Raw genomic sequence first — 72,089 nt, forward strand, 5'->3', positions numbered from 1 at the left:
ATATGAAAAAGCCATTGGAGGGATTTCCTGAAAAAAAATGGTCTCAGTAGATGCAGGCATAGGCAGGGTCTTATGAAAACATTAGTTAGGCTTCATAGTAGGATCAGAATTAAAAAAAAATTTTAATAAAAAAAAAAGTTTTGGTAGGGTTAGAAGAGAAAAATGAGGTTGGTAGATTTGGAGAAGAAGAAAGCTATTCCCATTACAATTAGCCCATTACCCATTCCAGCAGGGGCAGAAAGCCTTGAAAGAGTCTTCCTAATAAAATAAAGCTTTGGCTCCTCCAGTTTTGGATGGGGGTAGAAGATGAGAATGAGGGTGGCAGATTTGGAGCAGAAAAAGAAAGCTATTTTATGAGCACTTGGTATGGGCAGCTCATTACTGTGCCCATTAACCTGCATTTGCAGCAGGATTGGCCAGCGCCAATAGCGTATATTGCACAATTTCATCACACAAAAGTAATACCGTGTTTCCCCGATTTTAAGTCATCCCCATTAAATAAGCCACCCCTGATTTTTGAAAAAATAATTAAAATAAGACACCCGTGAATAAGACATCCCCCGATATCCGATCTTGTGTGTGTCTCCTTGATGCTGGCTGCAGCGCGTGTCTCCTCCTGGCTGCAGTGCAGAGCCAAACTAAAAGTAAAAAGCCGACACACGTGCCCCCGCGATTCTGGGGAGTTACCTGCCCTAACGGAGATCCCTACACTTAATTACCGGTAAGTGAACAGAAGGGGACAATCAATGGCATAAAGTGATCAGAAGGGGACAATCAATGGCATAGAGTGATCAGAAGGGGACAATCATTGCATAGAGTGATCAGAATATATATATATATATATATATATATATATATATATATATCTCAATGCAGAATTTGCAAGGTGTCATGCAAGTATTGGAAGATAAGGCAATAGAAGGCACTAGGACCCAGTGATTGTGTAGTCCAACATTTGGTATATGGCCTCCATAGCAACGTGTCACGGTAATGAATGAGACACTAACAACAGCCAGGTATGGATTCTTACTACTACAGATCTCTTTATTCTTTCTTTATACTTTAAGCATTTATGGAGTGGAAAGGAAATCCATAAGCCGAGCAATGTCTAGAAGTTGAGTGGGTGATTAGTGTCTGTTCCTGTGCTATCCTCTAACACAGCATAGATCATTCAATGCACAGAGTCAATGACCAGCCTGACATATAGTTCACTCTTCTGTTTGAGAAGTCTGGCAACAATGTAAACTGATGTCTGAAAATCTTATGACTTATGACTCCCATGTAGCAAATGCATCCACATCCAGATATTCCAGACTGAGCCAGTTGTTCCCTTTTTTTCCCCTTGGATTGCCTATCCTTGAATTCTCCTATTTACTGGACAGTCAGGCACTGGTAACTAAGGATGTGAAATGCATTGTAATATTTGTATCACTAAACAGAACATTAATGGGGAATTTTATCTCCGTTTGCAAGTTCGTGATCTCTGTGGGAAAGGGTGTAAGTGAATGGAATACATACTGACCTCTGTAATTCTCTGTAATTGCCAAATTCATTATTTGTCCAGTTCAACACACATTTAACAAAGCTATGCAATACGAGGACATCTATTAATTATGCAATTAACTTAAGTTGCGTACACACTTGCAATAATTATCATTGGAAATGAACGACTAACGACCGATCGTCCGATAATCGTTAACAAAAAAAGTGAACAACGGCTGACCAACAACGCCGACGCACGAGAATTGTCCCTGGAAACGAACGACCGTCACGGCCGATCTGGTTGAGCAACGATCGTTCACTATCTATTGTGTGTACAGTCGTTCAGTGATCGCGGTACACTTTCTCCTTTACATGTCACTTCCTGCATCATTCAAACGATCGTATCTAGCGTGTGTACAATATTGGTGGATTATATTTGAATGATCATACGGTTAAAGCATGTACATTGTGCACAATACGTTCAAAATAATCGTGCATAATCGCTAGTCGTTCGCTTTCTAACGATACTTATTGAAAGTGTGTACCTAGCTTTAGTATCCGAGTCTAAAGCTTACCGAAAATGTTTTAATTTGATTGAACAATCTTCTTTAGATTTACCAACAGCTCAATATGTAGTGTAAAATCCTGCCTTACTGAATACAAATTAATTTGTTTTGTATTTGTATTGATATAGTAGCCCACTTTTTGCATGTTTTTGTAAATTTAAAATTGATTGTACAATAATTGTATACTCAGATCGTAACATGAATGGCAACCCTTGATCGACGTCTAATAAATGCACATTATTTGGAATATGATTACAATACTTGTAAAAAAAAACTTCATAATATTAGCAAAATTTTACAAATACCCCAATATCCATGGTAATATGTGTTTTCCCCAAATTGTACCCTCCTTTTGCATGTTTTGTCTATACCATATGGTTACTATGAACACAATCTTTATGTTATTTTGTCACTAGAAGATTTATTGAGTAACATACACACACAGGATGTTCCCCATGGAAAAATAAAACCCCTAATCTCTGTTTGATCTGTTCTAAGAGCTGTTAGGCATTGGGATATTTACTTCCTATACGTTAAAAGTGTTCGGCAAAGATATATTTAATATCCAGGGCGAGTGATGTAGAGATAAGTAGGCCAGTAATAGACAATATAAAGCAGTTCCATCCACATGATTCCACCCCTTGGTTCATTTTTCTTATAATGGTAACAAATCAAACACTTCTGTTCCTAAACTGTCATGACAATGTGTTCCGTGGATACATTGTATATTCTAGAGAAGGCTGGATTCTGTGCTACTCACTAGAATCTGCTTTCATACAGAACTGGAAGTTACCAGAACAGCTGGAAAATATACAGATGCTGAAATAAGTTGTTTGTGCAATGCACAAACATTGCAAACAGAATGTTTTTATGGAGAAGGTACATTGCAACATAGCTCTGGAAACTTAAAAAACACGAAAAGCCTGTATGAACTGGTTTTATTATTATCCATGGACTTAATTATTAGCTTATTATTTAATGCAGAACACTTTTACAAGTTATAAAATATTATTTGAAAGGGAGATGCGTACAAATAAATCTTAAAAGAAGGTCAGCAAAAGCAGCCTACATATGATTTTTCATTTCAGGTTTTCTTTAAACCAGGGGAGTGCAGGGTTAATGAAATAAAATGTAATCCCACTTATAAAGAGGATTATAAGAATAAATACATGAGAACAAGTATGAGAGAAATATAATTCATACAGGACAGAAAGTTGGGCTTCAGTTTCTACAATTCTACATTGCAACGGAAAGTTAAGACAGGACATGATGACATCTGAGAGCCTTCAACTTTTTTTTTTCAACTAATTTCATTATTATAGTCACCTAAGCAGATTTGTCTTTTTTCAAACAGGGGTTTAGTGTAGGGCAGTGTTTCTTTACCTTTATAACATGGCGGGACCCTGCTATAATTACTATATCCCCTACTAACCGTACACTTGTGGAAGAAAGCCTCCTCCATTGCTTGTCAGTGGAAGAATGCCACCTTTACTGATAGCCAAAAAGATAGTAAGCTAGATTGGCGTAATGCGTAGGGATAAAAAGAAGCTAACGGATTACATGTGCATGATTTCAACTAACCGAAAACATAATCAATCACAGTCACTTAAACTGGCCTGAGGGGCACAAATTGATAATTGCACAAGGAACCCCCCTGCAGCCGCTGGAGGAACCCTAGGGTTCCACAAATCTTGGTAGTGTTAAGAGGACATGGATCCTTCCCACAAACAGCTGTAGTTCTCTTAGGTTAGCATGTGTATGGAAGACCTTGCCTCCAGTATTAGGTGGACTTGAGATAAATTTAGTTGGGCATGGTTGCATTGGATGCAGGTCTTGCACTTTTTGGAGTACAAACACCACCTAGTCTCAGTCTAACGATGGATTTCCAAGCAATTGGACAAAGCTGGCCATTGGACTCTCCACTCTCCCTTCCTCCCTAAAATTTCACATCCCTCTTTTCTGATAAGATCAGCAACCTCACTGCTGTCTGATAAAACTATGCAAATATCAGGACTGGATGAGTGAATTAAATTTCAAATCCTTTGATAAGTAAATAGCTCCTGTATATGTATTTTAACTGTGGATTTAGCTGTTTGAATGAAGTTCAGCTTTAAACTAATTTACTATATAAAGCCTTGCATTGTGCATCATCTGATACTCCACAGTAACCCAACACTGCAGCCTCTGAGTCTGTTAAAAAGTACATGTCTGGAATGTTTTATTAATTATCACTTCATTAAATAACAATGTGCCCCCATGACACCTTATAAATACTCAATAATTAGAAGAACACATTTTACTTGTCTGTGTTGCTCCTATTCAGTAATTAGGCCTCAAAATGACAATTGTTCCATTACACCCTTGCAGAAACAACATTTGTCATTGTGCACCCTATAAACATGAGTACTGTGTCCTGGTTCATTTTCATGTACTATTGGAATGGAGGAAACAGAAACTCTCAGGAATTTTCTAAGTTCTAAGTTCTAATAAATAGCTATTTATTAAAATCATTATTGTGAAAAAATATTAAAAAAGGAATTTTCTTCTTAAGTGATAATTTCAGGAATTTTTCTTCTTCTTCTCACCACCATGGGTGCTTATGGTCTTTGGTTCAACTAGAACATTCCTTCCACCTTTCCATCTGACCTTGTATTTAACAAGATTAACGTTGTGTTTTATATCATGACTGTCTGTTATTTTCTTCTCCCTTTCCCATTCTTTACCTTGTTCTCTTCCACCATTCTTCATAGCTCGTTCCTAGACCAGTCTTCTGTGAAATGGCCAAAAAATCTGAATTTTTTTCTTTGATATTTCCAACAGACATGATTTTACTTCATTGACCTGTAATGACCCTCTGTAGTACTAGAGTTCAAAATGTTCTTTTTTAAGAAGCATTGGAGTTGATTTACTAAGAATGTTTAGGGTTTTCACTTAGCAAAGTGATTGTCCCCTTGAAAGCTTAGTGAACATGATGAAATGTCAGTTTGCAAACAGCCAGTTTCATTACGAGAGAAAACTTTTTTTGTGCCATACCTCAGAACGTACTAAACTTGTGTTTTTGGCAGAATTTAAAAAATTAAAACAAGTAATATAGACCTCATAATTTATTATTCTCTTGAAGATTTCATGGCAAGCAAAATTTTCTGGATTGCCTATGGTTTTGAATTTCTGCTACAGGTGTTTCCACTCCTGACTCAGGCTGCAGAATATTAAAATCATTTAGAAATCAAGAAGGTGAAGTCCCACTTTCAATGTTTGAGAATCAGACAGGAGGTTATTGCAGAAAAGTACGGGAAATGTCCTGCTCGGCTCTTACCTGCCTGTTCGCTGCCTAGCTGTCAGATTTTGCTGAGCTGTGCATGCCGGGAATGAATGAACCCCTGAGTGTCTGCACAGAGGTTAAGTCATCCTGGTATGGTCAAATCAAGATGGCCAAAGATCATCTTTGGGGATTGAAGAAGGAAGATGGCTGCACCCTGCAATGGAATGGGGATAGGGGAGTAGTTGTGGGTTTAGTTCTTCTTTAAGACCTACCTGTGATTGCTGCACCAGTTACAAACTTACAGAGCGGTCCATTCATACCTACTCGTTTAAACTAGCTTTTACAGGGAAAAACTTTATTTACTTGTGTGACAAGTTTAGCCATATGGCAAATTCTTGTATGTCTTCTCTTTTCAGACATACAAGCCAACATAGTACACATAATCCCAAAATAAAGCAAAAACCTCCTGCCCTAGAAGGTCTGGCCAGCAACCTTGTTCGTGTTAGGCTCCTCAGCTTGGCTATCTGCAGAAATTCATGTCCAAATATTGGAGCCCATAAATCAGGTGAAAACACTGTTATTGTAAAAGCCGAAACATTATAGAAACTGTTGTAGAAACATAAAGTGAGCCATGCTGTGCTATGCACTAGTGCTCTTAATCATAACAATAATTTAAAAATGCTTTAGCATACTGTCTAATCCTCTATATAGGTTTATTTATATCAATTATAACTATACAGAATTTGGTTAGCACCATGATCATCTAATCTATTGTAGTTTTATATGTGTAAAATCTTTTTTTAACAGATGGATGAAATAAATTTGATCCAAAGTTGGTCGCGGTACAACAATAAGGTTCAAGCCTTGCAGAAGACCCTAGGACTTTCAGCATTACAAAAAACAGAGGTAACGAATAATGTGTTACATGGAATGTGTTATTTTCCTCTTACATTTAAACACTGTTTGTTGCAATCAGATTTTTTATACCTGGCATATCTGTAAGTTTGTTTTATAAGAAGCTGCTTGATTTCAAATGAATCACATGCAATTCACAAGAACGGCCCCTAAAAAGAAGCTCAAACCCCTATTTAGGTATATTAGTGTCAATGTAAATAACACAGTAATCATTTTGAGCCTTTTAATGCCAAGACTTGTTCTTCCAAACTAAAGCTGCGTACACACCTGCAATTTTTCTCGTTGGAAAGGATCTTTCACGATCCTTTCCAACGAGAAAAGACTGCAAGATGCATGAACGATGCTGTACATACAGCACCGTTCATGCTCTATGGAGAGGGGAGGGGGAGAGCGACGGAGCGGCACCCTGCTGCGCGCTCTCCCCTTCCCTTTCATTAGGATCGGTCGTCGTCCATCGTCCATGGATCCGCCAGGACGGTCGTCGGACGATGGACGACGACCGACTGTACACACGGCAGATTTTCGCCCGATAATTGGCCGATACCGATTATCGGGCGAGAAAAATTTGCCGTGTGTACGCAGCTTAAAACATTCTTTATCTTCAGCAGGGTACGTAAAATGTTTTCATAGATTAGGAGTACTAGGAGACTCAACAATTTAAATATGGGCATTCAGAGTGCTTCTGATGCTCCTTGTCGTTGTGGGATCAAGAGTGGGAATGAGCGAGAATGCCTCTGACATTCTCGTGAAAATTTCCCTGAACCAATGGGTCCATGAAATTTCGGCAAATCGATTTCGCAAATTCCATTGAAGTGCAGGTTCCCACACTCCCTGGGCTGTACTTATTGTTGATACAATGCGAGTGCCTCCAATCAGCTTTGACTGCAGGCGACCTCCAGATGAACTTTCAATGGAGTTTCTCCATTGAGAGTTTATCCGAGTTCAGTTCCCACGGTCACCAGGCTGTACTTATCATTGATAAGTACAGCCCAGTGAGGCACGCGAGTGCTTCCAATCAGCTGTGACTGCAGGCGAACTCCAAATGAACTCTCAATGAAGATCATCTGAGTTTGGCGAGAACATGACCTTGTGGCAAATCACAAGGCCGTTCTCGCTTACATGTTCTGTAATGGGCTAGAAACCCTACTTTGGCTGAAAACCCTCCTTTTGGCCTTTTTCAGAGCCTTAACTTATAAAGTTTTCCGCCTCCTAGCAATGTATAGAATTTTGTGTTGTTGCTTAGGTAATAACAGTTACAAAGAAGATTATAAATCATGTTGCAGTAGTAGGTAAGTACATGCAGGAGTTACATGATCAGAAAAGTGGAGTTGACAGCAACCTTGTTGAAATGTACTGGTGGTAGTAGGTTGTTGGAGTAGAAACAGCTTCAGTCTGTACATCATAGTATTTCATAATAAACCCAATTTTATGTGAAGTGTTGCATAATATATTGATGCTATTAAAGTACTGTATTGTAATAATATTTTAATTATTCAATAATAAACACCTGAAAACAGGTTTCTGATATGTTGTAGAAAACTAATATTAATTAATATACATCCCCTGAGTGAATCAAAAACAGCTAATCTTTCTGTTTAAGCAACGCCATAACTCTATCTCTACAGTAGGAAAATAACAGACACAAAAATGTACAACTTCCTTCCAGTATATAATATTAGTCCTAAAACAATGACAGTCTTTTCACCCATCCAAATAAAACAGACCATGTCTGAATAACAGTGACTCAAGGCAAGGAGAAAAGAATGTTTAATGTGGAGTGCAGGAATACAGGATACTATATAAACAGTAGAGTGTCAAATAAATAGTACTTGTGACTTGCAGTTCTGTGTGCGCCACCAAGTCTGCGAGTGTACCCATTGCAGGGATGCCTTACATTGCTAGAATATTATATAAGCAGAGGAAGGGAGAGCGAGAGACCTGGCCCTGATTAAGGACAAGAATCTTGTAACTGGAACCTGAAAACGCAACGTTTTGTATGAAACAAATCACACTGAGCCTGGGAAGTTCTGAAAGCTGAAATACTCAAATATCACTTGATGTTTCTAACACAATGTTTCTTTTCTGCCCACAGCTGATGACATTTCACAAGACTGGCTCTAAAGAAGAAGATGACTCCTCTAGAAAGACATTTGTGTCTGGTAGCCACTACATTACGGGAAGACAGATGCATAAAGAAATTCTAAAGCCACATGGACACTCTGCTGTTCACTTATTAAGGGAAAGTTACTTTGAAGGTCAGGATCTGCTGCTGTCACTCCTATATTTATACTTTTAAAATAAACAAAGGAGAAATGCATCGTTAGCATTTGGCTAAGTTCACACTGACGGTCAGGTTGCGGTGCGTTTGCTGCTTCCTTATTCTAGGAATTGTTGCTTTGGATGAGACACTTCATGTAGTAACTCCCTGCGTCAGCTTCATAGAGAATAAATGAGGGGCGTCAGTGGGCGGTCACATGTGCAAACTTTGGTTCTTTAAGAACCAGCGCTACTGTGCAAGGTGCCAGCCCTGGGGGGCCGTGCAGATTTGCATGATATAGAGGCAGGTATGAATCTGCCCTTATTCAATAAAGTTTATATTCTTCAGTGCAATTACCTTTAGCAACCAATTAGAATGCAACTTACTGGTCTGAATTCAGCAGAATGAGTTGTGATTGGGTTTCTACATGTGATACATAAAGAACTGGTTTGAACTTGAGATGAAAGATTGTCTCGGATGACAACCTGGCATGTGTGTGTACTAGGGATGAGCGAGTAACAATAATAAGTTCGATCTCACGGCGAATTAGGCCTTTCTCGCTTACCGAAAACATAAGCAAGAACGGCCTTCTGGTTCACCAAGAGGTCCAGCTCTCACCAAACAGGAGGATTTCCAGGGCTGCATGATGCTAACTATCCTCTGCGATCCCCGGGCTCTGGAGGTTAATTAACACTTTTCTCAATGAATGCAGCCACAGCTGCAATTATTGAGAAGATGCCCAGCACAGGAGAACCTCCTGACATTGTAATATAAGTATCTGTAACAAATGTATCATTTGTAGGAGATACTTATTTTACAATGTCAGGAGGTTCTACTCAGCCATGCGAATGTTAAGAATATTTAGTCCACATTGAATAATCTAGTTGACCAGCCAGGAGTTCACCGGAGATTTAATTAAATTGTACATGATGTCCCCGCCATTTTGCCGTGATAAAATAAATGTATAAATTGTAATTTTTCCGCTGTATCTCTGCGCGCCAAACCTAATTTTATGTGAGAAGCAGTCGGGCCTGTCATCAACAGAACATTTTAATAACTTGATTACATCTTGATTCTTCTTGGCTAATATAGGCCTGTTTATTTGTTATGAGATTTATAGTGTTCTCTGTACTGCTCTGCCCTAAAGTACACTATTGTGGCAAATGCTAAGAACAAAAGAATATTTGTAATTTACCAGTATGAAAGATATAATGTCAATTCTGATATATTGAGCTGTAATAGCACTCAAAGCATACCTAAATGGCCTTTAAATATTTATTGCATATGCAATTACTTTGCTTAGGTCACTGTAGTATGCCATCAGATCTATACCTTTAGAGGCTTCCATACAAAAGAATCAAAACATAATTATCCATGGTCACATACCCAAGATTTATTCATAGGACTCCATTGCTGTCATAGCTGAAAAGGAATGAACTAGGGAAATAGTTTTGCCCCAATAACACAAAAACACACAAAATACTGCAGTCAATTTTTATCTATACAAGTACTCAGATATATTAGTACATATGTAGTACAATTACATATATTGACAGTAGTGGAATAAACGTGTGCAATGTGCCCCCTATAGTCACCATTGAGAGAGCATGTGACAGGGATACAACTAGGGGTACAGCTGGAAGAGAGGGAGTGTTATTACACATTGGGAGCTTCTCACATTGGGCCTTATTATTTATAATATTAATAAACTGTATTAAAATGAGCCAGCATATTACTCAGCACTGTACTTTAAATAGGGATTGCAAATGACAGACAGTGACACAGGAGAAGAAGAGAACCCTGCGCCGAAGAGCTTATAAACTAGGAGGTGGGGGAATTACACACAATAGGAGGGGAGATAGGGAGTGATGGGAAATAGTGAGGGTTTAAGAGACAGAAGAAAATGGGCAGGCAAGTTTGAAAAGATGGTTTTGAGTGCTCTTTTAAATGTGCAGAAAGTAGGAGGAAGCCGAATAGGATGAGGAAGACCATTGCAGAGAGTCGGGGCAGCTCTAGAAAAGTCTTGGAGCCGTGCGTGTGATGAGGTTATGAGTGAGGAAGTCATTAGTAGATCATTGGAGGAGCGGAGGGAGCGGCTGGGGGAGTATTTTTTAACCATGTCAGAAATGTAAGTGGGACAATAACTGTGTAGGGATTTGAAGGCAAAGCATAGGAGCTTGAATTTGATTCTCCGGTGAAATGGAAGTCAATGAAGAGAACTACAAAGAGATGCAGCAGAAGAAGAGCGGTGGGAGGGATGGATGAGTCTGGCTACAGCATTCATAATAGATTGTAGAGGAGAAAGTCGGGTAAGTGGAATACCAGAGAGGAGGAGGTTACAGTAGTCCAGACGAGAAACGATAAGAGTGTGTACAAGGAGTTTGGTGGTCTCTGGGGACAGGTAGGGGCGGATTTTGGAGATATTGCGCAGGTGAAAGTGACAGGACCTGGAAATGTTCTAAATAAGGGGGGTAAAGGAGAGGGCAGAAACTAAGGTGACACCAAATACCAGTGTTATTAACAGTTAGAATTGTGTCAGGGGGAGATATGGAATGGGAGGGGGGTGATAATGATTTCCAGAGTTTATGAAACCTGTCAGCTAGGCATGATGTGAGGGATGACAGACAGCATGAAACCTTACCCAGGACAAGTCAGAGGTAAACAGATATATTTGCAGAGAAAAGATCCAGGATACAGAGGAGATAATAGAGTTGACTTGTGACTAAGCTCTGCTGAGGTAATTGGCCACCTTAGGACTGTTTCGATGGAATAGGCAGCTCGAAAGCCAGATTGAAGAGGGTTAAGTAGAGAGTTGTTCAGATAGTCAGTGAGTCCCAAGGTATTCAAAAAGGTTTGACTTATTAAAGCTCCCCAAGACTGGAGAAGATAAACTGTCATGGGGGAACATGGGTTATCCAGAAAAACCTAGAATAGATTTGGTCCAGGATTGAAAACATTTGGAGCAAAATACTTTTAAGCTATCCATTTCAAGTTGGTGGGTCATCCCATGATTTTCTATCTTCTCAAGTCTTGGAGAGCGTTAATAAATAAGACCTAGTGTGTATTAGAAGCTGCAGCAAGTCTGACAGCCCCACCTTCCGACTGGAGGACTTTCAGCATCATCGTGCTCCTCTCTTCCCGGCATATAATTTCATACATTTGATTTTAGCTTTTGAAGGTACAGCCTTCTTGCATGTATTAGCATAGCTTTCTGTTTTAGCACCCGAATAACCCATTTGACCACCCACGATCTGCCTGAATTGCAGAAACTTATTAATGATGCAACTATTATCTTAAGTTACAAAAGTAATGAAAACAAGAAGGAATTTAGTAATTTAATTACCATTTTAATGAGGAACCAGGCAAGGGAAAAGAAAATATTATCAGATAAAACTTCAGTGTTAACATGTTAAACTTATAAGAGCTTTTTGTGATAGTGTATATATATATATATATATATATATATATATATATAAATATATATATATAATGTACTTTAAATATCATTCTACTTTAACATTTGGCTGCAAAGGTTCCTTCAATATTTCAATTTTCTGACATAAAGAAGCCTAACTTTTCTACAATGTAAACCATTGTAATAACAGTAGGAAGCATTATATCACTCAACCATTGGTTTTTCCCATTGGAAAAAGTCCAGCACTAGTATTTTTGAAGTAAGCAGACACTTTATGTATCTTATGTTATGGAAGCTGGTTCACATCACTATAAAGGACAGTGCACCCTATATCGATCTGCTCTGTGTATGACAAAATCCAGGAATCATAATCTCCTCAAGCATAACTTGAATTTACCATGAATAATAATGATGATACTCTTGCAAAATTCCATATACCCATGTAGCAGGGAAAGATACAAATATAAAAAATATTTTCTAAATAAATGTGTTTTCTTGTTTTCTTTAGGCATGCTAAAAAAATCACCAAGTGCTTCTCCAAAGCAAGAAGTGATTGACAAGGTCTTGATCAGAAGGAGCCTGGCGCATGCAGACCGCTTGAAGAATTTAGAGGAGGCTATCAGGTATACCAACATTTTACATGCTAAGATTTAGGTAGATGCAACTCTAACCCTAAGAATTTTTTTTTTATCTTTGTTGTATGGCATTTCTCGGGGCTCAGGGACTACAGTGGACCATGTCTGTGTAATGTGTTCAATGGCCAGTTGTAGTCCATCAAAATCCTTGTGACATATTGAGATTGTAAAACAGATGAGAGACAGTGGAACACAGGGCCTGATTTAATAAAGCCTTACAAGACTGGAGAAGATAGACTATCATGGGAAAACATGGGTGATCCAGCAAACTTAGAATAGATCTGGTCCAGGATTGAAAACATTTGGAGCAAAAGATTTTTAAGCAATCCATTTCAGGTTTGTGGGTTATCCTATGATAGCAAATGATCTTTAAGAAATCTATTCCAGGTTTCCTGGATCACCCAGGTTCCCCCTTAATGGTCTATCGTTTCCAGGCTTAGGGAGCTTTATTAATTGTGTTGCCATTTGTACCTGCACAAGGACTATCATGGCAGGAACCCCGGTTATTATTTTAAATAAAGCAACTCTGTGAGTTACATAAAACATACAAGACAAACTAAAAGATCAGTGGACAGATCCATTGGGTAGATAGGGATCTGACACTCTTGAAAACAGTGGAGAGGTAAGTATAATAGCACTGTTATTAGGAGTACTGTACTTGAGGCAGAAACATGGAACATGGAACCTTCATGGGGGGCATAGAGAATTTATTTTTATCAATACCAGAAGATGTGGACTATGAAAACCTGTTGCTTTTGGTCTGATTGATTTATTTTCATCAGTGAAGCTGGGTGATCCAGCAAACCTGGAATGGATTGAAAACATTTGCTAACAAATAGCTAATGACCAGGTTTGCTGCATCACCCAGCTTCACTGATGAAAGTGTATCCTCTCTAGCTATAGGGAGCTTTAATAAATCAGGCCCATTGTCCTAAAATGAGAACATGACAATGTGTGAAAAAGCATTTAGTGCTTCATGTAATTGTTGTATAATATGTCAATGAAGCCCATAACTCATCTCCTACCTATCACCAAGTCATTTTAATTTTCATTTTCTATTGTTTATCCAACATAATATTATGAAGAAATATTTTGTTTAGAGTTCTCATTTCTCCTAATAATTCCAAAAGAATGTCTACAAGACCGCAGACAACGAAATAAATGGTACTGAGTGATGTTATAAAATCTCCTAAATATAGAATATCATTTATTTTTTAAAGAGAACTTGAAGCCACCAAGGGACATTTGAAGAAAGAGCTAAAGAATCTGAAAGCACGGAATGAGTTCTTTGGAAATGGTACGCCTTTACCAATTATAGAAGGCAGTTATGCAGCGTTTTATCATACATATCTACTAGAGAACATGAACATGGCATATTGTATTGCCAAATATGGCCAGAAGCCAGGCAATTGGGACCCCAACCCAGAGAGAACTAACATGTACAGTATAATAATATATAAATCCATATTTCAGAAACACTGTACAGCATTAGAGACAAAGTATTTACAATATTTACAAAGAGTAATAGACTTGTCCACATGTTTCCTATGCTCCATCCGGTCAATATAAAAGAAAAATTGACATATCCAATTTCTCTTATTCAGTACATGTAATAATAATAGAATACTGATAGAACAGTGTAAGGGTGAAAATACCATATTTGTGCATGGTATTTAAATGACAGGAAATCCACCTAAACAGAGTTCATGTAGAATGGAGTGCGGAAAAGACAATCTATTTATACCAAAAAGAATGACAGGTTGTTTTGAACATTTATCAGGCAGAAGGTGATTTAGTGCAAGTGAAATGAGTTCTTAAATTACTAGAAAAGGAAAAATCATATATACCGGTATATATATATATATATATATATATATATATATATATATATATAAAAGGATTATTTAACTTCATTTCAAAGCGCTAAAACATTTCTTGTTATTGAGTTTAGGAAATCTTAAGACAAAAGGGCATTTACGGCTTTGCACGCGGTTTATGTTTAAATATGGCTCATTATTTTAGACAAGCTTTGCACCAAAATGTACTAATTATTTTGCTAGGTGTTGTGAAACACAATTTTGCAATAATGGGATATATAGTAATGTGGAGTGAAATCAGGGCATTACCAACACCCTTGTAGAGTATTTGGGTGAATTTTTTGATCCAGACCTTTGTTACACTGACCTTAGGATCATTTTCCTTCTGAAAGATGGACCATTGCAAAACCTCCATTTTTTTAAATACATATTCTTTATTTATATAAAAAAAAAAAAACAATAAAGGTTGTCACACAACATATAATAGAAACATCAGAAATGTACAGTACAGACCATAACATAAAAATCTGATACCTTTCATAATGCAACAACAGGTAATAACTAATAAAGGGGACCACAGACCCTGGAAGAGGGACCCAAACAGCCCATACACATTTAGAGAGGGAAAACAAGTCAGAGATGGCCTGTTGGTTGGGAAGAATGAGGGCGAGCGAAGAGCAAGGTAATACCAATACATGGTCAGGCTTTACAATGAAAATGAATAGGTGGCCCATGGTCATGGTCCCCAACCCTAGGAGCAACCAAAGGAGGTTAAAAAAGGGTATCTAAGTTAAGTATGAATTAACGGGGTAAGTCAGGTGAAGGCAAGGCATAAGATAGAAGGGATAGCCCCATAATGGGAACATGAAAATTAACTAATTAATTATTAGGAACATAGATAAGAGAAAAAGAAAACAAGTATTAAGTAAAGGGGAATAAGAAGAAGAGGAAAGCAAATAAGGAAAGAAAAGGAGGAAAAAAAGGGCATAGGAAGTAGGAAGCTGAAATCCTCAAAGGGTTAAAGTTTCCAATCTTTTGGAGGTCCAGAAAGACCTGTAACATTCCTCCACCCTGGCCCCTGCCCTAACCGAACTATTCAACCTCTCCCTTTCTACTGGTAAATACCCCCCAGCTTTTAAACATGCCAAAATTCTCCCTATCCTAAAGAAATCCTCACTGGACCCCTCCCTACCCTCTAACTACCTTCCTATCTCCCTTCTCCAATATGTCTCCAAACTTCTTGAATGCCTGGTCTACAAAAGACTCACCCATTACCTGAGCACCAACTCTCTCCTTGACCCACTCCAGTCTGGTTTTAGAGCTGCCCATTCCACTGAAATAACCCTTACTAAAGTGGCCAATGACCTCATCAGAGCTAAGTCTCAAGGCAACTTTTCCCTGCTTCTTCTCCTTGATCTTTCCTCCGCCTTTGACACTGTTGATCACCCCCTTCTAATACAAATCATGCACTCCATTGGTATCAGTGACACTGCTCTCTCTTGGTTTGCTTCCTATCTGTCTGACCGCTCCTTTCAAGTGTCTTTCCTCCTCACCCACTCTCCTCCCTGTTGGTGTCCCCCAAGGGTCAGTCCTTGGACCGGTTCTCTTTTCTCTGTACACCTCCTCTCTCGGTAGTCTCATATCCTCCTTTGGCTTACAGTACCATCTGTATGCTGATAACACTCAAATCTGTCTGTCCACCCCTGACCTGTCTCCCTCAGTCCTGGATAAGGTCTCATGCTGCCTGTCAGCCATCTCATCATGGATGTCTGACCAATTCCTGAAACTCAACCTGGATAAAACAGAACTCATCATCATCCCCCCCTCAAATTTCAAATCCCCCCCTGACATATATCTAACTGTTAACAACACTGTTATTCGGCCCTCTCCTCAGGCACGCTGTCTTGGTGTCACCTTTGATTCTGCCCACTCATTTACCCCCCATATTCAGAACATTTCCCGGTCCTGTCACTTTCACCTACGCAACATCTCCAAAATCCACCCCTACCTGTCACCTGAGACCACCAAACTCCTTGTACACGCTCTTATCATCTCCCGTCTGGACTACTGTAACATCCTTCTCGCTGGTATTCCACTAACCCGACTCTCTCCTCTACAAACTATTATGAATGCTGCAGCCAGACTTATCCATCCTTCCCTCCGCTCCTCTTCCGCTGCATCTCTTTGTAGTTCTCTCCATTGGCTGCCATTTCACCTTAGAATCAAATTTAAGCTCCTGTGCTTTGCCTTCAAATCCCTACACAGTTATTGTCCCACTTACATTTCTGACTTGGTAAAAAAATACTCCCCCTGCCGCTCTCTCCGCTCCTCCAATGACCTACTAATGACTTCCTCACTCATAACCTCATCACATGCACGGATACAAGACTTTTCTAGAGCTGCCCCAACTCTCTGGAATGGTCTTCCTCGTCCTATTCGGCTTGCTCCTACTTTCTGCTCATTTAAAAGAGCGCTCAAAACCCATTTTTTCAATCTTGCCTACCCGTCTTCTTCTGTCATTTGAAACCATCACTACTTCCCACCACTACATATCTCCCATCCTATTGCGTGTGAAATTCCCCCACCTACTAGATTGCAAGCTCTTCGGGGCAGGGTCCTCTCCTCCTGTATCACTGTCTGTATTAGTCTGTCATTTGCAATCCCTATTTAATGTACAGTGCTGCGTAATATGTTGGCACTATATAAATCCTGTTTAATATTAATAATAATAATAACTGGGTAAGAGAGAAAACTGTCGTGGAAACCACTTACTTACAGAATTTTACCTTTGTGCCTACAATAATTGTATTATTCAAACTAGTGTTACACAGTTGGTGGCAGGTTGGGCATCTGGTATACATGCAAAGGCTGCATTCACCAAAATGAATCGGAGCACATCCCATGAAAGCCTTCAGGGGAGGAAATTATGATAGAAGGACAGATTCCTACCAATCTGATTGTCAAACTTTTGAGCAGTAACATACACTTGATCCCAAAAGAGGTCCAACTTAAGGAAGGACCAACAAATATGGATCACCCAGGGTTATCACAATGCCAACAGTGGTTGTTAAAGTTTGGTAAAATAGCGTGGAGAATATGAGGAGTGCAGTACCAGCTAAATGGAATATTGTAGCTGGATATTGAAGATTGGAAGGGACTGAGGACCTGAATAGTATACATATTTAAGATAACATTTTTTATTTTTATTGTTTTTTTAGCTCACAGAAATTATGGATTGGTAATTTTTTTAATTGCTAAAAAATGTTCTTAGTATAAAAAAGTAATTAATACAGCCATCACCATCTAAAGACTAATAAACTGCAATATATTACATTTTAGCACATGGATTTGAATACAGCATACAGGGGCACAATGACTGTGAAAACATGGCAGAAGTTCTAATCCTCTCCCATGCTGTACAAAGAATAGTTGGAGATTGACCCTAACTATCTAGTTTCGTGAGCACCACAAATTACTGTCCTATGATAATGAATGTTACTTATTGGTCTTTGCCCTTAGGAATGAATGATATGACAAAAATGTGGCATGTCTGGAGAGTGTAAACGCTTGTATTTTTTAAATTTAAATGTGACATGACTTAAACACTGTCCTATGATATTTTATGATGCTGAGTCATCATGCGGAGAGAAGTTAGCCTCTTTGATTCCTAATTTTCACACGCAAGAGAAGAAAAATATGACCCCAAGAGCATCTGCCCCTAGGAATTAGTCTGGGAATTTGAACATGAAACAGCATGAGAGTAAATTACCTATAAAAGTGCAGCGAGCAGGTAGATTAGAACCAGATTAATGGTGGTGCATTCACATATTTATTAAATGATTTCCACATTGTATATCTTTTTTTTTTACAGGGAAACATCTACAAGCTACAGAGCCCAATATTCCCAGTTTTCCATATGATCCCAGGTTGGTATATTCATACTCACTAGCTAATTGGTGTAGAATTGCTCAATTATTATAGAATAGGAAATGCTGTAAGTCGGGAGGTTATAATTTAGTTGTACATGTCCATACATGCTCAGTCATTTGAATATGGTCTATGCTAATTAAGAGTTCTTCTAGTTTTTCTTCTAGTTTACCCTTATGTAAATGGCCATTAAATGCTGAGCATTTCAAATAAAGTCTATGTTATTTATAAATTATCTTTTTGGATATAAGCTGTCAGTCCTAAAAATTGTCATCTGTGAGAATAAAATACATGGCTGGGCAACAAATGAGAGAAAGAGAGTGAGAGATTGATTACTTATTCATTGTTTTTATTCAGTTATTATTGTTCTGTGCACTCCTAGCCAAGGAAAGGGTGATCTAAAAAAGTGAACAACTCTTGCATACTCTTAGAGATAAAAGGACTTATTTGATGTTCTCAGAAAATCATGGATGTAGTTAATGTCCATCTGATCTATTATCTCCACCTTACATGGTTTCTCAGATAAATTATTATTATGATCTATGAAGCCGCTTTCATCTAGCTCACACTAGCTGCTTTCTTTATTATTTGTATTGATAATATTATCATTATCATAATCTTTATTATTGCTGTTACAATTGATACTATAGTACTGATACTACTACTGCGAGATATACAAATATACTGTATATGCAATATGTATATTGTAAACATGTATTATATTAAACATGTGTGTAGGAACAGCTGCTGCTCATACATTAACTCTAAGGATGTATTTGACAAATATAAAGTGTACAAACCACTTTGGCTGTCAGTTTAATTTCTTGTGTAATGAAAGGCATTTTGGTAGACAAATGTGTCTAAGGTTAAAGTTTCATTCACATTAGATGTTATTTAACATGCTTTCATGTATGTGTGCTTTTCATTCTCTTTTGACACTTTTTGGTAAAAAAAATTTAAATACACGCTAATTGCGCTAAATCCCCTAATGTGACCACAATCAAGTCTACTTGAAATGAATGAGCTATAAATATTTACTGCATTCTGCTATGTTGAAATACATCTTAAAGCAGACCTAAGTCTAAAAGTAAATACATCACAAATGCCTATACCCCATAGAATAACCCAAAATTTATGGAAAGTGCAAAAAGCATTCCCCAATCCCTTCTACTTTCTGGTGAAAAGCTGCCTCAGCTTCATAATGAATAAAATATGCATGCCCAAGATTGCATGTTTGTGTCTGTATTCAATGCATACCAATGGAATGCCAGCATCAAGCCTCCACTTACAGTGATACAGACCTAGTAATGCATAGGTAATTTGTGTTGCTAGTTTCAAACATTAGTATATGACTGGCGGATAGGCATTATGTCTCTGCTGACGCTGATACAACCCTAAGTAATGCATAGTTGATTTTTGGTGCTATGTAATATTGACAGTTGAGCAAGAATATGTTTAGGCATTATATAGAACCTGCTCTGATCTGTCATTTCCGTTTGTAATATCCATATAAAATCAGAGAAAACATTAGACAAAATGGGGCCCTGGCCAAACATAAAGCAAGAGTCCCAAAATGCACAGCATTCCAGCTCTCAGCACCCTTGTCATTCTTTCATTTGGTGCTCTGGAGAAGTTGGGTGGGCAATTGCCCAGTTTCCTCTCACCTAAAACCAGCACTGTATTTAGACTCACCTTAAACGGCTAAATTCTAAGTAATTATCCTAATACAAAAATGAAACACATACGGGAGCTAATTTACCCCTCTAATAATTTGTATGTCTGTCCCTGTCCCAGGCCAGTGACTTGTCCTGGTTTTTCCAACCTCAACCTTTAACTGGTCAACAAGAGGATAGCAGCAGACTGATGAGGTTATCTCTTAGCATAATCTTTGTAAGCAAGTTCTACTGCTCAGGACATTTACAGAGAGCTGAAATAAAGCCGCCACGATCAAAACAGAATGGGAGCACAGAGCCTCCCGGGATACCTACGTAATGTATCCCAGGAGGATTCTGGCTGCCCCTTCTGCATATGGCTGATTGGGCATGCACATAAGGAGCTTTTTCTTCAATGGGGGTAAAAAAAAAAATGCCGATCTAACACATGCGCAATGAGATCAGCCAGCACTCTTTTTATACCTATCTATGTCACCCGATCCCACACCTGCACAGTGTGAGATGAGTTGATGATGTAGGAAGAAGACGGAAGAAGGGGAAAGAAGATGGCGGCACCCGGCTCTTCTTCCGCACCGGGACAAAGGAGGATACCAGGATGATGCAGGATCTGATCCAGGAAAGCTCCGAAGGGATAAACAGATCTGCAAAGGTAAAGGTGAGTGAGTCTTTTTTTTTTCATATTACTTCTGCTTTAATGGGAGGTTGTGTTTCTGTTAGGGTTTGCCTGGAGTATAGAAGGTTTTATGAATATTGTTAATTTTTTTGCTTTTTTTTTATCATGCCACACATATACAAAATTTTATGCCTGGATAATTTTCAATTTGAGTTCCATTTTGTTTTTATTTTGTACTTTGTGGATGTACTGACTTCCTATGTTATCCATAATTCAGCATTCCGACCACATCTCAGCTTTGTGCCCACTGTTATAGAGCTCATTATTTATTATACAATCCAGATGCTACAATGTGAAGACTTATACATAGATAAAAAATAATACATTGATCAAATTGGAATTTCAAAGTTAAAGATAAGCTGATGTAAAGGGTTTATGAGCTGCTAAGTCTTGTAGTTCAGTTTTTTCGCAAAAATCGAGTGGAATTAATGACTATGTAATGGCAGATGCCTAATAGCCGACGTGTTGAAATGGATTTATATAACAGGGTTCACATCCTATGCAGAGGAAATTAGATGTGAAGATAGGCAAGGTTTAAAAGAGCTACATGCCAGAGTCTATAAAGCTTTGGATCTCTGCCAGAGTGCATTAGACTCTGCTCAACACATTTAATAAAATACCAGAAAGATGCTCATTAATTTAAACATGGGCTCACGTCATAAATCTTACTGGCATTCACATGCTGCATTTCTTTGGTTCACTTTTATGAAATCATTTATTTATGTCAAACAGTGTTTCAGTACTTTATCAGATGTATAGAACTATCCAAAATAAATACAGGCAAGTTTGTGATGAAAGGATGGGGTTCACGAGTTGGTTAATGATTTTTCTCGGCCTTCTAAGACAGAACCTTTTGTTCTAACTTAACTCCTGAAATGAAAAAGTGATGCCGGGTAAAAGAAATGTGTTCCAAAGAATATATGGAGTTTGCCATTGTGGACCACACTATGAAAATTCCTGTTGCCTGGCTGTCATATGGAAACAATGGGTTCAGTGTTTGGTACAACAAGTTTGCAAATTAGGAGCTTCTGTTTTTTTAAACAGGATATTATTAGACAATGGCTAGTCCTTGGTTGTTTTAGTAATGCAGCCTTGGTCTACCTATTTCACCACAATACACAATATGATGTCCTACAAAAACTAATATATATCCCACCGTAGTTGAAATAAAAAAAGCAGCTCCTGCTGCAAAATTCACCCTATCGCTGGTGCTGTTCCTTGGAGACTGATCTGTGAGCCTGTGCTGGTTCTTGATGATGCCCAGAACCATTTGAAGCAAACCCATCACCACATGTTTTACTTTAAATAAAAGAATGGATAACCCTTTTATATGAGGACAAAAATATATATTTATATTTTTTTATTATTAATACTATTTTTCGAAATAGCGACCTTTCCCCTTCCAACTTTACTGCCAATGCGTCTTCTGAGATACATGACGTATCTATCTCAGGCATGCGCAGAAGGGGGCTTTCCTCTAGTGTAAAATAAAAGTGTTAATCTCACACATGCGCAGTGAGATCAGCACTTTTATTTTCATTTTTTAGGTGGCACATCACCCAATCTCTGCACAGTTTGGGTGATATAGGAAAACAAGCCCAGAGGAAGAAGAAATAGGTTGTCCATGTCTGGTGTCCAGCACTTGACAGCATAATGGAAAAGTGTGGGACCTACTGGACTAGGATCACGGAGGGGTCGACTTACCAGCTTTCCACCTGTAAGTGTTATTATTATTTTACTGGTAGTTCCACTTTAACCCACTTAGTAAAAGCCCAGAACATCAAGGACCATGAGCCTAAGGCACAGAGATAACAGTCTCACAACTTTATGTAAAACAACATACAGTAGAAATGTATAATGTGGGTAAATGGCCTCGTTATTTAACACTGGTAATCCCCAGTGCTGAAGGCAGCCTCACAGGCTGCATGTATGGTTTAGGGTATGGCTAAAAAGAGATACTCCCAGATTTTTTTAGGTAAGTCATGCAGCAAAATAAACAAAGTGAAAAAAGAATTTGCAAGTCCAAATGGCCCTCCAAAAGTGAGTGATTAGTCCAGAACAAAAACTGAGCAATCGGAATTGATAGACATGTTCAGTTTGTCAGCTTTGCCTCCATTATTGGCCATTGTCATCCTGCTGACCATAGTTCAAATTTTCAAACCTGCAAAGCTTGTTGGGAGCACAAACCTGAACCTCATGCCTAGTTGTCAACTTCAATTACGTTATAGGGACATAATAGTATCTGATCCGAAAGTTGTCTGGTGCTCAGATAATGTCAGCTATTTACTAGCGAATCCAGGGTATTGTTTTTCATTGAGAGAGCATTAATAGCAGCTGTCTCCTCCTAATATGCAGCTGACTCATTTTATAGCACATCACTTGACTGATAATGGCTCCCACTGATGTATGTTGTGACCTTCTATACTAAGATCACTGTAAAGATTAGCCCCAAAATGCAATCATTATTCTTACTCCATAGCTAATATTTGTGGTCTATTTTTTGGCAGAAAAGAAACAAAGAATACAAACCCACTGGGGACTGACTTTCTGAAGGGCTTAGAAATGGTATGTTGCCAAGTCAAAGATGAAAATGCCAGCTAAAATTGTATTTTAATATGAAAAATCAATGCTTTGATTTAATGATAAAGGAGTTGGATAACTCTGTGCCAAGTGTGTTCTGATATAACTGACTTAACTCAGCTTATTCTATTATAAGGGTTAACACTGATATGGCTGTACAATATGGGGGAAACAAATATTTAAAGGACACATTTTTATTTTTTGTTTTAGTAGTATGCCCCGGAATTCTAGTTTTCATGGGTTGGGATGGGGGAGGGTATAGTCTGAGGCATGACTAGGAAAACTATTTTAAAGATTGTTATCAAATGTAACCCTTGTTGCAGGATGATCATTTCATGGATGACATCATAAGAGAAGTAATGAGTGCAAATTTATCTTATCAACCGCAAAAGAGGGATCCGGCTACAACAGCGTATCCTTTATGTGTCATTTTAGTACTGTTTCCTTCATGAAATCCTTGTTAACTTGAATTGTCTAGGATGTGCTAGTAAATAGTAGCTTAATTCAGCACAGTCAGAACTGTCCACCAACATATTGCTTACAGAGTTGTTGAACCCTATCAGCTGCCATCAAGGACATGTATTAGGCTGTTTTGCCAAGCACATTGCAAAGCATCCCAGTGGCAGCATACATTGTCCTTGGTCTTAAATGTCAAAAGAGCAGAGTTTAACCCAATGGCCACAAGATGCAAGTAGCCCATCAGATGACTATGTATCTATATCCTTGTTCTATCCTATATAGTCTCAGCTTATAATGCTGTTATTTAGAGCACATAGATTCTTTTACATCCATCCCGCTCTTTCAAAGGAGTTCAAACAGGCAATGTGGAAAGAAGACAATTAACCTCCTTAATTTGCATTGTGGGAGCAGCCATAGAAACCCATAGAATAACAAAGAGCTCTATTTATAAAACGTGGAATCAGACATTCCCTTAAACAGTCTGTCGTGGGAATCTTCCATGTCCATGTGTTTCAGGGGCAGTAAATGATTCCCACCAGGGAATGTTTGAGAGAATGATAGATTCCCTGTTATATAAATAGAGCCCAAAGAGAACATAGAACTCGTACAGAGTGCACCAACCATTTAATATACATTATGTGATCAATTACGGATCTTATGTTTTTAGAAAAGGTAAACGCGAGTAGTGTTAGGAATGAGGAGGAGGAGAATGCTAGGAGCTTGAGAGGATTCTATATTAGATATTATAGTTTTTGGTTTTCTTCTATATTCTCAAGGATTCACAATCCCTGTTGATTCTGCCAAGAACCATGTAAGCTAATAATGGGTTAGGCTAACCACCTACTAGATTGTAAGCTCTTCGGGGCAGGGTCCTCTCCTCCTGTATCACTGTCTGTATTAGTCTGTCATTTGCAATCCCTATTTAATGTACAGCGCTGCGTAATATGTTGGCGCTATATAAATCCTGTTTATTAATAATAATAATAATAATAATAATAACAATGGGTGGGCATTTTACCTGTGATGCACTCTTACCAGTTCGTATTTTTACCAGTTCCCTCGAGTACTAAAGTATATTTTCTGGTATGGAGATGAGTGTAGGAAATAAGGTGTAGGAGTGTCCCGTAGCCCTAAAACATTTCCTGTGTTAGGGTGATGACCCTGCTCCTACACAAATACAATATGATGAGTGAATGTTGTCACCCAGGGACAGCAAATGTACTTCTTCCCTATGTTACCAAAATAAAACATAAAAGCCTTAAAAGTCTGAAAAAATATTAGATATAAAATATATAGAAATATATATATTGAACATAGAAACATATATTAGTAACAGACATGCCACCTAGTGCTCGTGTGTTTTCCATGTGTTGTACATACATGTACTTTGTATTTTAAATCAGTTCATTTTCCTTCATTAAATTACTTCAAGAATGATACAGAAGTTAAATATGGAATCCTCCAGAGACCATGCTATCCATCTGATAGAAGAGGAAATTATTCTTGAGGTGTGTATTCTATTTTATGCATATATATGAGTATATACAACTAATTTATTTATTCCTGTGTATTTATTTTCACAGGGATTATTTTGTTTAGGCTTTATTCACTTCACATTTAAGTTTAGATGCATTTTATATATACATTTAACTTTTTCCTAAAACTAATTGGGTATTTTAATGTAAAGCAGCCCTAAAGCTGAACTTTAGAATAATAAAAAGCACAAATAATGAATCTCTGTAATGATTAGTTATCAGCATTATTGTTAACATATTTTTCAATGCAAGCAGTGTAAGTACTTGAATTTGACCTGGTACCAGTCTCTTGTATTCCCTGTACAGCCGAGCTAGAGTGTGAGAGTAAGAAAGCAGTACGAGTTGCCAATTGGTTGATGTGTTAACAAGAAGTATGCTAGTAGGAAAAAAGCAAAGTGATAACGAGGTGAGTTCATTACTGTGCTCCTCTCACTGTCTAGCAACAGGACAGGAGGTGATGGAGGTTGAATGAAGCTGGCTATCAAATGAGAACATATGGGGGCAGAAAAAGGTACTGCATGAGAGATCTCTGAATTAAAAGTTAATATTCCAGCAAAAGCTAGCTTTGTTACTGTAAAGCAAAAGAAATAAAATAAAAACAATACTATATAGTAATAATACTTTGTATTCTGTAATAATTGACATTTGTTCCTGGTTGGATCAGTAACATACTGTTTATGCACACTGGGTAGTAAGCTGTTTATGCAGGGTCATCTAAATTCTGTGAAATTATCCATGGTTCTTGTTCATGTTGCACACTGTTTACAGAGACATTCGTACACAAATACCTTGGCCATAAAACTATATTTCTAACCATAACAAGCTGCGCCAATTATAAGGGAATATCATGCCATTAATCACATGTTTGGATTGTTTCCTAGAAAGATTTTCTCATTATAACACATTTATGGAGCTTCTAATTTATGTTAGGAAAACAGGGTATAAAATAAGAACAGACGCTTTATTCAGAAATCCAGACTTTTCAGTATTTTACATAATTTGGTCTATGTCTAACATTTACTTTTCCTTTTTATTTAAATTCCTGTTAATTTATTAGGGCAGGAAAACTGCAATAACTATATAAAAATTCAGCAACCATAATAACCACAATACACAATTTTCCTCAAACCTGATTGGTTGCTATGGTTTCTTCAGATTACTTGCATGAAGTCTTTACTACAGAATGACAACATCAACTGCTAGCTTTTAAGCATACGTATGGAAATAAACACTGGTTTCAGTTACTGTATCTTTTATAATAAAAATATTTTTTTATACTATTTTTAGAAAATGATAGTATCTGTGAAATGTATCTGCAGTGGCCTGGCTACAGACATGGGGCCTGATGCAGAATTTGGACATGGGTGCCAACTTCAACTGCTGCAACTCTCACATCAGGGGTGCTACTTTGAATCAGAGTTCTCAACTTTGCATTAGGAGTCCCCTTAAAATTTGGAAAATATAGCACACATTATACACATTTGGAAAATATAGCACTTCACATTACAGCCCCTGCTTTAAATCAGCATTTCCCCTTCACATCTAAACCCCTTTCTCTTTCCCATTTTTAAAATAAACTCTCTATTTTAAATCAGAACTTCTTTTTTTCCATGAGTTCCCCACTATACACGGGTGTCCCCAACTTCACATCAAAGTCCCTCCTTTACATCAGACCCCTCCACACTATTAGTATGGACCCTTATCAGTTCACCCACAAGCGTAGCTTCACTGGCCACTCACTGTTGTGAAATAAAACGTCTACTATTGCCTTGTATTGTTTGACATTATCTAATGTAAAGTCAGAAAGAGGAAGCCAGTGGTAGAAGAGTTTCTCTTTTAGCTCTCTATGCACTAGTTAGGGGCCAGATAATGACCATAGGTTTGGTACTTACAAACCCTAAGGCTGGGTACACATGTCCAATGGTTCTCGCCCGATATTCGGCTCAGGGCCGATATCGGACGAGAATCTGGCATGTGCACAGAGCCTGTCATCCATCATCCGAACGACCGCCCTGGTGGATCCACGGTTGATGGACGACGAACGAGCCTAATGCAAGGGAAGGGAGAGAGCGGGCAGCCAATCATTACACACAGGGACAATTTCTTTTTATCCACATATGTATTTGCCAGGGATCAAATCAACTCCATTTACTTAAAAGAAGCCACTGAAAGTAACATATACGCCCACTTACTTCAAATGTGAGTGTGGTCATCATTTTTAAATAAAGGTGATTGCAGAAAAAGGGGCGATCGGGTGTTTTAAACAAACATGTTTAATCTCCTCTCATTTGCCTAGAACATTCATCCCTATCAAAGTGTAAAACGCAATCTGGTAATCTGCAAAGTTGTCATTATGCCATTCATTATTACCATTTGTAAACAGTATTGTTTGCCAGTTTCTTCATAAAAGCAATGTGTATGAGATCATCTTGGCAAACTGTCACTTTTATAAATAGGGCAATGCCAAAAAGTATGAACAGAACAGGGAAGGGGGCTGCATGCTCATTGCCCTTATGATTTCCAGGCCACCAGACTCAATTTCCTGAAAAAGGGTCTAGTTAAAAGTTACGGGGAAACTCACATTTTTATGAAAACATTCACAAAATAACAACTAAAAAATTTCTTACTGTAAACATGTTGGTGGTTGGAGCTTACATCTTAATGTGTAACCCATTGCAGTACCTGAACAGTTAGCACAATATTGCACTGTATAGCAGCAAGACTTCTCTCTCTACACACAGTCAGCCTTTCTCTACAGCTGTCACCACACTGACAAATTATTACCATCACCCCCACCATTAGCCATTGTTACTTTGCTGACTACATTTGAAAGGTTAGGCAGAATAATAAAGGTCTTCAAATTTGTCTGCTTGAATTGCAAAATAAATGAACTGCTGTTAAAGTTTAAGTTGAAATCCAAGTCACTGTGGGATTAAACTTGACACTTATTCCCAGACATTACCACTGATATGGCAATTTAAAACAAGTGTCATACAAGAAGTATACCTATATTATGTATAGAGCAAACACACTTGTTTCTTTTAGGCCATGGGATATTGGCATAACCAATACAGCCCACTAAACTGGGTGGACTATTGTAGCTTTAGTTTATTATCCTCATTTCATAAAGCAGAAGAAATGTTCTCCCTACCATATTGCAAAAAATAACTACTTCATTCAGAAATAATACAATAATCCTGAATATTGCTGTGCCCCTTCCTATGACTGCATCATGTGAAAGGGTTGGAGATCTCCTAACATTCACATAACAGCACATGTCAGGTAAAAGGAATTTCTCCAAAGATTTGATCATATGTTGCCAACAACCCAATTACCCAGTGTATGGCTTCCTTAGGACTAAAAAATGAAGAATTATATTTAATGTTAAGCCAACAGCTACGAGTCCACTTTACAGCTTGAAAGTATTTTACTAAAGCTTACAGAAGAGACCTCATAAATCCATTGCTGTAAGCTAAATACACTTACATGGTTACTAAACTCATCTATGAAACACTGAATGTAGTAATACCTTTGTTTAGACGTGAAATACAAGCCTGAGTTTTATGAGCCTCTATGGGGAGTCCATGTCACTTTTTATTTATTTTATTCAAGATAAACATCATGAACTTTTCTTTTAGAAGGATATGCAGTTATTCCATCCTTTCTGCTAATCATGCCCTATAGTCTTTAGATACCTGTGCAGTAAGATTAGCAGACAATAGTTCACATTTGGCTTGGCATGTTTAAGTCAAGGAAACATCTTCATCATGTGTCTTTACAAATGGATAAAGGAAGAAATAAACTGATGAGTATATGTTTTATACAGCAAACATATCATTTTCTCTGTCACCGAATAATTATTTTTAAAATATTGGTAAGCATCCAAATTACTTTTTATTAAGTTTGAGTAAGAAGGATTGAAGAAGTCTGTACTGTAAACCTAGGGTCCCATAGTTGAAAACTGGAGTTCTGTCTTGGTTCTGCAGTGGACATATTCTATTAATTTGGACCTGAACTCAAAAAATGAAGATTTGTCATGTTATTGCGAACAAGAATGTTTATTGTGTAGTTACCTGAAAGATTTAGATTTAGAATTCAATTCTTCAAATAAATTAGCATTATAATTAAAGTTCCAGCAGCCTCAAAGCTTTCTATCTAAATTGTGGGATCAACAAAGGCATTAAGCCTCTGACTGCTAGTTTCACAAGATTTAGTATGATATTTGGAAATTTAGGTGTAGCTTACTGAAAGAAAAGGGTAAAATAAACCAGCAAGAGAAAATTTTGGTGGTCCACAGAATAATTTAGACATTATTTGCAATTTTTATGTTTTATTATTATTAAAACAAAAATAATATTCTAAAAAAATTCTTATATTCTGAATGACATTTTTCGCCTTCAAAAATAAATTCACAAACTGTACTAGAGAGGGAAAATCAAGGGAGACGCAGCGTGACGTCAGTGTAGTGTTAAGTTGTATGAGGCAACGTTCACCGAGCCGTAGGCTTCAGTATTGTTTCCATCATTACAACAGTCACCCCACTCTACGATTCTCATCAGATTGTTTTAATTTATTTGTTTTTTTTTCCCCAGATGCTCTTTTAGGTAAGTATGACCTTAACTGTCTATTCTTTAACGGTTATATTTAATGGCATCAAATAGTTTGACTTTGATAACTATCATTTCTTGTTTGGTCTTAGTTTGGAATTAAATAAATCGATAATGAGGGAGAAAAAGCAAATTAATATTTTGCATTTCTTTAGTAATACCAAAGATAATACAACTAATGATAATAGTAACAATAGTAATACTTCACTTAACCGTGAGCTGATCAATGAATCAGAGCCTCCACAGTCCTCGTCAGGCACTATTAGGAAGATCACGTATTTTACACGTGTTTATCTTTATAAAAAAAATCATAATAATGGTCTGCAGGATTTAAATTTATGAATTTAGTAGTCCATGAGGTCGGAAAGGTTGGAGACCGCTGATATAAACTATTTTTGCTTTATGTTTATAGGTCTGATTGTGTCTATCCAAATAGAATACCTTATTCAGACTTTGCTTCGATGGATATGTTACAAATACTCTCACCTCCTAATGTTCAGTCCTTACTCTCAGTCATTTCATTGCATGTGTTCTCAGATGTCCTTTCGGTGCAGCTGTCACACTTGCACTTATGTCATACTGATAAAGAACGGTATTTCTGGAATGTCACTGACCATATGTAGACGGTGACTCTTCTAGCTTCTGAGAATACCTCTTACTGCCAGTCTAAAGGCTAGGAAATGTGCCCATAATGCTGTCATTTCATGTACGCAGGATTTGTTGCTTATCGTTTTCTGTGATGTCCACTTGTACTTGTAATAGATCAGTAAGATTGTTCCAGTACATACTGAAGTGTGGTGGACATTGTGCAGAAAATATATCAAACATGACTCTCAACTTTCTCAGATGGGACATCTTTAAACACAAAGTATCTAGGCAAAGAATCCTACTACACCACACAATTGTACTCACAATACCCTTGTCATAGTTAGGATAACAACCTAACACATTAAATGTTTTTGATAATATTTGTAAAATTAATTTATTCCCTATGTAAACCATAAATAAAAAAAACACAGGAAAAAATAGTATTTTGTATAGAAACATAACTAGATTTACTGTAAGTATAAAGTATACATTTTACTCTATAATTTGTCCCATTTAAAAAGACACAAAAAAATTTTTGGTACAAAGTTTTTTGCAAAAATTATTAGGTATTAATGATAAAAAAACATAAAAAATCAGCATGATTACAGAACTGCATTAATTTGCGTCTTTTATATTCCGCCTGTAACAATGTTAGAGTAGCAAATATACTGTCACCCTGAGATTAGGGGCCTGATTTATTAAAGCTTTACAAGGCTCAAGAGTATACACTTTCATCAGTGACGCTGGGTGATACAGCAAACCTGAAATGGATCTGGTCCAGGATTCAAAACAATTGCTTGCAAATGACTTTGAAGAAATCTATTCCAGGTTTGCTGGATCACCCATCTTCACTGGTGAAAGTGTATCCTCTAAAGCCTTGAAGAGTTTTAATAAATCAGGCCCAAGGTATCAGCCACATAGCAATGCATTGCTTTTATTCAGTTGACCGACTTTGAGGCTTCCATTGTGAGAAAGAGCAGTCAAGCACAAATGATGTAAGTGTAGCATGACAAAGCAAAAAGCAGAGCCAAATATGTAATAATGAAACAGGGTTGCCCTCCCTCTCCTCTACACATAAAAGTAAAAGCTATAAAGTCCATGTATATACTTCGAAGTTTATAAACATATACATTATGGGCCACAGAGCAGGTTTCCCAGAGCTCATTGTATTGATCTACTATGTGGATTCTGTGTTACTCCCTTGGTTATTACTTCCCCTTGGTCCCCCAGTACTTTTCACATGTTTACCCCCATGGGATCATCTCCCACAACTAAAAAAATCAATATCCTTACCAATTGGTCAAACCCATGACACCATGAATAACGTGTACTCTTTACTACTAATAATGAGTACTATTTAAAGAGTACTAATAATGTACTCTTTAAAGCTTTTCTTACTATAGCATTGGATGGATATCAGGGATGAGATGGATGTGTTCAGGGCAGAGGATGAGGCTTTGATGTTCTGGGCTCACAGGAAGTGGGCTGATTAATGATGGGCATTATTCAACAATGGGAGTACCAACAGTGGATTGTGATACAGGGAAGTCTATGGGGGAAAGCTCCATAAATAGGGTGATATCAGCAGCTTTTTCAGTTTTAGGATCTGTCATTGGATAATTTTGTTTTGTTTTTTGTCAAAATTAGATTTATGCAATAATGTATTTTTTTTAGTCTTCGGTTTCACTAGTCATTGACAGCAGCTCTTATTTACAATATACCTCATTTGAAATGTTTTTAAAGATTCCTTCTCCTCTTTATACACAGATCAGGTAAAAATGCTTGAAAAGCAATCTGTCATTTACTAATGTTAGATGTCTGAAAGGGCAAATGCTTGAACAATATCTTGCACTTAATCTCTCTAAGAATAGCTCATTATTTCTGGCTAAATTAACCGCTTACATTTCTGATCAGTCTAGTATCTAAAACATGCCTGTAGTTGGAAAAACAGAAAAGAAACAACTTGGGCATAGTTGTAAAAACAGAAAGGAGTAACAGAAGGGTTGCTAAGTTCAAATGAACTTCAAATGCACGATTTCCCTGTGGCTGTAGAAAGGCTCTATTCTTCACAGTCAATAAATAATTTAACTGAGCTATTTTTAATGTGACTTTTGGTTTATCATATTTCATTTGCTTATGCAGCCTTTCACAATAATATTTTGGTTGCCCTGCTAGGAGTCTCTGGGATTTCAGTTAAACTGTGTTTTGGAGCTGTTACTGGTACAATCATAAAAAAGCAAGAATCTGGGCACAAAGTTAAACTGAAGTCATGTGAAAAATACGTAAATTGTCTACATTTTAGTATGCATCTACAGTATAATCGGACATACTATTAGAACTTCGGTCAAACAATACCTAGGTGAAGGTAATATGGTTGAATAAAAGATATGGTGAACATGGTGTATTCATTTGTGTAATCTAAATTATCAAAAATGTAGATTTGTTGCATATAAAAGTAAGTACACCCCTAAATTTACCACCACCAAAAAAACAAAATTGGAATCTGGTGCCCATAATAAGAACCTCCTTGGAGGGTATGAAGGTCAAACCTGTCTTATATAAACTTCAGATATCTAAGGTTTGATGTTCTCTTTGCTATCGAAGTTTGACATTTTTTGAAATTAATTATTCCAATATGGGGTTCCAGTAGTTAATTTTAATGCAAACTGAAAACTGCATTTCAGGAGAAGAACATACCTGTAAAGCATGTAAGTGAAAATGTTATGGTTGGAGTTGTTTTGCTGCCCCAGGGCTTAGGTGATTTAGTAATAAAGTAAACTATTAATTCTGCATCAGATCAAAGAGTGCTTGATGAGCATGTTGGTCCATTTGTCCATAATTAAAAGTTCATTAGCAAATCCACCAACAAATATTTTATTATGACATGATGGTTTGAAGTATTGGTGAACAAAGTGAGTCTTTTATTTTAGTTCACAGATGCAATTATATGAAATGCCATTCTAGAAGTTGTTTCAGATAACAGGGGGCAATACCAGCTTCTAAGGTCATGGGTGTACCTATATTTTCCTCTGCACACTATTACATCTAATATAGTGTTTTTGGATTGAAATGTCAAATTTACTTTGTGTTTGACTGTTCAAGTATGTTTAATTGTAGTGTAATTATTTTTTCAAAAGCTGAAGAAGTTAGATTTTCATTGAAACAGTGCCTACAGATAAAACTGATTTTCTAAAGAAAAAATGAACATTGTTTTCAGTAATTTTTCCAATAAAAACGTGATGTAATAAAACAGATGTAATAGTGAACCATTGGAGTATGTTCTTCACATGAGAAGCTGGTTTAATTACTCCTTATGGGTGTTTTGCATACCTGCCCACCAGTCTCTGAAATGCAACATTTTTGACCAGTTCTCCATGCAAAATTCGTTCACTCCTTCATGTGGGATTCCTTGCATGAAATGCCTGTTTCAAACCCCCTACAATTCCAACGGGATTGAAATTAGGAATTTAAGTAAAACAGCTTATAAATCTACATATTTTCTTCCTTTTGATCCAATCCTTGGTGGACTTGCTAATGTACTTCAGATAAATATTTAACTGAAGAAATATCAATTTTAGTCCAACTGGATAGATAGCCAGCCTGTGCTAAGCTAATCATTAATGATGTGTCATGAAGTGTTGGCTTTGGCAATTCTGACAAACTTCATGTATTGAGTATTGTAAAGAAGTGAGTTCAGTAAAAATAAAAAAAATAAAAAGCCATTTCAAATGTTTTTTTTTATTTGAGATAAAACGTGGAAATACAGTGGATGATCAATTACTGTGTATCCCTGCCCCAACTATCATAAAGATTCTCCAGGAATAATAGCATACTGGTAGATAATATGCCCAAGAAATCATTGAAATTACAGTGGACAGTATATGCTGATCTGTGCAGATGGTTGTATTTTAGGTTAAACTACTGTAGTATAGGTTAACTGGAGGATATCCAAAATTACCTTTTCTCTAACACACTGTAATCAAATTGCTCTTTTAATTGTTACAGCTTAACATAATACTGGCCTATTTACAGAATAATTGCATTCTGAAAAGTACGTAACATGTTGACTGGCTCCAGTTTGGAGATCCCAAGACACACAAAGCTCATTAACAGCTGTTTTACTAGTTATTTTGATATAAATAGAAACAAATGTTGTTTGTTGAAATACCCTATTTTTTTAAGAATGAACAGAAGCCATGCAAAAAGTTTAGGCTTATAAATCCAAAAATTAAAATGTAAAATATTGCAGTTTACCCATTCCTACATATGGTGGCTGCATTTACCTTTCAGTATATACAGAAAAAGTTGATCAAAATACCTGTTGATCTTGGTAGAAATACAGTTTCCTTGCCTTTCTTGTGTAATACAGAGGGGGAGAAAACATACACATAAGGAAAAATAAAAATTAAAATTAAGGAAAAATTTTGTTCTTTTATCCTATATCATCCCATACTCTTTAATGTTTTCAATTCTACTTGAAGCAGATTCCTCTACCAGTGGGCGGTATAAGGAGGGGGCATAGAGGTACGACTAGAGGAGAGGAATAGGACCACTGGCGTGAGAATTCATGGCACAGATTTGTTGAAATGGGGACATGGAAGGTGACTGGCCCAGGGAAATAATGGAATGCTGGATTTGGAGATAGCAGAAAAGCTCATGTGAAACTATGATGTCCCCAAAGGTAGGAAAAGGGACACATCCCTATAAGGGTTTGTAGTGCATGTAGACGCGTCAAGCTTTCCTGTCTCCAGAAGGAAAAAAATGAGGGGAGAGGATACCGGGAAAGAAGGATGGGGATGATGGAGACAAGGTAGATGGGGGGGACAAGGTTACTCATACTTTTAACCCAGTCCCATAGTCTTAGGAAGCGACGGGTCATGGAGAGGACTGAGCACAGCCTTTATTTCAGTGTGTGCAAGAGCAAGTTATCATTATCTGGAAAGGCCAAAGCCAAGGCCTCAATGGACACCCACATAGGATGTTCTGCTGAGACATGGGGCCTAACTTAATAAAGCTCTCCAAGGCTGGAGAGAATACACCTTCACCAGTAAAGCTGGGTAATCCAGAAAACCTTAAATGGAATTCTTCAGCTGCTAGCAAATATTTTTAATCCTGGACCAGATCCATTTAAGGTATGCTGGATTACCCAGCTTCACTGATAAAAGTAAATCCTCTCCAGCCTTGAAGAGGATACATAAATAGGGCCCATGGTACTTAGTAGGAGGGCTGATTTGCACAACTAGGTAGTACGAGAGTTGGTTAGGTAGACTCAGACCTCCTTAAAGTCTGGATAAATAGCACAGAGAAAGGAAAGCAATGTCTCTGGGAAAACCCAGATGAACTGTAAAACCTTCTTCTGTAAGGATCAAGCAGCAAATATTTATTTAATACCTTATATAAAAAAAGTTCAGTGCTATTTGTGGTATTGCAGTTTGAACTTTCTCCTCTCTTTGAACTGCCTTCTGAACAACTAATCTTTAACATCTTGAAATCTGAGACAGTTTGGACCAGGCCTCCACAGTTAATACATTGTAACAAGTCTGTAACAGCCTCCTCCCCAGGCATTAGTTTTGTAGACAGTATTAAGTGAACCATTTCCATCTTTCATCACATCTAGTCCTTTCTAATCAGTCATATCAGTCACTGTACTTTTATCGGAATTCAAAGAAACTGTCTTTTCCTTGGATAACTTTTTTCATATTTTGTGTAGGTTTTGTGGACAAATTATTACTTTGGTGATATCAGTAGTCCATGGGTTGGCAACAAAATCCTACACTGTCAAAGACACGTGTAGCACATTGGCTGGAGGAACCTTAGGGAACCAATCATATCTATAATCTACAATCTTTCTTTGGAAAACTAAGCCCTGTACATGTGTATTTATTTATTATTATTATTAAACAGGATTTATATATTTATTTAGTAAAATAGATATTTTAGGGATATGCAGAAGTTAATAACTTTTATTTCACTGCTTGAAATAGGTCCCAAGATTTTTGTAGGCAATATCTGAGCTTATATGGTATTCCACTAAAGCAGAGGTAGGCAAACTTTTTTGGTCACTAGGCCATTTCAGATGTAGGCAGGAGCACACTAGGCTGGACTCCCTCTCGAGTCCCGCCCTAATGGCTCCACCCCCCACCAGGAACACCCCCTGAAGTTAAATCCCTCTCCTCCGCAATGCATACGGAAGAGAGGGAATGTTCCCTATTTACCCTGGCGGCAGAAGTGTTAACGCCGGCCGCCGTAAGTAGGGAAGGGAGCCACAACACAGAGGCTCAAGAGCAATATGCAGCTCTGGAGCTCTGGCAGTTTGTTCTGACTCCGCCGTTGGTTGCCGGCTGGGATAAGGCCGGATGGGCCAGGGTGCGTTAGGCTGGAACAAACTACCGGCTAGGCCATATCTGGGCTAAAGGCCAGGGTTTGCTGACCTCTGCACTAAAGCATTATTCATTTGTGGGTGTATTTATTCCTTTGTCATGAACATGTGTATTTTTTTTAACAAACTTCACTGTATGAAGATTAGATAGAGTGCAGTATGTGAAAAGTGAAGTGTGGAACAGAGTCAGCGTTAAATAGTGGGCAGTGTGAGAATGTTGTGTTGGAAATGTGCAGTAGGAGTAACATATAAAAACAAGACCCTATCACTACATGCACAGCACTTTCTGACAATGCATTCATCTTCTGTCCTTCCCAGAAGAAAAGTACAATCTTTATTGAGATCCTATCATCTAGGGTCAGCATCTACTCCATATACCAAAATAATTGTAGTTTTTTAGTGGCTTCACAGATATCAACCATCTTGACTTGTTCTGTCTCTAACATTGCAACTTACCATGAAGTTTAAATGTTATAGAATGATTGAGTGATCATTAAGATGTGGAAGCTGGAAGAAATGTTTTCCTTCTATGTTTGACAGATTGATGGCATCATTCTCGGGGGAATGCTTCTCTCAGGCGGACCATGATAGACTATGTCTAAGGATAGTAACTTGACTAGATCTAGGTTTTTAGTTAAATATACTGCTATATATTGTAACATATCAGAAATGTATTTATATAAAATAATGTAAAATGCCAAGAAAAAAAAATTATTATTTAAAAGTTATCTCTTCCAATGTCCCCACAGATATGGATTAGTAGAACTTTTCACACTTTAGGATCAGCAAACAGTACACCTCTATTGAGCACTCCAACTATCAATGGCTCTCAAGTAGAAACACAATCATTTTTACACCCTTTTCTCTTTCTTAGTCAATCACTGTCCATTCACAGAATGGCCAAGGAGAAAATGTGCAATACTGAATGAGAGTGATTGAAAGTTGTAGCTGTGAAAGTACAGTGAATCTGTACATTTCGCCTGGACTACAGGGGATATTTTTCTGCTAATACACAGCTATTAGGACATTGTTGTTTACATTGAAGAAGGTAACTTTTTATTGTAAATAAACTAATTATAAACTGCATAGCATTATACATAAAATGTGTAATGCATTTTAATTTATAATGCTAGTAATATATTTTTTTGTTTTTTCAAATAAATACTATAAACATGTACATGGAAGCTCACACTAACAAAAATTAGTCCTGACCATACTGACCAAGGTTGGAGAAATTAGGAACCATGTTAGTTTGAACCATTTATCCACTATAACCACAACAGAGGAAGATGAAAGTTTAGGATCCCAGGACCTACATTTTTAGCCCCCTAGCTCATCTATCACAAGGAGGGTTTTACCTTGGTCTCCTCCCCTCCTTCCCTTTCTTCATTATTGCTTTTATGTTATAAATTTTTTTTTAATTCTTTTTTTTTCTACAACAGAAGGAACAAGGCTCAAAAGGATATAGATAAACATATTTTCCAGGTAATGTAAAAGTTCAGTGTATTATTCACATACTGGGACCCATCTATCATTTAAATTACAAGAAATTGGAGTGCCAGTTAAATCCAGTATTGGTATAGCATGTGATAACATTTAGTCAGCAAAAGATCTATCAATTGAGCTTGTTAACACTGAGCAGAAGTAAAGTTGTTGGCTGTACAGCAACCTAAAACCAGAAGTTACTGCATGTCAAAAACTTTATAGCCCAGACCTCCAACTGAAGTTATGTTTTTGGCACCAAAGATTTGGAATGCCGTACATAACAAACCATTCATACCTAATCTCTATTGTGTAATATTCCTCTGGGAACAAAAAAACCTCAAGCAATTGCACGTGCCTTTTAAAAAATAATAATTGCAAGAAATATCTCTGAAATGTACTTCCAAGATAAAAGGATTTTTTTTTTATCACAGGTAAAAATTACTATTGTACCTTTCTAGCCAAGAATTTAGGGTTAATAATAGGTACATAGCAAAGTAAATGAGTAGTGTTAAAGTCAAAGTAATGCATTTTATCAACAAATATATTAAAATGAGTATATTTTGGAAGTCTGGTGCTCGGAAAGCCAACATTTAAAGATTTGTTCTTTTAGCCCATTCAAGGCATTGCATTGACAGTAGTATTTGAATAGTTTAGTTTGGCATAAAAAAAAAGAATACTTAGTGTATCTAGAACATATATTTGTTTTGATGATAAACAAAGCAATATGTTAAAATTGCTGCTATATTGCCTGAATTCGAATAAAATAGAAGATAATATGTAGCATCATTTTTGAAAGGAATACCATCAAAACATTAAGCCCAGCAGGTGATCAGATATAAGCATAAAATAATCTAAAATGCTTTTGCGAGCAGCTATGTTATCCATTAGTCTCTCATATAAGCATCTACCTTAAAAAGAAATCTGGTGTTTATGTGTTCAACAAATGTTTCAGTTCAAAGGAGGGTGAACTCTATTTTATAAATGACAAATGTTTAGTAAATGTTTTTACTTGTTATAATTATACATATGTATGTGAACATCAATTTATTTGTTTGTAATTTGTAAGTATTGTTAGTGTTTATGTTGTACAATTTTCCAAGAAACAAAAACCCCACATTACTGTTGTGGAAATGAAGTATGTGGGCGAATACTTGTGTTATGTAAGACATACTTAACAAAGCTGCAGCATCTTTCCGCACACTCACCCATGCTCCTATTCAACTGTATCAGAGTAGTTGGGAACTACCTTGTGCATGTATCTTTGTGTTAAAGTTGCAATTGTTTGCCGCAAAACTCCTGGATGTGGCATGGATGTCCTTTAGCTCAGCAGCCGCCAACTGGTGGTCCGTGGCTCTGGCCGGTATGCCCCCCAGCGGAGTCAGGAGAAGGACCCGCTGGGGAGGGCACACTGGCCAGAGCCTCAGACCATGTCTCCGGTATGAAACGCGGGTTTAGGCTGGTAACTGGGTTGTGTCTCTGGCTCAGACCTGCAGTGGGAGAGCAGGCAGGTTCTGGCATGATGACGTCACTCTGGGAGAAGTTTCTTCCCCTTTGAGTGACATATGGCTCCCCATGCATGTGTGGTTCAGAGTCCGTAAATTTCGAGGTTTAGTGAGCTCCAAAAGGTTAACCTCCACTGCTTTAGCTGACAGCTGCTTCCATTGACATGAATAGGGATGCGTTCCAACCACAATGAGCTGTGGCTGAAAGCAGTTGCTTTGCAGTTGTTGCTATAGGACTGGATATGGTCCATAGGTCAACCACGTTGCAATCGCACTCAACTACACACTATAACATTCATATTAGTTAAATAAGGCACCTGAGAGCGGCTTTTGAACCACAAGTCTGTAAATGTTGAACATTGTGCATGAAAAAATTAGGACTAGGAATGGGTATAATGAGAGCAAGCCTTTCCTTTTTCTCCATACAATGGCAAGGTAGCAAATTATTATGTGCAGGTGCACTGCTCTAGGGCCCCAGTGCCTCTTCAACTTGCTTGAGCAAAGACAGATATCTGTTTAAGAATAATGGGCCACTCAGAAATAACTTTAAAAATCTTGATTGTCACAGTGGCTAATTAGATTCTTTGGTCTGATGAAGCAGATAATGCTCTGTGAAACGCGTTACGATTAGATACCATTGGTAACTCCTTATGGATACATATATTTATACATAATCAGTCACTTAGAATTTTATTTTATCTCCCCCTTTTTGGATGTTATTGTGGATTTATTTAAATTGTTTTTAAATAATACATTTCATTTTTAACTGACATATACTCTGGTATATATACTTTGGTAAATGCCCCGCTCCTTGGTGCCAAAAGAATTTGTTATGGCCATACCATTAATATAACCATGTACCATGTAAAAATGATGTTCCTGCCATTCTGACATAAAACAATTAATGGTGTCTATTATCACTTACAATCTATGAACAGACATTAGGCACAGGAGTAATTCAGGAAGTCTGCAACTCTAAATTCTTTTCCATGGCTTCAATCCCAAGTTTTTTAGAATGCTTTAAATTTCCTATCTGTCACTTTAGTACAACCTGTGCTTTTTCTACTCTGTATTTCTAATTGGCATCCAAACAGGTAATTTAGAAGTTTTTTTTATAAAACTGTGTTAGTCTGCTTTCATTACCAAGCAGCATAAATAGCATAGTGCTGAAATTAATTTACTCAGAAAACCATCCTAGAACGGTGAAGTACTTTCTCGGAAGAAGTAATTGTTTGGCATTTTGGATTAAAGTTCATAGAATCTCATTGTGTATTTGTCCCTAAATAGGAATGCATAAATTAGAGGCAGTTGCAGTCTATGCAGCATAAATGAAATTTTAAATAATTTCCGTAGCCACAAAGCAGAATGCCTTAATGATCCTCTTGGTATTATTACCATAGAAAGTCATAGTTGTCTTTAAATGCTAGTTTTTGCGAACAACTACTGACTATTCATTTAAGTTTGTGAATGACTATTACTGAGAAAAATATTACAATAATAAATGGATCTCCCTATTCATTATATCTACAACTTGACATGAATTCCTAACAATTTAGAATTACTTGCTTCATGGAAATTCCAATTACATTTCCAGTAAGAAATGTATGTTGTTGACTTGAAAATAAGTGTTGTGATGTATTTATATGCAATATTTGTTTGTTTTTGTAAACTCTGTATCTCAAACTAGTAATTTTTTACATTTGAAGGAAATCCAAAGGAATAACTCTGAAAGTACTGCTCCTTCATTTTGCATGTAAACATTCTAGATCATCATGGTTGCCTCTGCCAGTGTCTTCTTTGTTCTAAATTCCCCTGAATTTCATCTTGCAGAGCTGTGGCCCACGTATTGCCTGAATCCAAGCACCACCATTTGTACTTAATGGAGAAGGAAAAAAATAACCCTAAATGAGTATAAACTGGCTATCCTCCAAGATAAATGACCAGTACCTCTTCCTATTATTTGTACACAATAGACTAGACCAGCCATTTCCAACCAGGGTTTCTAGGGATTCCTTGAACTGAAGATCGTTCACCTCCCATTTGATGATGCCTGCCTAATTCTGTAGCCGATACCACTTGGCAGAGCCAGTTACATGACTCTGATGATGTTTTTAGTTGCCTTTAAGGGTGTTATTCTAGCCACGCACAGGTCTTCTGTTCAGCAACCTGAGCATTCACCTGCCTCCTTCAGCCTTAAAGTTTCCACTGTTTTCAGCATTCCTTGCACAGAAAATGAGGCTGTGCACAACTGCGATAGGGATTCTGGAGTGTGTGCTGCAGCAAATATCTGCAGGCTCAGATTCCTGGATTCTCTGTGTGTTTCTTGCTACTCTGCTAACTTGTTCTCAATTCTGCATCTCTGGATTTGACCTCAGTTTGACCTGGACTCTGCCTGAGTTTACCTCCTGCCCTGACCTGCCCTTGCCTTGTCTGCTGCCTGCCCTGACTCCTGCTGTTTAACTACTTCACCTTGACTCATGGTGTACCAGCCATTCCTACCCTGAAGTCATCTGATCCCTGTCAGCCCCTGGCAGGGAAAGCGTGGGGGACAAAACTTGGTAAACTCCTTGCAACAAAGTAGTCCGGTGACCAATAGAGCCACTGGCTTATCATTCATTGTGAGGTGCACTGGTGAAGACACAAAAATCACTTCGATTCTGCATTTCAGGTAATCCCATCTCATCTCATCTGCATGGGGAGGAAACTCATAACACCACCGCTGTAAAGGGGGACATTTTTTGTACTGGACAAGGATTTAAGAGCTCTTTTTTTTCCACTGTTCCCCAATAATTTTGAGTTTCATAAAAAAAAACAATTTAAAGGTTTCCTCAAGGGTAAAAATATTGAGAAAGGCTGGACTGGACATTCTATTTTTTAGGACTTTATAAATACTTAGAGACAATGCACAATTCGGTAAAAGTGTAAATGTGCCGTTGCGATGGTAGCCAAGTAATCATGGCACAACAGCAGGTGGTTCTCAGTGGTGAAAGATACATTGTTAGATTTTTATTTATGTCTGTGTCACTGTGAGGGCAAATCTCACTTTACTACCTTCGGTGGCAGTAAGGATTGACAGGCTTTCTAAACTTTCCACACTCTTTCCAAAACTAGAAAAAACATAGTTGGCCCAACATACACTTTTTAGGGCCAGATTATTTCTACTGGGAATCACATCTACATGTATCCACAAAAACTGAGCATATTTACAATAAACATTATTGTATCATTAAAGCCTAAAACCATTGTATTCTTTACCCACGGCTGCGAATACTCTATTTTAAGTCAGTTTCTGAGAAAATAGCTCAGGGGTGGCAAAAGGACTTTGATATTCCAGATCTCACAAAAACAAATTGTGCATGGCTATCTCACAGTTCAGAAGACAACTTCTAATGAGTTCTGGAGGGAAACTCAATTTAAGATTCTACACAGAGCTTATAAGGTGTTCCACCCTATCGCTGGCTCCGAATTTAAGCACAGGAAAACTAGTTGCTTTCGGTGTGACCATGAGAGTAACCAGGATAACAATTTCCATTGAACCACATTTGTTTATTTGTATGCTGGGATATGTACGCAGGCAATAAAAAAACTGGTCCTAGGAAATAGACCTCGTTGTACCTGCTAGCCGCACGTAGAGCTATAATGTTACATTGGATCCATGCTGACCCACCTAGGTTGGGTATGAGTCTTTTATGCGTATGTTATACTACAAGGTTTCCCTAGAGGCGGAGGAATCAAATAATAAACGGTGACAACATTTTTTGATATGTAGTATGATTACATGTAGAATGCTCGTGACCATGTTGCATTGGGCCAGATATTATATCGCCATCGTTATTCCACATGGCATAACCTGAACTTCCCCTGACATGCTAGCCACTTATATATGTCCCAAGGTAAAGGTGGTCGTACAACAAATGTGTAGCTTCCAGATAAAAATTTGCAGAATTGCTATTCTCCAGGACGGGAATTTCTTTCTGTATTCTCCTAACCCCCCCCCCCACAAAGTTATTATTGTTATTATTGGTTTTGAAAAGATGAGCATGGTTTATTGTGTTATATGCTCAGATTTGATTCATTTTAAATGAAAAATGGAGAAAATGGAGAACACAGTCAGACATGGCACCAAAGGTTATTACTTATTGCAACAGTAGCTTTAAGTGCTGATATTTGGCTATTCACCTAATCGTAGGTTCTATATTTACCTAACATGTACCTAGCCTGTATCTTTTACCTGATTACATTTCTATTTTATTCTTATTGTATTTGTATTGATTTTGTCATTTTCAGATTCAATTGTGACTGCACTCACCATTGCTACTGTAACGTTTGAAAGTTTTAATCCTCCATGCTTTGTCTGTAAATGTCTTTCTGGGGGTATAAATAAAGTTTACAAAAAAAACATTGCATTGCAGCAAAAAAAGCCCATACACCTTTTCTAATGTGTTGAGCTGCAGAATTATGTACAGTGAGACTTTTATAGCTTGAAGGACAGCTAAAGCATGATTTAGGCTAAAGCCAACTGAGGGATGAAGAATGAGAGGCCACATGTGACCCATATGTCATGGCTGGTCAATCAATCACAAAACTGCTTTTAGTGATATGTTTTGGCATTATGTTAAGGTATGATAAAGGATAAATTACATCTTCATACAACAACTCATAGCAAGGGGCCACTTATAACCACATAGCATGGGGCCAAATTCTCTGACTCCGAGAAAACATGTTACTGGTAGGCAGAGTTTAATATACTTTGTTTAAAAAGTGTTTGCTGTTTAACTGATCTGATTCTAATGCACTCAGATTCTGGTACAATTTGTTGTTGTGGACTATGGAACTATAATTTAATGTTTTGTTATGGAATATTGCTGTAAATAGTCTGCGTTCTGTGAAATTGAATAATTCCAACACACATCTCACAGGAACATTGTAGATTATTGCCTCTTACTTTTGAAGTTGCTACTGCTGCTTGGAACAGAAACAAGATAATTAGAACCTCTATAGCTAACTTGTTTTTGTGTGTGAGGAATGTGCTAATTTAATACCATTTTAGTAATACACACAGCCCTGCTCACTCATCTTTGTCACTATGCTCAGTGATTATACCGTCAAAAGGTGATCCTCAACAATGACTCCAGTTTGTTACCTATGTTTATCAGATACATCCATATATTCCTGCATATGGTCGTTTGGAGAATTCTCAGGAGAACTTGGGAAAAAGTTGCCACTGCACAGCTGTAATGCATCACATCAGGAGAGTTGGCATTGAAATATTGGGCCTGATTTAAGAAAGCTCTCCAAGACTGGAAAAGATGCACTTTAATCAGTGAACCTGAGCGATCCAGCAAACCTAAAATGGATCTGGTCTAGGATTGAAAACATCTTCTAACAAATAGCAAAAAACTTTCAAGAAATCAAGTCGAGGTTTGCTGGATCACCCAGGTTTACTGATGAAAGTGTTTCCTCTCCAGCCTTGGATAGTTTTAATAAATCAGACCCAATGTCCCACTGATTTCAGTGATGCAGAATATGTCAGTTCAATGTAAATAAACACAGCAATAAATACAATTATTGATTTCTAAATTACATCTCTTTTTAGGTAACATCAGAAATGAGTAAGCACATTACACTGGATGTTTACAGGAGGATGGCATTAAGTACAGAGTTTGACTCATGCTTTGATTCTACAGAGGTAGGGATATAAACTCTCTCTGATTTTATTGTTCTTTTTTTAATTTTATGTGCAATTTAAATGGAAACATAAATATATTACATGTTCTGATATATTAGAGCAGTTTTACTTTAAAAGTAATATTATATATTATGTTTAAATTCACAAGTTTGTTCATTTGTGGTTTTGTTATTGTGTACTGACCTGAATACATCTAAGCATTGCATTTCAAATTCAAGCTCCTGTGCTTTGCCTTCAAATCCCTCCACAGTTCTTGTCCCACTTACATTTCTGACTTGGTAAAAAAATACTCCCCCAGCCGCTCTCTCCGCTCCTCTGATGACCTAATGACTTCCCCACTCATAACCTCATCACACGCACGGCTCCAAAACTTCTCTAGAGCAGCCCCAACTCTCTGGAATGGTCTTCCTCGTCCTATTCGGCTTGCTCCTACTTTCTGCTTTTTAAAAAGGGCACTCAAAAGCCATTTTTTCAAACTTGCCTACCCATCTTCTTCTGTCTTTTGAAACCGTCACTACTTCCCACCACTACATATCTCCCATCCTATTGTGTGTTAATTCCCCCACCTACTAGATTGTAAGCTCTTCGGGACAAGGTCCTCTCCTCCTGTATCACTGTCTGTATTAGTCTGTCATTTGCAACCCCTATTTAATGTACAGCGCTGCATAATATGTTGGCACTATATAAACCCTGTTTATTAATAATAATAATTCCTATTTAGAGCTGCTGTGTCTTTAGGATTCCATTTGTTTGGTTTCGGTTTCTGTTGAAAAATTGGCTCCTGAATTGTTGGCATTAGAATGGAAGTGCAGGCATTGTTCTCTGTGAGAGATATAGGAACACATTTTCCACCAATAATGATGGGCATTACGTTAGCTGGAAGAGTTGCGTTGCAGTGAATAAGAGATATAGATAGATAAGCTTGTACTATTCTAATTATTAGAAGCTTTGCCACCTAAGGACCACATACATTTTTCCACTGTCCTGCATAGGCTATCAGTAGAAGAAACTGCAACACTTCACAACATCACTGGCAATTATAAATATACAAGTATATAACATTTGGGTGGCCCTAGATTAGTTTTTCACAGCTGCAGGTTGTTTCACTCCAATCCCCCTTTTTCCCCTTATTATTTTAGCCTAGGGGGATCATATTAAAAAGTTCACTTACCCTATTCCTCACTCTCCCAGCAACGTCTGCATTGCTTCCAGGTTGCATCGCTTTGAGTTGTTGGAAGGCACTTGGTATCACAATGTTACATTATATTTCTGAACAACACTTGTGAACAGTGTTTACTATCGCTCATCGAAATCTCTGTATCTGACAGCAGTGGCTGCAGCTATTTGGACACAGGTCCAGACACAACCACTAAAGACCTGACATATTAAAAGACTTGTACATGCACCTACTAATAACCATATGTCAGGCCTTCTACAAATGGATACATACAGTATGCAATTATCTATAATGTATCTGTCCTATAAAAGAAAAAAAATATTTATCTATATTTGGGAAATTGTATACTTTTCTATTTTTAACCATGTAAAGTAGATATAACTACTTAAATGTATGGTAGGGTACTGACCTAGCCTAATGCTGATGACAATTTCATTATTGTAATTGATGACAAAACTTTTGCATTTATTTAGTTTTGGTCAGATTATGGAATGGTTATTAGTCATGTTGGCTTTTTTTCTTATCTGTGTTGTATTAATTTGAGATTCCAATGAACAAGAACAGAGATAAAATTGTCTCTGACAAAAAGACAAAAGAGGGTTGGAAGCCTTTGGCCTTGGAAGAATACAAAGAATCTCAATAATTATGAAAACAGATTTATGTGGGCTAAAGAAAGTTTGCCAAGTGAGCCATGGAGCCACATGGTGAGGGGTGGCTGTTTCGGCCATTGTAAACATGAGAAATTTTCATGTATCTCAGGACCATTTTTTGCTGATTGTTTGGCCTTAGGTCACATGACATTTCAAAGCTGGAGGCTGGAAAATTGGAACTGGAAGACTTCCTTCTAGAAGGGGGATGGGTGGTGGTGTGATGCAGGGCAAGTTGTTAGGAGGCACTCTCTGGGCTTATGATCCCAGGCAATGCCCCACCACAGTAGGGCGTGCGCAGCCTATTCCCTCTGGCGGCTACGATCGCGGTAGCACTGGGGTTGCGGGATCAGTGCTCTGAGGGTTGCAGCATCCCTGTAGCTGGGGTTTTCCCTCGGCATCCTCTGCACTAGGCCGCACAGCTGAGTTGAATTGGAGCTGTGTGCAGTTGATTAGCTGAGTGGTTCCTAATTTATCCCATGCTGTTATTGGCTTCTGGGCCTTTATAGCCTCTCTGCTCCCTGTCAGATGTGCCTTTTATAGTGTCTGCTGGGCTTACCTGTGTTGGAGTGATTTTTGAGTATTTCTCTGGTACTCAGCTGTGCCTGTTCCTGACTATCCGTTGAACTCTGCTTGGAGCGACCCCCGCTTTAGACCCAGACTCAGTTTGTGCCTTTCCCTTTGTACTTCGCTTGGTGGACTGATCTCCTGTGTTTTTTAACTTGGCTTGTTTTTGGGTTTCCTGACATTTTGTACTCTGTACTCTGGGCTCCGGGTCAACTGCCGGCCTATCTCCAGACACCATCCCTTGCGCACCAACTCCTGGAGGCAACTGAGTGCTGGGAGACACAACTAGTGTCCCGAGGCTGAGCGGGGGCTGCTATAGGCGAATACTGCGGCTAAAGATTGGGGGACTGGTGTCTGGGGAATACTGGTACTGACCTGGGCTTTACATAAGTATTTATATAACACTTGTCTGTCTCTATAAAGGAATATATCTCCGTGAAGGACCACTAGCCCAATTTTTGTTAGCAGTACAGGCCCAGAGGACAAATGTTCCTCTCCCCAGTCCCGTACAGGAAGTGAAAACAAATAAACCCCCTTACCTGGCTAACCCTTCACTTATCTATCCAAAGCAGAAAAAGTTTTAGCTTTAGAAATTCTTTAACCTGCCAAGATCAGAAACATTTAAACTGTCATTATCAGATTTTAGTCTTTTAAACAAAATAAAAAGTTAATAAATATATGTTTTTTTTTCTGTAAGTCTGTTGTATGTATCTGTATCCCATAAATTTATGCATCATGCATAATTTGTTCGCAGGACAAATGAGCAGTATTATGTAATATAATAATTTTAGACAGTCATACAGAAACCTTTTTATCGGTTGTAGAGTTTAATAGCTTTCACATTAGTAATTGACCTCTAGCTGTGACATTTTCACAATATCTGGTACATAGTTAAAGTTGTAAAGGAAAATCAGAACAACAGACCACAAAACAAGGATGAGCTAGCCACTCTTCAGAGAGAGGCAGGTGGATCCATTACCCACGCTCTGTAATTAACTACGCTCTGTGATTGTCTATTAGGCAAAGAACTGTTGACAGTGTCATCCAATTAATTGATTGTCCTGCAGTTTATGTTTCCATATAAACTACTCATTTGTATACAGAACAAAATGTCTCACCAAAATCTGCACAGAAAGAACACAAAAAAATGTCATGCTGCAGATTAAACTATTATTAAAAATGTACATTCATTCAATCTTTGTTAGTCTAAAGTAACAAGTAATCTGTGAATAATGTGTGAATAATAATCCTAAACTTTTTTTCTTAATCTCTAGTTTAGCGGGACACTTTTTCTGGGTTTATAGGCTACGGTTTTAGGAGGTTGGCAGCATACCATCTGCTTATCAACCATTTTCACCATTTGAAGGAATCACATAAGATCAGATTTATTAAATGGATGCCACACATTTCTAAAGCACTGCAGAAGATGTTACATTGTGAGATGTTTTTTGCAGTATCTGGCAATTGGTTATCTCTTGTTGAACAAACAACAAAACGTGGACTGCTGTCATGTTTCCCCAAAAAGTAATGGATAGTAGATATATGCCTCTACGATTCCTGAGGTTTGCAGAATGAAGTTAAACCAGCATATCTTCAGGGTAGGGATATGTAGAACTCTACCTGGACATGTCAAAAACATGCACTGGGGCATTTACACATATTGCAATCTACAGAAGCAGATAGGAGTGGATTCATGTTTTCTCCAAGCTGGGCTGGTCATTTAGGTCAGCTGGAGCTCAGGAAAGAAGTGTGAGAGTTTAGTTCAGAGCAAGACAGGAAAAGACTGTCAGTAGACGGTGTTATCAACAAGTCTGTAGGATTAAGGCTACGTACACACGTGCAATAATTATCGTTGGAAATAAATGACTAACGACCGTTCGTCCAATAGTCATTAACAAAAAAAAGTGCACAGCAATTGGCCAACAACACCGATGAACGAGGAATGTCACTGGAAAGGAACGACCATCCCAGCCGATCTGATTGGGCGACAATCATTCGGTATCTATTGTGTGTACGGTCGTTCAGTGATCGTGGATTGTTCTGCGGTACATTTTCTCCTGTACATGTCACTTCCTGCATCGTTCAAACGATCGTATCTAGTGTGTGTACATTATTGATGAATTATATTTGAACTATCGTATCATTACAGCATGTACAGAATAGTGCACAATACAATTGTTTAAAATAGTCGTGCATAATCGTTGATCGGTTGTTAATCGTTTGTTTGATGAAAATTATTGCACGTGTGTACATAGCCTAAGGCAAGAGGGTTTTGTCTCAAACCCGAACAAAGGTTTGATTTTTCCTTAACTGTATTTTGCTGTATGGATAGAGGATACCAGTATACATTTAAATACCATGTTTTTTATTTATATCATAATAAAATATACCATGCAGGGTGTAAAATGTTTATATTTCTCCAAGCCATTTCTTTTACTGATTGATCAGACAGTCTTAGGGCCTTAATGTTATCTTGACTTCTTGGGTTGATTATGTTACTAAATTGCAAGGCGTATTAGGTTAGTCAAAAGACTTTGTCAGTTTCACTGCCATCATGATCATGTAGTTATACTTGGTCCATTGCATGAGGGGTTTGGAGGACTCAGGTAGCCCTTGTTGTGCAATGATGTTTTCTGCATTGGCAACAGTCTCTTTCAACTGACAATGATATAAACTATTCTTTATTGTATGCTTTCTACCGAAGAAGTGAGTTGAAGGAAGGGAAATTGGATTTCAACAAAACTCATATAGCCAGACAATCTACATTTTTTGTTATACAATGATTTTTTAGATTTTTGTTCTCTATAACATTTTGAGTTACAAATATTGTTAAATATATAAGAAGGTTGACTGTTTCATAGTACTTTAGGATCTTTTTCATGTTTCTTTGTATATGTTTTTTTTTTTTTATTCAAACCTGATGTAAATAAAAATCAAGTGAACCATGTGGCATTCTGATTTAAAAAAATTGAGTTATAGTTATGGTAAAATCCTTATTGTAGTATGTTGGCATCTCATCAAAAACAGCCCGCCCTATAATGCATTCACAAGTGTTTTATATTGTATTGTCTGGGCCCTGTCTAAGTCTACAGCCCTTGGCAATGGCCTCCAATTGTCAAAAACTGCTTCTGTTCACAAAACAATTCAAACTAAACCTGAATCTCCAAAATAATGAACATTGAACACATTAGCAGTTTACATCTAGGCACAGGGTCCAGTGTCACAATCTCCCCTTCTATTCCAGGAATTCAAACTATGCAGCTCAAATCAAATTTTTCACAGTTCAGCACAAAACTGTAAACTGATGTCACTGTCACTGCTAATTTTGCTGGAGAGAAAGTAGCCGGGGAGGGAGCAGCATCCCCCAACCCTTCTGAGTGAGAACATCCAAGTTTATATGTGATCCACTGTGGAATTTAGGACGATAGAGGTCATTTGGAGAGCACTTCACTTCTAAAATCCCTCTTTTACATGGGGTTTACATTGTAGTTTAAAAATAAAGATATAATATTCATATCTATAATAATATAATATCTAATCATGCATTTTTTATCGTTCTCAGGTTCAAGAATACTTGAAGAGCACAAATCCATTAGACTTCTAATCCAAGCCATGCTACTCTGCTTAATATTGTATATATTCATTGTGGTTAATAATAAATGTTTTATACTATAAGGTGATTGTAGTTGGATATAGATCGGGTTTTGGAGGTGTGACAGTATGGATGACAATTGTTCTTAGAAAAGTATGGGAACAGTTTTAAGTAACTTTACTTTAACATTTACGTATCCAAAAATAAATTACACTAAAAATATAATCAGTTAGCATGTCTTTCCTGGTTTTATATATTAAAGAATCTCTCAAAGCTAAAAATAACCTGACAGTTGCAAAATTTACTAGCTGTTAAACTGATCACATGACCAGGGACCGCACTGATTGGTTTCGGCCCATTCCTAAAGAAAAACAGCCGTGCTTTGATACTGTGAACATAGGCTGGAAAGCAATATGCACATAGACAAAAATACAAATTAGGGGGACATTGTCTATAATGGTGGAACTGACATATTATATGGCTTAAAATATAAACAGAGCCTTCATGTTGAAATAATTCTCAGTGTGTATCAATACCTTATGCTGCACTGGAATAAAGACATCACTTACTGGTAATTTTGGAGTGGTCTTTTTCTAAATGTATTTTTTTATTGAGGCTGGCCTCACATCTGTGTGCAACGCAAGGTAATGTCACTGTACCATTTCTTTTTGGGTAATTAAAAATTTTGGGTGCATCAAAATCTACACGTTCAGTTAAAAGTGCCCTGCTCTATGGCAGCTCATTCAAAATAAAGGATCTGTCCTAAAGCTGGACTGCCATTAAAATAAACAAATTACACTTACCTTTACTTCCGCAGAACCATTAATCCCTTTGCAGCTGGTCCTTCCAGTGCGGAGGAACTGCTGGGTGCCATCTACTTTCTTTGTCTTCCAGCTTCTGCCTATGTCACCAATCTTGCCACTGTGCCGCCGCATGATTGAATGCGTATCCTCCTATGTAAGTGTAAAAAAAAAAAGTTTAGGAACAAAAAACAATGATATCCAGTACAGTACTTACAAATATGCCACATCCCAAATACAAATATTATATTTTTAGAATTTACAAAGATAGTGGGACTTTGAAGCCAATCAATTTGACACTAATTTATAATAAACATGATTCTTTAGTTTTTTCACCTGTACAAAATGTTTAAATTATTTAAAATACGTGTTTTTACAATGCTGTATCCTCAAAAAACATTGCAACTCTCAATTATTACATTGAATACAATGCTGTATCCTCAGCGCGTTTGGTGGCGCTTGACCACTTCTTCAGGAGATCCTATATCAATCCCATGAAATCTCAGTCCCCTCACCAAGATGGCCACGGAGGTCAGCAGAGAGCAGTGATGCGGGTATCAATCCTAAATCCTAATTTTGTACCCTAAAACTGAACTGGAGACTTGTACATGACTGCTGCAGAAGAATCTAAACCTCTGCAGCATGATTTTCCTTGGCTAGGCAGTCGCCTGTGTTCAGCCTTGCTAAGGAAAATCAGGCACAATATATATAAAAAAAAAAGTAATCTACCATGTTTATATAATGTAAAAAATCTGTTGCTTTAAAGTCATGCATGTAATGGCCAAAATATCTAGTGTAACGTGCAAGCAGTAACATGCCACAATGCACTGTTATTTTTTGCATTTGGTAATACATTTCCTAACCCCCCTTTTTTTAAGGAACATACACTTTCAGCAATCTGCTTAGTACAGAACATTTTTCATCTGATTTTGGATAGCTCATCCTGGAGATTCTGCTCTCTGGAACTTCCCTGACACATATATTATAATCCTCAGTTCCTGGGGTCAGCAGCTAGTCCAGCCCAGCATCATCACACTGATTGAAAACACATGAGCATAAAATACTGGCGTTCTCTAAGGCCGCTGGTTTTTCCAGCATGCTGCAATTCATTTTTGAAATATAAACTACAGGTACAAACTACAAATGAACAACACATTAAAATCAAATCAATCAACTGCATTGGCAAGGTACTGTCATGGTTTGCTTCAGTTGTCTATTCAAAGCTGAACTGAATGTTCTATTTTTCAGTTTCACTAAAAGCAGTTAATTATGCAATTCTGAATTTCACGGTGATAGTATTTTAGGAATTATAGAAGTTGAGATAAGGTTTCTAACAATGACAATAAACCAGCACATGCAGTTGTGCTTGAGCAAATAATTGGAAGGAAATTTGTTTGTCGGATACACATTTCTTGTCAAGATGTTTCTCATATAAACACCATGAGATATGTCATGTCCCACTTGACCTCTGTGCTGACTTTAGGAATGATGAGCCCAGCCAAAATGGATGCTGCTGTTTACTGTTCATATCCACAAAGGTAAAACTGAACCCTTCACCATTCAAGTGTTTTGAAAGCCTCCAAATGGAAAGAACTACAACCTTGCTTTACAAAAAAATAGGAACAAAAATTAGAGGAATAATACTGTTACCAGGTGCCTACAATAAGGGAATAAACATACAACTCTGTAAAAGTTGAAGCTCTACCTTTCCAGAAAGTAATAAATAGAACTTGAACTATTTTTAATACCTAGCAGAACCACTACAATTCAACACTTTAGGTGTGTCCGATAGTGACCCCCCACTGGTTAGCATGGTCATTTCCGCAAGCTGCATCATAGCATGCATACTAGATTATACTAGATTGTAGGGGGCATAATAGCCATAAAAATCACCAAAAATTTCCCCTTGCCTGACTAATTTTCATTTGACATTCCACCCATAATTTATCATTATATGATTGAATTTTAAAAATATTGCATAATGTGTGGTTAACTTTAGATATGGGCTAAAACTGATTTGTTAGGATAAAGGGGATTGCATGTAAGTGTGAAATGGTTCAGTGTGTTCTGAAGTGTTTTCAACTAGCAGTTAGGTGTATTACCCCCTGTGATAAGATCTCAACCCAACTCCAAGTAGCCCCTTTTACTAGTATTAGCCCCTCTAGGTCCTAGTAATAGACCCTTCAAGGTATTCTGCAGTTTGCAGAGGGACAATTTGCACCTCTAACGTAAAGAATGAATTCTTTTAAACTAGTAGAAATGTATTAGCCTCTTTATTCCATTTTTACAGAAATTGGATACACAGAATAATAATAATAATAACAATATATTTTAGTATTTTATTGAAATTAATTATAAAAAAAACACAAATCAAAAAAAGAGAAGAACAAAATCAACATACAAATTAGTGCAAACATCATATACAAGTTTGTACATATAAAAATAGTACAGGAAGAGCAAAAAGAAGGGAGGTAAAGGGGACAATACACATTGTTCAAGAGGAGCATTATTCCAACCAAAGATTCCAGATAAATTCAAATGCATTAGGTGTGTCCTTGAGAATGCAGGTGAGTTTGACATTTACTATAATTCCAATTAAATTTAATTAGGCTTCACTTTCTAAATTAGGAAGGCTATATTGGGAGACTTTCAAGCCTTAGCGAGGGCAATTCTAGTAACTAATAATATATAGCAAAACAACTTGGGTAGTGGTACTTCAATCTTACAGTTGTCAGATTGATAAGGAGAACAGTAGAGATAAGTTTGAACACTTTAGACCAACAACCCTGAGCTAAAAGACATGACCATCATACAGTATGTGCTCCTTTTTGCCAATGATATTAATATTATAAATATTCGATAGGCTCTCTGAATTTTTTGCACCCTAGCCACTTACAGCTATGAGTTCAACAGACTTGGAAGTCAGAAATCCATCTACAGTGCACCCGATTGCTCTGTAACCCTTCTCACCCACTTGTCATATTACTGGAAATTTAGAATGCTGTCCAATATTGACCTCATAGTACAGTACTATAGGCCAAGCACAAAGACAAAGTGCATAACTGGCAGAGATTCCCTGCTAAGAGGAGCTTAATGTGTGTCAGGAATCACCAACTACTTTACAAATCTATCCTTCTGTCTCCAGCGATAATGGAAACTGGCCTGACTTGACACAATTGTGTATTTTCAGACACCTCACTAAGTGGTCTGAATAAACAAATGAAAAGATTATAGCCTAATATAGCTAGGTGTAATGTTTTCTTTTTATTGTTTGACCATTTCCATAGTTATTAAATGTGGTTGTATACTTTGCAGAGTTTACCCAAAGCATCCCTAATTAGATACCACCCATTATTACTCAGCCCTAACATTTAAAGGGTGAAAGTTAAAAGGAATATTTAAACTGTAATATCTGATCTGATTTAATAATAGCATAGGACAGCAGTAATACCCTCATCCAATTGTTTAACCTTTTATTTTATTAGAGGCCTAGATGCCCATACCAAATTTAGCAACATCAGTTTGTGCTGGTCACATACGCAACCATTTTTTGATTAACTAAATTTTATTATAGGGTAATAAATTGACAAAGTGTGATATATGAAAGTTTGGGTATTTTAAACCTAACAACTTGACATAAACCCGTTTCAATATTTAGGCTAAAAGAGGTTTTCCAGCAGTGGCAATAAAACATGGGTTAAAGAAGTCACATTTATAAGTACTGTAATAAAAAGGGAAATTGACCCTTGCAGAAAGCACATATATATATATATTTATTTATAATTTTGTAGAATATAGATATATAAATATATATATTTAAATATATATATTTATATATATATATATATATATATTTATTTATTTATCAAACAGTGCAACAAATGTACCAATAAATTAATTATATAGCAACATAATTGCTATGATCTCACCAGTGACAGTTTAACAGATCCTCCTTAATCGCGCAGCTGAAATCTAATGAAGCATTAAAAATTCTAATTGACCTGTAAAGGACTGTAAATAAGCACAGAACAGAGAGCAGGTGTGCGCTAATTAATTGCTATGATCTCACCATTGAGCTTAACAGATCCTCCTTAATCATGTAGCTGAAATCTAATCGCCTTAATTGGCAGATTTGCGACCCCTATAGCTCATTATTATCAAGGCAGGAATCCGGCTGGCAGTGAGGAGGCGAGTGTACGAGCGCACTCAACTCCGGACCGCGGGAAACCGCGTTCGCTGGTCACGCGTACGTTCGCGCTTCCAGCAAGCGCGGATTTCATTGATGAATCAGGGCCAATGTCTCATTAGCTCCAGTCATTTCTGTGATTTCATTTTATTCATTTTGGTCATTTTAAAAGTAGCTGCCAAGCCAAAAAAGTGTCGGCACCCCTGGTCTAGAGCCTTGAAAAAACTCACAAATGGCAATTCTAGCACAGTTGCTCTCAAGTTCTGGATCTTTTTCCTAGTATAAAACCTGATTTTAAAGAGCCCATGCCCTATATACTGGAGAAACTTATTGAGGACCCATCTCTGCAGTCCTGTACAGTACTAATTAGAAAAGTGAAGAACAGAGATGTGCAAGGAATGCTTGCAATGTTTGGTAATGCGGATCTGATGTAATTTCTCCAAGTCAAGTCGAAACTTGGGGACCATCATTATGCCTGCATTGACTTAAGATCACTTTAACCCTAAACTTAACCCCAAGTTAACCCCTTATTCTGCATGAGAAGGAAATAGTAATATCTTTTCATAACCACCACTCCCCAGCTGCATATACTTATCTTCTCTTCATTCTCGCCACTCAGACAGCTGCTTTGAATAAAATGACAAATTATGATTACAGATTCGGAGTTCGCATAGGGTACAGGACCCACTTTCATTGAGTAGCACTGGACCATTCTTCAAGCACTAACATTGCCACGTGAGTGTAGAGGGAAGGCCCACCAAACCTAAAAGTTGTAGGTATTTCCCTTTGCTCCCAGCAGTTGAACAGAACAGCAGAGTAAAGGAGAGAAACTTTGTGCTACTGGAGAGAGAGGAATTTAAATAAACATCATATACACAATTAAAGAACCATCTCTGTTTTATGCTTGACAATGTCCTTGAACTTCTTTTATTCATGTTTCTACATGAATTAATTTTTCTCTTTGGTTCATAGGTAGAAATGGTAGACTATTTCACCCTGATTACAGTGAAACAGTGAATGATTTGAAATGGCCCTAGCCAGGCACCCATTTTTTTACATTCCCATGACCTGATTTAGGTGAGGATTAGCTGTGGCTTTAGGGTTTTGAAAATGCAGGTTTTTAACTGATTATGTGAAAATGAAGAAGCCCATAAATGTCTATTCTATAAACAGTGTCAATTAATAGTAATAAATTGGTAAGAGATAACATAGCACGGTATTATGAAATGAAGAAAGCAAATACCAAGAGCATAGCCCAGTAGGTGAGGTTGGTGGACTACACACCCTGGGTACTTACCTTTCTAGTTGAAACAGTATTCTGCTTTGAATCATTACAGTCTCTTTACAAATATTCTAACTTGCTGAAATCTTGGTAAAACCAAACCATTCATCTGCTAAATATTTTAGAGAATGACTGTTAAATTCAAAAGTTGTGATGTCATCAAGTAATTTTTCCTTTCCAAAAACGACTTGTTTATTTTTCCTTTAAACACATTATTTGGGTAGAAACGTCAAAACATACAGTATATTAAAAAATAGAATACTTTGCAGTATTGAACCAAACGCGTAAATGTTGTAAAATGTAAGATGCATATTTTGGCACTGACAAATTAGCACAGGTTTCGAACATAAATTAGGGCTTGTAAATGTCTGCTTTAAAGTGGCTGAGAAAGAATTTGTTCAACAAGTAGAGGCACACAAATCTACAAACTGTTGTCCCTGTAACCACAGAAACACTCAAACATTTGATAAATGTATTGATGATTATTGTGCCTAAGCATGAAGTCCAGAGGAACTAGCTAAAAAGATGGTATTAGTTACACATAGAATGTTAGAAGTCCCTGAATAATCAGATATGTCTTATGTTGAAAAAACAGTAAGCTTTCGTTGGGAATAAATAGGATATAGGATATGTTGGTGCTATATAAATCCTGTTTATTAATAAAAATTTACATTCATATATAACACAATACAGTAGTTTTAACCCCTCCCCTACTGTCTGAACTGGAAACAAAATTTTGACTTTAGACATACTTTACTGCACTTTAAAAGTATAATATGCACCTTAGTTGTTGCCGCCACCATTTTTTGATGGCTATATTACCATGGGGTTACTGTAGCTGAAAAAATGTGAATTTAGTTATAGACCTTAATCATGCCAATAATAATCTTCGGAATAATCTGCGGAACATAAATTCGATGCACTTACCTTTCAAACTGACCCCACCAGCCAAGCAACCTTTGCAATCTTCCCTACTGCTGCTGACACCTTTTCCTATTTTTCCTACGTGTTGAGAGTTTTTAACCATCTCAGTTGAACAGGATCCCACTAGATAAGTGCACTTTTTACAAAAAGCATATACTGGGGGCCTTTTGAGGGTAAATTTTTTAAACCTACTACAAAAGAATATTAAGACTAATAAAGTAAGACTTCAAATGATCTCTCAACCTAACACTGAATGTAAACCTTAACAGAAAATCCAACAGGTAACCAAATTGATAAATGGTTCAGTCTACCAAAATGTTTGGCTGCCAATGGCTGCCAATTTTGGCTATTTGATGTGTATGTAATCATCTTTTGTTTTGGCAAACTTTTTCAAATCTTTCGAAAAACTGTGGTTGTATTATGTTTTACGCTTAATATGGTAAATAAAAATTCTGTACCTAGATGAATTCTTACTACAAATAGTACAAATTTGCATTACAACATGAAATGATACATATATTTGACATATGGGATGACACAATTTTTGGAACCTAAGTAAGGATTGACTTTTTAAATATAAACATAGGTTACCAGTTACTAAATTAAGGGCATATAACTCGAGAGATGTAAAACTTAAAACATACCGAAACTCAACATTTTCACTTTACATAAAAGAGACAACCCTTACATGTAAAGTGAAAATGTTAATTATTTTTTTTAGTTCAACACTTTTTTTTTCCCTTCTGTGAATTATTACACAGCTCAGTAGGATAAGTGTATATACACCATTAGATGATGCCAGAAAACACACACAATCAAATTTCACGTGGATTGAGATAGGAGAACACAGCCTGACTCTTTGGGCCTGTTTCATTAAAGCTCTCCACGACTGGAGAAGATAGCCTTTCATCAGTGATGCTCTCCAGTTGGAACCTAACTGGTTGCTATGTTATATGAAAAGTGGATAACACTTTGGCACAGATAACAAGTTCATGGTGACAAAGCATACCTGCACTTTGTGTATTTGATTTTGCATAATGTCATAACATGTCTGCTCTTCTATAATAACTGTAGTAAACAGATGTGCTTCTGTAAGGGCTCACAATTCATTACCATTCAACCCAATAAAGTCTGAATAGGTGTCAGAGGTTACATTCCATAAAACACATATTTTATCCCTAGCACGTGTCTGTCTGCTAAGTCTAGGGGTCCTGATGGTAAAGTTCAGAAAGAGGGCAAGCTTACTGTAAGTATCATAAAGCAGTGCTCAGGGACAATATATGAAGCGCTGGTGAGGTAATGTCAGTGTTCATTTAAGCATGTAAAGGCTTGTGCAGAATGTGTGATTTATCTGAAAGTAATTAGGCCATACAAACTATATAATAGCTGTAATAATACTTAACTAAGGCAAATATGTATGTAAAAATGACTGTCTGTACAAATAAAATCACCACATACCATAATTACAAAGTTGTTGGGCATGCTCTGAAACTCTTTGGGCACTATATTCTTTGTGATAATGTAAATAAAAGCCTCCAACTTAATGGTAATAAAAGCCCCTAGCAATTCCATTGTATTATTTTACACTACCTAAATCTGGATTTCCCCCTTTATCTTGACACATGGATAATATTGTGTGACCATAGAATATTTTACTTTTATAGATATATACATCAAGAGAGTCAACTGAACCTTTTTGAATAAAAGTTTAATTCTTGTGCGTGCCATTTTACTAAGAGAATTTCAGGACAGGACCCCTATATGCTAATAACTAAATACTAAGCTAACCAGAAAATACAGAGATGAAACAAATATATGTAAACCATCTTACCAGATATATGATTTCTAAATTTTCTGAACCAATCTTGTTCTTGTGGCACCTTAGACAAACAACATGGTCAAAGCCTAGACCTATCAGTGCAAGAGATTTTGGTCCTGATTTATTAAAGCTCTCCAAGGCTGAAGAGGATACATTTTTTTTAGTGAAGCTGGGTGACCAAGCAAACCTGGAATGAATCTGGTCCAGGATTGAAAACATTTGCTAAGAAATAGCAAATGACTTTGAGGAAATTAATTCCATTTTTGCTGGATCACCCAGTTTCACTGATGAAAGTGTATCATCTCCAGCCTTGGGGAACTTTAATAAATCAGGCCCTTTATTTAAGCCAGGGAGCCCTATTCATGACCTACCCCAGTCTGAGGTTGGTATAAAAAAAAAAAGACAGGAGCAGCTCATCAATAAATTATTTCTTCTAATTATTACTAATCCACCTGGAAGCATGTTCTGTGTTAGAAAGCCCTGATTGGTGCAAAAGTTGTGCTGATTACTTTATGAGGCTAATATCAAGACAGACTAAGGTAATTTAGGGCAAAAGTAAAGTCTGACCAATCTAAAGAACTCATAGACTGACTTTTTATGTGAAGTCTCCTCTGCCAAAGATGTACTAGCCCAGTGGTTCCCAACCTTTTGCAGGTTGTGGACCACTAAATGCACAAACTCCGGACCGCATGTGTGTGAAGCCATGTGTTCCTTAAGAAGGAAGAAACTTCCCGCCAGAGTGAGGTCATGATGCCAACACCCGCCCACTCTCCCATCACAGGTCTGAGCCTGCAATGGGGGAGTGGGCCAGTTGTGTCCAGAGACACATACTTGCCCACCTCCCTAAGCCCGCGATGTCTCCGGGAGACATGATCCGTGGCTCTGGCCGGTGTGCCCCCCCAAGTGGGATCCTTCTTTTGACCCTGCTGATGGGTGCAAAGGCCAGAGCTGTGGCCCACCAGTCAGACATGTAACAGGAGTAATTTCCATGTGACTGCAAAATAGATTTTGGTAATTACCATTCAATATATCACTTTTACATCATGGGACTCTGCTAACAGTATCATAATTTTGGCTTTCTGTGTATCACCTTTAGAAATGTTAAAAAAGTAAAAGCTTATGTTGAAAAAAGTGATGGTAAACAAAGATGATAAGAAAGATGGAAAGAAGGGGGGAAATACAAAGCACAAAAGCATTATTGAGCATGTGGCTCAAGTGCAAGGCATGATTGAGTTGGTATTGTTTATTGTAGGAGGCAAGGGTCTGGGGCACAAAGAATCTAGGCGTGTGGCCTGAGCCTGTACATTCCCACTCAATATATTGTTTTATATCCACTTTGGCAAAGTGACAGGGTCTTATGAAATTATGAAAAGGATAGCGAAGAATGACTAGGCAATTATCAGAATATCTGAACAGATATAGGGTCCAATGAAGCCCAAATTATTCCCAAAACATTCCCCAACTTTTGTGAAGTCAAAATTGCTGAAACTTTCTCAGTGGGTCAGTAACAAAAACTTTGAAGACATGGCATAGTAACTAAACCAGGGGAAAATTTATTCCAAAGCTAGATTGACCACCAAAAGGCAAAAGAGGGGGCAGGAGGTATGGAAAAGTTTAGAAGTGGGCATCAATGAAAAAATAAAAAGTGTCTGGCCAAGTCCCAATCTTCTCATACCATAGCTAGATAGGACTTGATACATCCGCAATGATTTTAAGAAGCTAAATGTTGTTACAAAACTACTTTCCTGAGGGAATTGTATACCTATCTTCTGCTTTATCAGCTTTTTTTTAATCAGCTTTACCCAGTAACAGAAATCTAACCTGCTTATTGCTAAGCCAGATGACCCAACCAAAAGAATGGCAATGAGCATGACATTTAGAAAAAGTTTTTCAGGGGTTACGGCCTCCTTGAACTTTGTAGCCCTGAGCAAATCAGGTCTTTGCCCTTTGGTTACAACCCTGACCACCAAGCACCTGCAGAACTATGAAGCTTTGTTATTACCAAAGGACCACACAGGGTAAACTTCTGTTTTACTGAGTACTGAGGGGTCTACAGGTGCACCAATAATTCACACTGCAAGTGAAAGTAACAGCTTGTAATAGCAAAATAAAACAAAAAATGTAGTTTACTGGTATCTAACACAGCTGGGATTTCACATACCAGTAAATCTCAACACCCAAAGGGGTGATTTGTACAGCTCGAGAACAATGAAATCTGTTTATAATTTTCACGTTTGGGAAAGAATGAAAAGAATGTATTTCAGACACCATGTCCAAAAGGATTTCTCTGTTTATTTCATTATTTGTTTGAGGGAGTGTTCTGCTAGCCTCTACGCAGACTGTTAGTAGGAAAAGTCACATTGCCAATCTTTTAAAAATTAACAAGGATGGACTTATTAATAATAGGTGCTGTTCACCTACTGCTTCTGAGTAACAGCAAGCATTGGCCAACCACAAGCTCAGTTGCCAATATTGGTTAACTGAAGAAAAAAAGATAAAATTATTCAGTCATTTACCTTTTTTTATATTAATTTATGTCTAAACTCTGCCAAGACTTCCACAACGACCTGTGAAGGCTCTCATATCAGTCTGGGAGATGACACTCATACATATTCATATAACAGGAAAAATCCGCCCCTAAATAAAAAGGGGCTTTGATAACCTTCTAAATTTAGTGAGAAAGTGTTTACGCCATTGTAGTGTACTAATGTGCATGCTACTGCAATGCACAATAATGTGCACTATGCATGCAAATTCAGACAAAGGTCATGTCCAGGTTGATGTAAATGATTTAGAGACAACCCCCCTCTGGTTCTGATAGCTGTAAATGTTATACAGGTAGTCCCTGGGTTACATACAAGATGGGGACTGTAGGTCTGTTCTTAAGTTGAATTTGTATGTAAGTCGGGATAGGTACATTATTTTAGTAAATGCAATTAGGACAGATGTTTGTCTCAACATATTAGTAGGCAGCGTGGTGTCAGCTACTGTAAAAAAAATGAAGACTCTGAAACCACATGAATAGCCAAATAACATAATAAAGACTTCCTCCTGACAAACAATCAACATTTTCAGTCACCCCTGAAAGCATGAGATTGTTCTGATCACATATGCTCATATCCATTTAGGTTTATTCATTTCCTACATCAAGGGAAATACATTAGTACATCCCTTTAGATCAAACATTAAGAAGGACTTAAGAGTTATGTACAATTTTTCAACGTTAACTTTCAAGCTGGATTTTGATACCACAAGTTGTGTAGAGGTTGGAAAAACGTCTTTTAAGTATTGTTTCCCATAAATCATCACCCACCTGTACATGTTCTTTAAAATAAGGATCACTTCCCATCAATGATTACCTGCCTGAACATGTTCACTTTACCTACTGAACTATGAAAACTAGTATCAGTAATGAGTAAAGGTTATCTTGCACAGCAAAAAGGGATATTCACTGTTTACTATTTTAAAACAAAATTTATTTTTTAGGCCATGCAATGTTTTAAGAAACATTTCTACCATATACTGTATTTGATATGTTTGTTTCATTTATTTGAAAGAATCTAGATGACTTCAACCATATAATCAAGTGATTATCTATAAACCTGTTTAGTAATACTAAAAAAAGTTTATTAGTAAAAAAGAGTTTTACCCAAATTTTAGCACTATGGTATTGAACAGAATGAATGTAACTTTAATGTAACCTAAATAAAAAATAATGAGCATAAAAACATATCTAACCCTGATGTTTTTCTCTTTCTTTTGGGGAATTCCCAGATATTTGGTTTGCTGTGAAAATTTTGTAATCTGTTGCTCGATTTAACCAAATGGTTAATATGGGTTTTGCTGCTCAAAATCAGGTTGATAGCGGGATTGACCAGAACATTTGAAATTTGGTTCCTGTAGAAGTGTTTAGAGTTTCTACCACCACCATCAACTGCAAGTTGCCTTTTCATAGTTCAAATGTGAAAGTTTTTTTAACTTTTTTTTCTATAAACAATTACCAGTATTTAAGTGATAGCTGTTAGCCAAAATTTTTTTATTCAACCTTTTTATTTTATAATACAGTTTAAAGAATATCAACTCTTAAGGAATATTATATCATTGAGTGCATAAAAGGAAATATATTCCCTTTGCCATCACCTTATACCCATAAAATCAAGATATATTAGACAAGTACTATAACAAAACTGACAGATGTCCAACTTTTCTTGGAAATCTATCATCCGACTACACTATCTGGAACTCTTTGTGTCACATGTTCTTCGAAGACTGAAGTCTTAGCCATAATCCTGTCTTGACAACTACGTTTTTTCATCATGTACTCTGCAAACTCAGTTTTATTACATTGCAATAATATTGTCCCAATAAGGACATTTGTAATGAGCTATATTTTATTGAGTGACAGTAATAGTTGATATATCTTGAGCATTTTAGGAAGCGCACAAAATGTCAATGACTTCATTGTACAAAAATATGACAAACTCTGCCTGAAAATCATATAGCTCGAAAGTTATATAACATTTTGTGTCACATCATTCTCCCCAGTGTTCTGTTTCAAGAATATGTCATGATTTAAAATATATTAAATGTAATAATCCATTTGTACATCTTCCCTTTCTTAAGGACAATCATTTTTAAAAATAGAAACTGACCATACATGGAAAAAAACATTCTAGGGATTCAACAGCAAAGTTAAGTTAAAAATTTTCACTGAAATGATGAATTAGCGTAATGCATAATCTTGTTATATAAATTAAACAATTTTAAGTTGAAAAACAGTAAACTATTTTTAACAAATACCTCTCATAGCTAGTTATTTGTATCAATACTCAGAATGTTTCAACTATAGTTTTTTTTGGGAATTCTCATTAAACCTTTGACAAATCTGTAAGTCTTTTGAAAATGATAATGGCCAGTTTACCAGTGTATATGTAATAAACACTCAAGGAATAAGAAAGTCAGCAACCTAAAGTAGAACTATATCTACAAACTAAAAGATTGCAACCATGCAGCATCTTTATTGCAGAAAGGACAATAACTATAGTTACGCTCTAAATAAAATTGGCTTAAGTCAAATACAGCTCTTACTAGAGCTAATGGAAATGTTTTGTTGACCCAATCATGTACAAAGAATTACAACAAAAGTTTAAAGGTATTAAAACACTTCTGGACTTTTGTAAACAATAAGTAGTCACTTGTAGAGATGGTTTCACTTTTAAGCAGAATTGTCTTGTGACCAGCCCATTCCTTGGCACAGTATTTTATTTTGTGCTTTGCTGTTCTGCACTGAAAAGAGCCTATGCTTATGCTGCACGTGGTCATAGGAATCAGTGGGTGAGGTTGGCATTTGGTAGCTTTTGTAGTTCTTAACCCCACTGGAGCTGCTGGACTTGGTCTCCGGAGATCTGGACCCAGCAACACTGACACACCAACACAGGACTTTACACAGTACAAAATAGAAATGAAACAGTCAACACAATAGCCCTCTTGAAAGAACAACTAGTGTGTTTGGCTGCCCAAATTTACCTGGGACAGAGACTCAAACACACTAAGAAGAAAATGTAATATGTATACAAGTAAGGCATTCTCATATAGGTTATAGTCATCAGAATACATCAAGACCATCTTTGGTGGTTACCATCACTAATTTGTCTACCCCACAGGCCAGTGGTTTTACCGGTCCTAGAACCGTAACATTGGAACCCCGGCTGATCAAGTTGCAGTGCTCTAAACGCCCAAACAAGTATATGTAACGCACAAAAAGTACAGTGATCGGCACTTCTTCCTCTATTTTTCTCTTCAAGGCAGGGCTTACTCCCTGTTCCATCATTGCACAGCACAGGAGCTGCTCCTCTCACCATGTGCTGCACACTCTGCTCCTCCCAGGCCGCACACTGTGCTACAGTCTACACAGCACCATGGTAGATCAGCCATAGGAGCAGCCTTTGGACTTTTCCTTTGGGAAACATTTTGGGAATATGATAAATACACCAAATTCAATTCTCCAATTCAGTCCAAATTTAATGTTGTGTTAGGTCTTGCTTACTCTCTGCTTTAAATTGTTTGAATCATTACCATCATAGTACAAGTAAGCAAATGCAAAGAAATTACTTTACAATGGCATTCCAGAAATGCACATTTGTTCCTGGTTTGTAACATAGAAAGTGCTGATGTTAGGGGGGGAGACAACAGCCAGAAACAAATAATTTTCAGGGGGTCAGTAGCATTTGTCAATGTATTTCCTTTTAGAATGGTTTGCTTTTAAAACAAATATAGCAATTCCTGATTATCTGAATGGATAAACAGAGCTTTAAAAGTAATGGAGACATGGGTAATAGTAATCAGAAAATGCACTGAAATGAACTTCTGTGCACACTGCTATCCATGCCTGTACCCAACCCAACTCAATCTAAATGAAAGCCCCATTCATCTGCAGATATAAAAAGAGATAATAACATCTGCCTTTTAAGCCCATTTCTTTACTGTGAAAGTGACAGCCTTTACCCAGGTCTAGAAAGACAGCACAATGCCTATTGTTATATACTGATAGCTAGTAGGAGAGTATATTCACCCAGGAACATATTACATTGTCAGTGAATGCACAGTGATCATATGCTGCCCTCTGCTGACATAGCAAGTGCAGAAATGATTATTGACATGTAAAATCCTAATAATGAAAACAGTTATTACATTTTAGTGATGAAGAACTGATTAATTTAACAGACTTTTTGCTTTACATGGGATGACCTTGTCAGGGTTCACCTTTTCGTGAATTGTTTCTTCTATATTTTCTTAGACAAAATAGTGTTATTCTAAATGTAGAGACAGCATTTATGATGGACTATATAATATAAATACTTTATAGTACCTCATTAAGGTTAGAATTTCTAATGGTACAAACAACAATTTGATACTGCTCTAATGGAGACCTTTTACCCCTGATTGCTTTTTATTTGTGACCTATTTACAATCCATTTGTTGCTATCAATTGTAAATTTTCTTGATTAAAGATAAACTCTGTAATTTTAATACAAATAATAATAATATGTTTAACTTGAGACCTGTTACCACAGACCATTTTGCTTTAAATACATTTTGCTGTATTTCATGGTTACTTTTACATTACCTTGAAAGTCCTCTCATTGTACATGGGACTTATCAGAGGTTGGGGATTTAGTACAAATTAGGTAGGTAATTTCCTATTTTCCAGTGAGGCACAAAATTCCCAAATGAAGCATACACCTAAACCCTTCAATGTTAATTAGTATTCCTCTGTGAATGTATGTAAATCATATTGCCGCATATGTATCCTGTTTAACAATACCAAAATTTGAACCTTGCAAGTGCAGCTCTTAATTTAACCTAGGGTTTGATGTCAAGATGTCAAGTCTGCATACATAACAAGTACAAAATATAACACTGGGGGATAATAGAATCCTGCCAAACTGAGCTTACAATCTAGACCTCATCAAATGCTACTGAATTCACTCTAGCTGGGCTTTTACAAATATCAGTGACACCTCTGGTATCTCAGGCCAAATTATCAGTAACCCCAGTTTAAGGTCTTAGAATCATTTCTACCCTTAATATGATCTGATTCCTTTGTAGAGGATAGAAAGAAGTGACCAACACCTTTGTAAAAAAACAACCATGTTTTTGATAGGTCCTCTATGTAACTTTAGAAATTGCCAGTTCCTAAAGTATTGGTTGTTGACAATGGTAGAACACAACTGACATTTGACTCATTCAGACAAACTGTTTGATAAAGGGGTATACCTCTATAAAGGACAGTGGGAGGAAAGTATAATTAGTTACAGGTATCTGGAGATTTTGCCTCCGTATTGTCTTTGCCTAGATACACAACTCCAAAATAATAGTGCAATGGTCCAATTATCTGCCTGCTGGTGGTCTGTGTGCTTTTCTTTTCTAGCCTTTACTATTTTCCTAATGAGTTTCTGCAAATGATGACCCCCTGTAGTCTTCCACCATAGAAGCTAATTCCATTACAAAATGGAAAATACTTGAAGGATGGAAGCAATAAGTTAAAATTACCACTGTCATTTCTATAGGGTAGTAAAAACAGTATGGAGGTAAATGAAATTTCAACTGAAATGTAGGCTAAACAAATATTATCTAGGTATAAGGCATGCATATTCTGAGATATTGACGTCATTTGTGTGTTTTGTTTCCAGATCTGTGCAGTAATCCAGAATGAAACAAGTGCTGCACTTTATGCAGGCCTTCCTGTGATACAAACTGTTCAGGGATGACCTTCTTTATTCGTGCAGGGTGACTTGTCCACATGGAAGATGTCCCCATTACATTTACATGGTAATATCAGAATATGTCTATGTGCAAAGTAGATTCACAATCTGTGTAGATATTGAGAATAAACATTTCAATGAAAACTGAGTTCAGCTTTACCATACTATACCTACCCCCAACTACTTTTTTCTATATTTTTTTCTGAAGCCCAATTGCTAAAATTACTACTGCATGTTTTAGCTGAAGTTACCTCTTGACTTCTGAGATTTTTTTATACTATAAAAGTCAAATATTGTTTTGCCTCTAGTTTTAGCAAGTGTCTATTAGGAAAAACAGGAAAGGAGCTTCTTGTGGTGGTGATGGAAATGTGTATATATTGTGATATAAAGCAAGGATTCAAGAGAAAAGTTTGAGCCATTCTATGCAATGACAAAAATACCAATGCCACATAAAAGCAATACTTACATTTCTAAATTAGGAATTTTACAATGTTTAGAAAATAGTCATGAAAAAGACTAGAGTTAAATAGCTTTTCTCTAGAATTAAACAATGACAATGATACTATACAAATTCATGGAAAAAATCTAGAATTTCAATATGAACTCAGCCAGTGGTACCCAGTTCCTACAAATCCTCTTTGCACAAGTTTTTTAGAAATGTAACACGCCAATAATGTGATAGTCATGGTTAACAACCCAAAATCTAATGATGTTTGTTTAGCTCAGAATATGTATTTTACTTATGTGCAACTTAACTGCAAAGAATAAAATGTTAGGGTGGACATTCTGTACAATATGTATTTAACTTATGCTATAGTTAGGTACTGACCATCATGTGGATACCTATGTCATAAAATACTTGTTAAATAGGAGTACATAATACAGACCTGAACTATATCAAAGTAATAAAAGTTACCAATAAGGACCAATAAGTCCTTTCCTTTTTTATCCACACTTCTTTTCTTCTGGTATAATATTCTTATGTTTTACCCCTAATGTTGCATTTGTTTGTATCTTCTCTTGTTATTTTTTGTTATTCATTTGCTGTAAAATTACTATCAAAACCAAAAAATGTAATTAACCAAAAATGACCTGTTAGTGAATTGAAATAATTGAGTTCCATTACAGTTTATAGTACCAAAGTATTTATAAGCAATTAATAAATCATATAGAACAGTGGTCGACAACCTTTTCGGACCTACGGACCACTAATCTTGGGGGCTCCGGACCGCACATGCGCAGGGAGTCGTGTGCCACTCAAATGGGAAGAAACTTCCCCCAGCATGATGTAATGAAGCCAGAACCTGCCCATTCTCCCATAGCAGGCTCAGAGTAGGCGGGTTGTGTCCAGGGATACAACCTACCCACTGCCCTGTGCCTCCATGGTCTGCGGCTCTGGCTGGTGCCCCCCCCCCCCAGCGGCGTCCTTCCCCTGACCCCGCTGGGGGGCATACCGGCCGGAGCTGCAGACCACTAACATTTTCTCAAGGACCTCCAGTTGGCGACCGCTGATGCAGAAGACCATTTGTAAAGATGTGGCTCTTCGAAGTCCATGTGTTTCAATAGTTGTATGTGATTCTTCACCAGGGAATATTTAAGTGAATATCATGTTCACTGCTTTATAGATATACTCCACAGTGTTGTTTTCAGATTTAAACTGTCTTGTGTCTGGTATCTGAATAAAGGGAAACCTTTCTTCAAAGCAAAGTCCCATTTGTCCGGGAATCTCCAGATGCACATCAATTGGCATAACACATGATAGAAGACAGTATGAGTTATTATGTGAAGGAACATGAAACAATATCAGATACTGGAAGAACTAAAAAATAAATAGCAGATCTCCTTATAACTTTCCACCAAGTGTAGTAAAAAATGGTTAATGGCACTTACAGAATCTGTTTTTGCTATTTTCTGCATTAGATTATTTCAGTGTTCTTACTTTTGATTAATGTGCACTAAATCCACAGCAGAAACTTTACCACTTTATGGCTCATAAGGGACCAAAGGAGAGAAGTGTTTGCCAAGCAGATGTGGGGGATTTTATTTGCTTCTGTGGTATCACCATCATAGATACTACAATTGCTGCTCCTATGAAACATTTTCATTTTCAGATTCTGCACTGAAAAAAATTAGGTAACATTGAAATCACATAGCAGATCTTGGCAAGCAAAATATTCACATTGAAAATCTTTATTGATATACAATTCTTTGAGAACAAAGTGAACATGAGAATGGTAAAATCAAAATTATAAACTCAGGGATTTGGATTTCAAATTACTTTGAAATAGTTGAAAATCAAAGTGAAAAACTAAAACTACAGAATAGTGTGAATTTTATTACGTCATTTCATAATGTGGCTTATTAGTATATTTGACCCTAACATGTATTAGGTCCTGTATGTAGTCCTGACAATGTCCAGGCAGGCCTCAGATTAGACGGTGAGTGGTACCCAAGGCTTCTCTTCCCCAACCTGCATATGGGTATCAGTGGCCATCTGGACAGTCTGCGGTGCCACTCGGCAGACACAGATGCATCAATATATATTGTCTCTATTGGAATTAGGTCTGGGGACTATGGGGCTGGCTAATAGCATCAATGCCCTCATCATCCAGGAACCGCCTGCATACCTTGGCCACTTGAGGCCGGGCATCGTTCTGCATCAGGAAGAACTCAGGTCCCACTGCACCAGTGTAAGGTCTGACAATTGGTCTTTATCCCGGTACCTAAGAGTAGCCAGGGTACCATAAGCTATCTGTGGAGGTCTGTGCATCTCTCCAAGGACATACCTTCCTCTCCAGATTATCACTCATCCACTACCAAACAGATCATATTATATGTTGTTACAACTACACCTCTATCAGATGCCTACAAAAAAGGGATTTCAACTGCTGCATTAATTTCAAAGATGACCGGGGAAAGCTGGTTGATAGCATTTTACCACAGTGACAACTTTATAAAAAAATGCCTGTCTGAGTATAACCCTAACATTTTCATGACAGTTGGTAAAAATGAAATAGAAATAAAAACCTTCAATTTTTATTATCCTGAAATGTTAAGACATATCTCTATTTTACCTGCAATCCCACATACGTTTGTGATAAGTAAAGACATCAAAGAAGATGTTATCTTACCTAGATGACATTTAGCTTTCTAAAGTCCTAAAGTATTATAAACAGATGGCCCCTGCATATTTAAAGTCATGTTCTATCTACATTAATGAATTCTTGCAGCTGCTTCAAGTTATTTCTTGGGGCAGGTTTACTGAAGGTGACACCGCAGGGCCATGCCTGTGTATTGTGTTATGATGACCACTTATAGTGTATTTTGAAATGTAATAGGATGACAGTACTGGACAAAAAATGGTAGAAAGGGTTTTGTCTTACTA

At 37.2% G+C, this 72,089-nt stretch overlaps 1 protein-coding gene across 1 annotated transcript; it reads left to right on the top strand.

Annotated features, from left to right (window-relative positions):
- Positions 1-5,476: 5,476 nt before the first annotated feature.
- On the top strand, positions 5,477-51,893 carry LOC140327476 (uncharacterized). The gene is made up of 11 exons (XM_072406861.1): positions 5,477-5,554; positions 6,118-6,216; positions 8,318-8,480; positions 12,406-12,520; positions 13,753-13,829; positions 18,221-18,275; positions 23,130-23,187; positions 23,526-23,614; positions 25,094-25,169; positions 45,354-45,446; positions 51,400-51,893. Exons 1-11 carry the CDS (start codon positions 5,477-5,479, stop codon positions 51,439-51,441), a joined length of 945 nt encoding a protein of 314 aa, XP_072262962.1. The 3' UTR covers positions 51,442-51,893.
- Positions 51,894-72,089: the final 20,196 nt, after the last annotated feature.

The sequence above is a fragment of the Pyxicephalus adspersus genome, chromosome 3 (genome assembly GCF_032062135.1).
Source record: "Pyxicephalus adspersus chromosome 3, UCB_Pads_2.0, whole genome shotgun sequence".
Taxonomy (NCBI): domain Eukaryota; kingdom Metazoa; phylum Chordata; class Amphibia; order Anura; family Pyxicephalidae; genus Pyxicephalus; species Pyxicephalus adspersus.

Excerpts from the sequence above, each read along its gene's own strand:
- LOC140327476 (XM_072406861.1), top strand. The coding sequence starts at position 5,477 with ATGGCCAAAGATCATCTTTGGGGATTGAAGAAGGAAGATGGCTGCACC. Across the intron at positions 13,830-18,220 it reads GAATGAGTTCTTTGGAAATG|GGAAACATCTACAAGCTACA; the intron begins GTACGCCTTTAC and ends TTTTTTTTACAG. Across the intron at positions 23,188-23,525 it reads TTCTGAAGGGCTTAGAAATG|GATGATCATTTCATGGATGA; the intron begins GTATGTTGCCAA and ends CCCTTGTTGCAG.